This window comes from Acromyrmex echinatior, unplaced genomic scaffold (assembly GCF_024713525.1).
Source record: "Acromyrmex echinatior isolate Ae372 unplaced genomic scaffold, ASM2471352v2 Scaffold43, whole genome shotgun sequence".
Taxonomy (NCBI): domain Eukaryota; kingdom Metazoa; phylum Arthropoda; class Insecta; order Hymenoptera; family Formicidae; genus Acromyrmex; species Acromyrmex echinatior.
Window position 1 is genome coordinate 948 of NW_028259076.1, and position 70,460 is coordinate 71,407.

At 35.0% G+C, this 70,460-nt stretch overlaps 3 protein-coding genes and 1 long non-coding RNA gene across 4 annotated transcripts; 3 read left to right on the forward strand and 1 right to left on the reverse strand.

The window, feature by feature from the left end:
* Positions 1 to 7,911: 7,911 nt before the first annotated feature.
* LOC147906399 (uncharacterized) lies at positions 7,912 to 13,836 on the reverse strand. The gene is made up of 2 exons (XR_015548430.1): positions 9,452 to 13,836; positions 7,912 to 8,501 (listed from the first exon to the last, which is right to left on the reverse strand). It is a non-coding gene; the product is annotated as an uncharacterized LOC147906399 (long non-coding RNA).
* A 24,651-nt stretch (positions 13,837 to 38,487) lies between these two features.
* Positions 38,488 to 43,901, forward strand: LOC147906400 (uncharacterized). Its single transcript, XM_087416607.1, has one exon. The coding sequence runs from the start codon at positions 41,117 to 41,119 to the stop codon at positions 42,146 to 42,148; it is 1,032 nt and encodes a 343-aa protein (XP_087272733.1). The 5' UTR covers positions 38,488 to 41,116; the 3' UTR covers positions 42,149 to 43,901.
* A 7,290-nt stretch (positions 43,902 to 51,191) lies between these two features.
* Positions 51,192 to 56,687, forward strand: LOC147906401 (uncharacterized). Its single transcript, XM_087416606.1, has one exon. It carries the CDS (start codon positions 53,901 to 53,903, stop codon positions 54,930 to 54,932), a length of 1,032 nt encoding a protein of 343 aa, XP_087272732.1. The 5' UTR covers positions 51,192 to 53,900; the 3' UTR covers positions 54,933 to 56,687.
* Positions 56,688 to 64,044: 7,357 nt separating this feature from the next.
* LOC147906402 (uncharacterized) lies at positions 64,045 to 68,082 on the forward strand. The gene is made up of 2 exons (XM_087416605.1): positions 64,045 to 67,608; positions 67,642 to 68,082. The coding sequence occupies exons 1-2, from the start codon at positions 66,676 to 66,678 to the stop codon at positions 67,951 to 67,953; spliced, it is 1,245 nt and encodes a 414-aa protein (XP_087272731.1). The 5' UTR covers positions 64,045 to 66,675; the 3' UTR covers positions 67,954 to 68,082.
* Positions 68,083 to 70,460: the final 2,378 nt, after the last annotated feature.

Below are 70,460 nucleotides of genomic sequence, written 5' to 3' on the forward strand. Positions count from 1 at the left end.
TTTTTTTGACAGACTTCGGTTTCTTGGACTAATATTCAATACTCCAGCAGATGTGAAAATTTCCAATTTTTGTCGAATTAAAATTCTTTCATTTTCTTTTTATTAAATTATATTAATCATATATCTTTCTCATTAACGTAGCAAAAATGCAAATGCAAAAATGATTTCAAAACGTAAACATTGATGAGATATATAATACAATATTTTACGACTTTCCATACACTATATGTATCGCGTTCGTCGAGGTGATCTGCAAGAACGCGTGGTCTCGGACGTTGGGTGCAAGATCAGAATATTGGAGATCTTATGTTCGATTCTGCTTTTTCCTTTTTTAATTTTTATTTAATAAATAACATTTTATTTATTAAATTTTATTAATAAACATATTACTCCAAATATACTTTTTATAAAATTTCAAAAATTATATACGTATACTTCAATGTGCTCGAAATTAGTTGCGCATTTCGAGCCGATTTCTGAAATGCTGCCTACTTTTCCTTCACAATCGCTCGACGCTTGACGGCCTAACCGCTCACGCGTGGACGTGTATCTCAAAAGTGTCATAGTATAAGAAACATGCTGCGACCATACCTTCCAGCAAATTGTCATGAAAATATTTTCCTTCCTACATAATATTGTATTTTCTTAATAATGGTGATTGAACATCATATTAATAACTTAATGCATTTTACTAAATGTAATGTACTTTTAAAATATTACTTTATTATTTTTATGATACATTCAGTTTCAAAGAGTTACTGATCACGTTTTTATGCCACAGAATGTAATATAAAATTTTACTTTACCGCATCATACATCTGGTCATCTATTTGTACTTTTTTTTAGTGGAATAAACCTGGAGAATATATTTAAATGACGTATCAATAATAGAACTTCAAAGATAATAGAGAGTCTTTTTACAATAACGTGAATTTAGATACGGTGAACGCCTTTTCTTAATTAGTCGCTAAGGGAAAGATAATGTGATCATGATATCGATTATGTATCTTTTTTCTTAGAGTGATAAATAACAATTTTTTGTATGTATGTGTATTATATATATATATATATATATATATATATATATTGTGTATATATATATGCATACATATATCATTTTGCGTGACGCTGTATGTGTGGAAAACAACGGCATTATACGAGTCAATCAGCTGTAACCAGTATGACCCGCGTTCACAGTATCATTGCCGCACAACAGTACTGTCAATGTAGTGTAGTGTAGTAGTGTTCTACACACACCATATATATATATATGTGTGTGTGTGTGTATGTGTATGTATATATGTGTGTATATGTATATATATATATTTATATAGTGTTTTTTGTTCACAAAATAGAAAAAATAGTAGCAGAATATTGTCTGCCTCTGATAAGAGAAGGTTATGGGTGCTTTATAACAAGCGACTCAGTACAATATCTCCCTTGTATTATCGAACAAAATTGTAATAATGCACCGTGTCGCACTATGTCTCTTGTTGGAAAGCACTCTAGAAGACCAAAATTGGTTATTGTGATGTGTGTTTCTTGTTGGCACCCTATAAAGCCAGAATGAGAAAGGTTAGCATCTTTATGTTATTCGTAAAAATATCACTTTTATTTATCATACAAATGATATGATTAAATTTATTGTTATAACAATAAATTGCGCTTTGCCTAATTATGATCCAATGTCAGAGGCGTTCATCGTGAGCTGACTATTTTTAATTTACTGCCAGAGGCGTTAATCGTGAGCTGGCTAGCTATAATAAAATGTCACAGCTATAAATCATATTTTGGCTAGTTATAGACAAATGTCAGAGGCGTTCATCGTGGGCTGACTATTTTTAATTTACTGCCAGAGGCGTTAATCGTGAGCTGGCTAGCTAACAAAATGTCACAGCCATAAATCATATTTTGGGTAGTTATAGACAAATGTCAGAGGCGTTCATCGTGGGCTGGCTATTTTTAATTTACTGCCAGAGGCGTTAATCGTGAGCTGGCTAGCTATAACAAAATGTCACAGCCATAAATCATATTTTGGCTAGTTATAGACAAATGTCAGAGGCGTTCATCGTGGGCTGACTATTTTTAATTTACTGCCAGAGGTGTTAATTGTGAGCTGGCTATTGTTAATTTATTGGAAGAAGAATTTCGATTATTAAATTTGGTGAAATACAATTACGAAACCAATTTATAGAATTTTGCGTCTGCAATTAAAGAAATGCAAATAGATGCATTGTCATGATGGAATCAAAAGCTAATTGCTTGACATAACCGAAACAAAGAAACTAATAAAGAAAAAAAACTGAATATCAGTAAATAGTTTCTTTGAAACCTTACAACTTTTATCTGAAACGTTTTTTCTAAAAACGTTATGTAATAGCCTTAGCACAAGGATGGTCGTAATTGAATCGTAGAACGTGAATCATAGGGCAACGCATTATATTTTGGCGTACTATGCATGCCGATACACGTTCACATTCCTTTACGATTAGTTATAGTCACCTTTATATTCAGCTCCTAAATTCGGAGTCTTTTTGGACACCCTATATAATATATATGTTATACATATATGTATGTATATATATATATATATACAACATACATTACACAGTCAATAGTCACATGCATAATTTTTGTACGATGCTGTACGTTTATGAAATGTATGTAAGTATATCATATTCAAAGTGTTTTAGTAAATATATACACTTACAGGTCAATGTACGTTGACTAACAGCAAATTACAATAAGTATATTTTTACTAAATGAACACTCTGACTGTGACTTAGATATATTTTCGGATGCAACCATGTATTTGAAATACATGTATACACGTGTAATGTAATAGCACTTTTTCCTTTATTCCCAATGTCATTTTAACTTAGGATGTAACATGTCAGTACGTAAATACATTGCACATACATATGTAACTATTCCATCTCTTTTTATTATGTTTAATGGGCCTTTTACAATTATAAGCCATAAATCAGCCATAAATAAGAAGTCAAACGCTAAAAATTGGCTGTGATTGATCAATTTTTAGCTTCTGACTTCTGATTTGTAACTAATATGTTATTGTAGAAGGCCCATAATAAAAAGAGATAGAAGTTACTCATACTTAGCTTTTCATGCAGATATAATATAGAAACAGTCTATTAGTGAATATTAGAATTATATTTTATGTGCATTATGATGTGTACACACATTATAAAATATATTTCTAATTCATATTCACATATGTGTGTAGCTACTTCATCTCTTTTTGTTACGTATAACAAAAAGGTGTACTGATGTCTTCCTTTTTCTACGATTAATAAAAAGAGATATATTTTTTTATGATCAAATATTAGTGATATATACTTTTATATTTCAATATCAGAATATACAACGAACATAAATCAAAGCTAATGATAATCAAACGCAGATGATCAGACGTAACATCTTAAAAAAAATAATCAAATTACGAATCCTCTGATAAACCCTCATTTTATGTGTGTGTATATATATATATATATATACATGCATTATATATATATATATTTTATATATGTATACAATTTTAATATTGCACATTTAAACACAGAGAATGCATACACAGCTTAGCATTGATAACTCCTATCTGCAACGTATGTATATTCACACATTATAGTACATATATGCAATATTGTACAATATTGCCTATGTGTGTATTATATTTAAGTACATCACTAATATTTTAACATGATTAACTTCTACATATTTTTATTAAACATAACAAAAAATGGTATAGCTATGTATATTATATGTGTAATATATCTATATATAGCTAATACATATCACATCCTGACCTAAAATGACATTGTACGACAGGAAAAATGCTATTATATAGGCCCATGTGTCAATGTACACTGTCAATACTGAAAATCTATAGTTACGTATTTTCAGTACTCGGAGTGAATATCGAAATACAGTTGTAGTATCACTTTTTCCTATGATTTTTCCTATCATTTAGAGTTTAGTCAAGATGTAACATATATTACTGTCAATATATGGACACGTGTTTCATATATATATATATATATAAATGAATACGACATTGCACATACATAATGTAACTCTTTTTACTCTGTCTAATAAAAAGAGATAGATACTTATAGTACTTATACATTACTAATATGTCGACTATATATCTAATATAGAAAATTGTATGTACATTATACTATGATAATTCTAACATTGTTGTAACATATAACAAAACATTATTAGTGAATATAAATTATAATTATATTTTATATGTATTATAATGTACATATACACAATAATGTACAAAATATAATTTTAATATTGCATATATCATTAATTCTATCTTGCATATATCATTAACTAACATGTTTATGTCTTTACTAATATGTCAATAATATTTTTTGTGTTATTGTGTATATACACATATATTATAATACACATAAAATTGTAATTCGTATTCATGAATGTCTTTTTATGTACAACATTAGAATTACATTTTATATATCATTATACACATTATAATATAAAATTTTAATATTGCAAAAATGGACATAGAGAATATCTGCATGAATATCTATATATATATATATATATATATATATATTATGATATTCATTTATGATAATATATTATCGTAACCTAAAATGGCATTGGATGTAAGAAAAAAGTGCTATTACGGTTTCGTATCGATATATCTATTAATTAAAAATCTGTATTTTATATATATTACAGACTTTTAGTACTGGTGATATATATTAGAACATGGCCTACATTGCATGTGTATATAATACAACTAAATATGTATATAATGCAACTAAATATGTATATAATGCAACTAAATTTCTAAGGTCCGATTCTACAAATATAAGATTAACTTCAATTATGTTTATTTTTTTTTCAATTCTAAAATTGGAAAATTTTCCAAAATAAATCTTACATTGTGGGACCGATCCTAATACACGTCCCTGTTAAGATGGTAATGTAGGAAACGGAATAAAAATATCGATAATTAATCGATCGAATTTCCTGCATGATCATATTAACTTCAGAGGGCGTAAGCAGATCATACATTGGAAATGAAAACCTGTAATATCGACCTTGATCAAGTTCGGCCTTCGCTCCAGCATCCCCTTAATGCTAACGATGAACGTATACATTTTTACAATATGTGAAATTATTTTATACTGTACTTAATATATTTAATCTCAAACACTGTGTAACATCGTCTCATTTTTCCTCTCTAATCTACCTATGTATCCCTATGTATCCCTATCTATTTTATATACAATTTTATCTTCACGTTAAAAGAGAAAAAAGGAAACTCGCGCTGACGCAAACTTAATAGGAAAAAAATAGCAAAGGGAAGACGGAAATGAATGTGAAATCATACGATATATAATTACTCGCACTAAACGAGCGTTAGTAGTGAAGAAAAAACGCGCGAGCTTACATTTCTAATATCGTTTTTTTTCAAAATCGATATAAAGTATGGCAAACCGTGCGAACATTGACAACGTGATCCATTACATTAGAAATGTAGATCCGGAACAATTCGCAAATATTATGGACGAAATATTCGAAGAAATTAATTTCGAAATTGATCATCAAGATTCCGACGGAGATTCCGGTTATGCTAGTGTTAATGATTCTAGCGAACACGATTAGGGATGCGGTGAGAAATTTGAAACGTTGGTGCGAGCGAGAGCGCGAATTCTCTCGGTCACAACGATCGAACGCAATTCCGATACGAGTGATAGTGAACGTTGATGCGATATGAAAAAATTGCAGTGAGAAACGTGAGGTAAGATTTTTTTATTATTAAACTAATAGCGACCGAACGCGACGAACGGAACGTTGGTGCGAGCGAGAACGACAGCGCACGCGGGCATATATGAAACTGCGTAACGGGAAAAATAATAGATTATTATTATTCCGCTTCTTTTTTATTACTATTAAACTAACAGCGATCGAACGCGACGAAAAACATTGGTGCGAGCGAGAGCGACGAACGAAACGTTGGTGCGAGCGAGAGCGACGACTTGATGCTAGCGAGAGCGATGGCAAAAATGGGTGACCGTATCTTTAAGGAGGTAAGATTACATTATTATATTATATTTACAGCGAGTGAGAAACCCGTTGGTGCGAACGAGAGTGACGGCGCGCACGCGGGAAGAAAAAACGCGCGAATCCCCTCAGTCGCTCGCCCGCTCTCAAGCTCGCCGGATCGTCGTCGTCGCGACGCGTCACGCCGTGACGTCACCAGCTCACACTCACATGCGCCCGTGGGGACGGGGGCCGGGGAGGAAAACCGCGAGAGGTGGTGGGAGGTCATAGCAGTTCGCTCATTGGCTGCCCCCCCGCACCACAATACCCCTCTCGCCCAGTTTTCCCCCCGGCCCCTCACCCCGCGGCTTGCCCCATGGCTTAGAATATACATAGGTCTGCTACTGTTGCCTAATTGGCCACGTCGTTATTGCCCGAATCATATACCTTGCCATTTCTAATGACAGCCATGATGAAGTTATCGCCGCAGGAGATACAACCAACATTAGACAAAATAAGCTTAGGTGTTATAGGAAGTCTATAGGTACTGTTACCCGCCTGTTCACTATTATTTAATTCCCAGGCATCTTAATCAAATCAATTATTTAACTTATATGATAACAGAGATATGATATCGTCGTTATACAACGATGTTTACTTACTTCATCATTCTTGGTTAGAATGATGGAATGTTTATTGCCGCATGCGATGTTCACGACGTGCTTCATGTTCCGACTATCTTGAATAATAGGGATGTTTATTAAAGTAAATGTGAGATCCATATTAAATGTTCCATTCTTCAATTGACCATAAATGTTGTCACTCGAATATACCTTTTGCAATTATTGCTATCATTGACTCTAATATCTCATAAATGTATCTATTAATTTAGCGATTTCATAAAACTTTTGATGATTATTTTAGAATTGCTGGATGTATGAATGAAAAATGATAAAGTAGAGAAATTCAAATGTCAATTTTTTTGTACATAAGCATCCCCTCTTCCATAGCAAAAGAACTTCACAGTGATCTACTTTCCACCAAGGGTTTAAACCGGATTAGAATGTAAGAACCAATCAACTACAGTTGAATAGTCCCTTGTTACAGTCGATCGACAGGGGAATGCTCGACTGTAATTGATTGGTTCTTACATTCTGAAATGGTTTAAACCGTCGGTGGAAACTAGGCCAGTAATGTCATAATAGACTCACAATAAGTTCATAAGCAAGTTGTGATGTCACTATAGTCTATCTACGGTGGTCCATGAAATGATGCTTGTGAAGCTTGTAATCACATATACGCTGTGATAAGAGGAACTTGAGCTCAATGCATCCTTCGTGCTTGTTTGTATTAGTAATGTGGAAGAGGTAAAATGGATGATCAGTTTGCACAAACTGGACTAAAATTCATTGGACTCGTAATTGTTCTCTTTGTGGATGGACTATACGAAATTATCAAAAGATCATAGTGATGTCAATGGCTGTGTTCATCATGAAAAGCAGCTTTGTAACTGTTGAAAAATTCTTGAATATTATTGGTATATACAATTAGATCAATTGAAGAATTAAGGACAAGATCAATCATATTAAAGAATTTTACAACAGTTGCAAAGCTGCTTTTTCTGCAACCATTGTTACTTTAATCTACGTATGTGCGCGCGCGCGTGTGTGTGTGTGTGTGTGTGTACGTGTGTGTGTGTCATAGCAGTGCCACACAATAAGATATAATTTTTATCAAAGCTTCACAATCATCATAGTGATATTATCTGTGATAAAGCATACATTCATAGAGTCATGCTTTTATATTTTTTGCTATGAAAGACATTAACTATTTTATTACTTATTTTTCACAAGATTACTAGAATGAAACTTAACATTTAACAAATTCATATATTTCATGAAAATTATATAGATATTAGTTCAAAGAGAATGAATAGAATTACATACATATATTCCAGTGAAGCATGTTACATCAATTAAAAGTTCATTCCAATGTATAATTTCCTAACAACTTTTTACCTCTCCTCCATTCGTGAGTGCCAACATGTGAGATCCCCTGCCATACGCAAACGTCTTTATATCTTTTCTACACAAATCCTTAATCTCCTTCAGATATAGCATAGCAGAGCTTTTGTCTCTGCTCTCCAAAGCATGGAGATTGTCATTCATCAGGTCATATACTTTCTTGTCTTTTGTTACAATTAAGACCCTTTTACCCAATTTACCTGTTTTGAGACGTTCGGTAAGTAATAATACTGCCAAGAGATTAATACACAAGAGAAGAGAACAAAATAAATTACCAAATAGCATAACCATGTGAATCTCGGAAATAAATTTTGGCTTCAATGAACTGAAAACTGGCCAGCTACGTAGAATTGCTTCACGGGATCACTTATTTTGCGAATGCTTTGTTTAGTTTCTTTATTCCGTTTCAAGCCGATCTTTATCATATATGAGTGTCTGCAATTGTCAGTAAAATAGTGCTAATCTGTAATCAGTGATAAGCAATACAACTGTCAACAACTGAACAAATCAAAATCGAAAGAGAATTAGTAGAACAAAAGATCCTTATATGCGAACTTCAATCAACTTTGATTCTGTAAATAACTAGATTTCTGGTTGAATCAAGAAACTAGCCGCTGTAATTATTTTGCACTATAACAAACCATTTATAATCGAATGTGAGGAGAACAAACTTGAATATTCGATAAATGTTAAGAAGACTCCGGTCCACTCAAATTTTGAAATATATTAAAAATATATCAATCGATGCGTTTTCTTGTGAAAATGAAAAATCTACAAGAAAATCGTCGTGTTTTTAATCATTGCAAACGTATCGTGAATCCACATGAACCTTAGGTCTATTCTTTTTAATAAAGTTTTTGCACAGTTATCTTTCTTCCTTTTCTTTAAACATAGGAGAGAGAAAAAGAGAAAATATGAACCGTACAGGAAGTTCAGCTAAAAAGGATAGGTCTCTTACTGTTTCTCTTCATCTATGAAGAATAGAGACTATGGTGGAAGAAACTCCGATTGTATGGGCGGAATCCATAGATGTTGCTCAAGATTCAAGATGATTTTAAACTAGTGCTTGAGATGTTATGGACCAATCAGAGAGCCGTATTAGCATCTTACGTTCCAAATTTCGCATGAAGCGCAGGCGGGCATGAAGGTCGATATTCATAGTCGAGTCTTATTTAAGACTAAACACCGTCTAAAGTAATGTTTTAAGTCGCTAATGCAGCCTTCTTATTGATTCGTGACTTCTTAAGACCGTACTCAAGACTCTTGAATATAAGATCTGACTATGGCCGGTATTCATAGTCAGATCTTATATAAAGGGTGTCTCAAAATGATCTGACATTTTAAATTGCGCGCCATTCTTTTTGCAGCGAACGTAACGTACTAACCTTTAACAACTGGCATCAGGAAGTATTGAGGTTTAGTCATGGAGAATTACACGATCGAGCAACGCATAGAAATTGTGAAAATCCACTACAGTTATTGCAGACGAAGTTTCATGGTCGTGTTATTTCGCGCCACGGCGATGTGAATTGACCACCAAGATCGTGCGATTTGACGCCATTGGACTTCTTTCTTTGGGGTTTTCTGAAAGGAAAAGTGTATGCCAATGATCCACAGACCATTCCGGAGTTGAAGGAAGAAATTAGACGTACCATTAATGAAATTAGTCCGCAATTATGCCAAAATGTCATTGAAAATTTTGTCAAAAGAATGAATGTTTGCAAACAGAGTCGAGGCGGCCATTTATCGGATATTGTGTTCCACATATAACCTCCATGTTTGTACTTTATATTAAACTAAAAACATGTGTACTTTTCAAATAAATAATATGTTTTATTAATACATTAAAATGTCAGGTCATTTTGAGACATCCTTTACAAGATCGTCTTAAATACAGTCTTAAGAAATCACGAACCAATCAGAAGACTGCATTAGCACCTTAAGACATTACTTAAGACGATCTTAAAATAAGACTCGATGAATACCGGCCGTAAACACAATATATTGTTATGCCCCGGGTGAGGACGCTGAGCGATCTAACTGGTTTACTCTTTTAAGCTTACTCTAAATCTTACCCTAAATCTTAATCTTATGATGTCGAATTTGGTATTTTTTCGCGGCGCACAAGATACGTTTCTTGATTTCATCTACATTGTACCTACACTTCTATTCGGGATGACGTTGCCAACTGTCATAACCGTTCGTCACACGCATCGATAGATAGTGAATCGCACTCTGAAAATTTTTGGATATTCTAAAAATCGTCGAAAAAAAAGTATTGCTACCTTTCTGCCCATGACTGTACATATACATTTTATCTTTATTCTTAAAATATTTAGAAAGGCAAATACAATACATATTTGCTATATTAACGTAATAAAGTAAAAGTGAAGTTCATAATAAAGTGATAAGTTCAGTAGTAAAGTTAAGATCTTTCTTATTACCAAATATTTGTGAGTAAATAGCTGAAAGATCAGTACATGTGTACAAATTGTTTACGTTCCATGTACGCAGATATTATTCATCTATATTCGAGTCTGAATTAGGGTAAAAACATTAGATGTGGATCAGGCACCAGTTCTGCATCACTTTTTATATTTAAATAATTATAGTAGTTTTTATAGCAGTTTCCATTAAATAGTACATATCACAAGACTTTAGTATTTGTTTTATCTCTTTTAAGTACCAATTGAATTTAAATTATTAGCAACACATTTTATTGATGTCGTTAACTAATTAAATGTGCAAGATTAACTAACGTATGTATCTTTAAAAATTCATTTAATTCGTGTAATATCATAAAAATAGCCTTATGATTTTTATAATACCAAATAGCATTAGATTTCATGTAAAAAATCAACGTAATGTTAATGAGATTAAATGTGTCCGCGAGTGTTGTTTAATCGAGAGGGATCCAATAGCGCACATCGCACAAATTGATAGTAAATATATTTACATTTATGTATCTTTTTTTTCAGTATATTATGTATTGCACAAACGTTGGAAAATCTGAAATCACTGCTTTCCAATTCTTTCAAGCTTTCTTCTTGCAGTCGATATGAAATCGTAATCTTCTGTGTATTTGCTATTTTTTAATCATCGTGAATACTTATTTAACTTTAATAATTATTTCATTAATTGCACGTGGATTTTTAAGAATAGTGTTAATATACATATTTTATTTGACAAAAAGTAAAAAGTAAGTAGTTTCTCTAGATAAATTTTCTTATTATTTCTTGAATAAATCATAATCACCGATTACAACGCGGATTCCTAAATTCCTTAATTTAGTTATTAATAAGATTGGAAACAAGACCATTTATTTTAAATACATTATTTTTTAAATACATTTTTATTTTAAATACGAATTGCCACTACTGAATGTTAAGATGTTGAACTATTATGTATATTCATATAAATGTGTTCCGGAATGATCGTTATTTTGAATATCTTCTTGGCGATGGAAAGCAAACAGCTCATAGACACCGAGTCGTCACCGTTCAAAACATACGGATATCTCGCTCCTGCTTTAATCACGCTATTTGTCTCAGATGGCACGCGACTCCCCTTTTGCAACACTCGAAAAGTTGACGATCGCGCACATGTTCCGCGTGTAAACGTTCAGTTCGCTTCCCGATCCCGAACAATACGGATCATTTATTGCTATTCATTCGTAACGTTTCTTCTCGAATTATTAAATGCGAACCACACCGAAGCTCCGTCGCGTATTAACGCTACCGTTTGTTACGTTCTGAGTATACGCATACCGCGAGAGCATTCAGTGCGCAAGAATTACTTGAATCTCCGGCGAGATTTGCCAGTCTCATTGCTGCTCGCAATACACTTTCTTTCGAACGGCTGTGAGAAACTACTCGACGTCGTACCAAGTGTGAATTACCTGTGTACGCATCTAACCAATGCATTAATTATCGAACACGGAATTATTCCAACAAAGAAAGTCATCGTTATTATATCGACTTGGCAAGCCTTCCATACAAGATGACACCAGTGTCACAAAATGAATATATTTGTATAATATATATAAATACATATTATATAATATATATTTTCGAATTAATTTAGTCGTTCCATGAAGCACCTAATTAACACATAATTTTGGTATATGTTAGAATTCATTTATCGCTGGTAGGGGGGCTATCTTAACAGAGGTAAAAAGTGCCTCGTGAGATGTAAATATTTGCAGTAACTACCGATTTTACATCTTATTTTTCGTTCTTTTGGTTTAATTCTAGATTTACGTAAAATGATTGATGTGTCATCAACTTTATGTAAATATGGATAGATTGCGCAGAAATATTAATTCTCTGTGTATTATTATAAAAATGGTCAAGCAAGAAGAAGAGCACGAGTAGTGACAACACTAATAATAATGAAAAACTAAGTTACTCAAATAAAAATGAACAGAAATAAAATAATATTAGAAAAGTCCTCTACCATTTTACAAGTTTCGCAATAGTTAAAGAGATATTAATTCCTAAATATTACCTAAAATGCGTGCAGTTTGTCAGCTTTGAACTTATTTTAATTTTAAAAGAAACATTAACTTATCTGACTCTGATGGCTCCAACAATTCAAGCTGCTCTCAGATCTGTCGGGAACCATGTAACTTTGAGGATAATGGTATTATGTTGACTACATGTTGGTCGATTAGAACCGCAGATACCCCGAATCTCGGGAGAGATCCACGGCGAATTCTTATTGTTGATCCAACTTGTTCTTTTTGTAGTAACAATAATACTTGGACACTTAACTTTGTTCGCTGTTCGCTTATCTTCTTTCATCGATTCAATGTTGATTAATTTTCAGAGCACTATTTAACTGAGAATTTGGCTCGCGATTGATATTTAAAATCAAGAATAAGTTTAAAAAGTCAAATTATATACGTTTGTTTGGTATAGACACACGCACAAAGTTTCTCTCCAGAACGTGATGACGAACGATACGAACGCGGAGATGAGAACGGAACGATCCGTACGCCGTCGCAGCCGGTCGGGGGAGTAATAGTACTCATTCCTCCTCCGTGGTGGAATATCAAATGCGTTCACAGACAGCAAAAAAAAATTTTTTTAATGAATGAAACAACTCGGTCGATCGGTCGAGGAATAGTGTAGCTAGAGTGATAGTCGGAATATGATCGAGGTAGATAAATCGAAATGAAGATGGCGACACACATTCCGACATGGAAAATTGCGGCTCCGCAAGAATCCAAGATCAGTTTTCGTCACAGCGTGTTTCTCGTCCGTATCCAAGAAAACGGCTTTTTTGTCCAAGTTTGCGAAAATAGACCGCGAGATCGTGAATCGCGAATAACTATCGAGTAGCGTCTGGTTTTTCTCTTACGATACGAGCTTATCGCTACTGTAAACTCACAAGGCTCACTGGATGTTTACTACCGCTGCACTACCGTGTCATCCTAATACTCGAGCACGATGATTCTAGAACTGCTGAACTGCACGTGGTCGAATTGGTTGATAGGAGTTCAGGCTGCCCCACCATATGCGCTATGCAAGAATGTATCTCCCCCTATCCATACTCCATCGACTCGTAATGCCTTCGATGGACAACCCACGATTCCACTGATATTCTCTTGCAGCTTTTTGTGACCGGCTCTTTTCTAGAGAAATATTAAATTTAACAAAAAACTTTGGATATATAAATCAAGATTATATGCCTTCGTGCCTTTCATTTACTTTAGATTTCATTTCTTCAAATTAATAAAACAATATTTTAGTTTCAGTCAATAATACAATGTAACAAAAAGAATGACATTTCAATAGAAGAAAGAAATGACCTGCTAGACATCGTCTATAGAATATTTAAAGTATGTTCGCGACCCGTACATAATAATCACAATGATATTCCGAAGTAGATAAGAGAGATACTTAAAGAAATATATGTCTCTCAATAAAAATGGAAGACGCATCAGAGCAAATTATTTAGTAGCAAAATCTCATGCATGATTTGATACATTTGCGATTTAATTGTTGATATACCTTAATTACGATCTTGATTAAGAAGATCGCGACGTATTATTCTCTCGAATCTTTGATGAGAAAATTTCTTAGAAAGATTCTCAATCCGTGTTACACTGTGCATTAAAGATTGTGGCACTTGCAGATGCCAATTATCATTTTATAGTAATAGATATTGGCGATGAAGGAAGGCGAAGGGATGGCGGTTCCAGCAAGTATATTCCAGTGTGCGTGCATACGTGCGTGCGTGCGTGCGTGCGTGCGTGCGTGCGTGCGCGATAAAGGGATGCTGGATATGTTAAATGCTTGTATCATGCTTTGACATTTAGATATTTTCACGTAGGATAGACGTTGAAGCACGCCATATTTATACCGCACTCGCTGTTGACCTTCTTCTACCCGAGAGAGAAAAGGCGTGGTCTCAACACATCCAATCATGCAATATGGCAGATGTTACTACGCACACGCTTACTAAGAAAAGTGAAGAACTCATATATACAGTATAATCACTCAGCAAACGAAAATGAAATGAATTGAAATGGATTCAGATTTTCAGAAATATTGATTCACGAATGTTATAATGAATGCTTTTCAATCCTGAATGCATTTTTATTCATTTATAAGAATTGCATGGAGCATATCTCTATGCTTTTCAATCTAAAAATAATATTAGCTTTTTCTGTGCATTGTGAATATTGTTCAATTCATAATTTGGAATAGAAAATGCAGTTTTACAACCCAATTGCATCCAATTGAATCTAATTGAATCCAATTGAATCCAATTATATCCAAAGAAAGTTTTCGCTATTCAAAATATATATTCGGATAGAAAAAAATTTCAATCCATTTTAATCACGTTTTTTATTATATAAAATATAAAATATAAATAAAACTATTTTATATAAAATAATAATTATTTTCTTTTCTTGCGGATCTCTACTCGAGTCGATAGAATTTGGCAACCATGGAAACAAGGCGAGTTGCCTTCCAAAATTCTCAAACATTATTGCCTCGAGTATCATTTATCCACGTTGGTCACCGAATATTGAATAAAGACAAAAGATAGTCGGAGTTGCAAGGAAGTCAGGTCGGAAAAGTGAGATTCGCAGAGTAGAATTCTCGCAGGACAGAATGAATGCCTTGTACAGTTTTCGTGCTGAAAAGAATTCCGCGGTTTACCTGAAACTCGTAACATTTTTTGTATAATCCGGTTTTCAAGCAGGCTAAAGATTCTGCAGTCAAGAAAATTCTGAATATTGACAATAGAAGTGACCATTCTTGAAAGTTTACAGAAACGTACAAGTTAATATTTAAAAGTTTTAAAATTATTAATTATGAGTCTAAAGTTAGAATTGTAAATAAAAATTAAAATTTTTGCAGTTTTTATTCATTTAAATTTATTCATTTCTGAAGTATATGTTTTTTTCTTATTAAAATAAAACCGCGTAGTCATTTATAGCCAGAGATTCTAATAGTCTCAAGAAATTATCATTTTTTTCTTTTCAAAGTTGCTAGATAAATAAACACTTAATTTAAATTAAATTGTTATAAATGGCTTAATGAAAATATATGTGCCTTTCTAACAATATAAACTTATGACATTCATATTTAAAGGCGTGTAAAGAATTTGTATATTTTTTATATAAGTCCCTAATTTGTAAAAATTTTTTCAGATTTTCCGATTACCTTTATTATGTCGGATTATTTTGGAGGGGAGAGATTTTTACATAATTTGCGAGTTTATAGAAGAAACATCAATCTTTAAAATCAGAACGTAATGTAATCTTGTACGACTTTTACTATACATCTCGAAACGGCAACATCTGTCTCTAAGAATGAAAGAGATTTCTACAAATCAACTAAAACCTCTATCATTAAAAACATGTTTGATCTTTTCAAGATATTGTGTATATATGTGTTGCCATTACTGTTAACTATCGATTAAGAGGGATTTTTATTTCTGTGAATTCTTAATATTAAATTGAGTGAATCATCTAAGACAGTAAGATTTATATATTTCTACTTCTGATGGAGCAATAAATAAAAAATTCAATTCATAGCATATATAACAAGAGATTAGAAGTTCAGGGACATTCAGTTGTTGTATTCGATACTACATTGACATACACTTAATATTCACCGCAGGGCATTATGGATAAATTCATTTATGATAATTAATGTTCAAAATATATAGGAATCTCGATATGATCACGAATTTACGAAGATTTTGTAATATAAAATAGTAGCGTTAATTTTATTACACTGAAGAGGACCTGATGTAAAAAACGATGATCAAATGTCTGCATGTATGCAATTGTTAGTCTACAATAAACATATAAATATGATATAGTAACAACAAGTTCCTGCCTTTTTGGCAATTTGATTATTTGAATTTCATTCGTTGGAGCCTATTACATTGTATTTAATTTTAAACAGCAAAAAACGTTTTGTGTTTGTGTTAGGAACGATCCACTCAAATCCTTATTAAAAGTTAGTGTTGAATTTTCAACATATTCGAGTTTTTAATTTAACCTAATATGATTGTGTTATTTGAATAATTTGTGTTAAATTAAAATTTAACATTTTTCACTGTTAAAATACTATTAAACAAAATTTATAGATAAGTAAACATATAATGTAGTTTTAGAACATAAATTCTAATATTAAATGAATAAAATGTGTGTGTAGATTTAATAAATTATTATAAATGTTAATTTTATTGAAGAAATATGTTCAGTACTAGTGACAGTGTATTTTATATGTAAAAAGGTACAGATATTTTGTATTATTTCCTCTTTGTAACATATATTGCACATGTTAAATATCCCAGAGGTATCATTTAAACTAGAAATGTATCTAAAAAATAGCATCTAATTTCAATTAAATATAACATTATATATGTGTCAATTTAATATAAAATTTGTTTTTATATTATGTCAAAGTTTTATGCTTCTTGTGTTCATTTTTTACATAATATTTGTATCATTTTCTAACATATTTATTAGAATAACACAAAAATTTGAGTGGACATGTAAATTGTACAAAATTTAGCACAAATTTTTTCACTCTGTTTACTCGTAAAGAATCGAAAGCGCCAATCAATTTTGTACAACCAATGTCACGTGATAATTACGATTGTGGCAAAATTTAATTGGATTTTCCCAAGAAGAAAGCCCGGACCGAAAGAAATAAATGCTTCGATCTCGCCGGTCCTCAGGGCAGATTGCGCAGATTGCTTAGATAATTTACACCGCTTACACAGCTTAGAGTTCTTAAAGTTTACTTCTAAAAAGTTCTTCGAGGTCTTAGAATCATAGTCTCGCTACTATACCGCTTCGTAAAATCGCCGTGCTAACCGCTTAGTGAAATCACGATAAAACGAATCTTTCGAGAAGTGCCGAGAAAATCGCCGAGATTTTCCATCACCGCGATTCCAAATACAATTTTGGAAAAGGTGACCGCAATTGATATTTTGTTAATCTAATATTTAATTAATTATATTTTTTGACGTTGTAACTGAGCATATTAAAGAAAATTCTTTTGTTAAATTACAAAGAAACGGAGTTCTCTTTACTGTCGTGCATCATATCAACCTTGTGCCGTTTTCTCACTCGAACCTTTCCGCGCGGTGCGCTCTCGCACAATATTAATACGTCCGAAACCAAAATATATGTATGACGAAAAAAAGTCTCGCCCATACGCATTTATATACTATTGTCCATCGGACATGTTGACGGATGTGTTTCTATCGAGGATGCAAAAACTGCATAAAAATAGACACCCTTATGAAGAGTGAAAACAACGTCATACGAGAGAGAACGCATCCTGAAAGAGGATGCAATAATGTCTTATCATATCTTTGTGGTATCTATCAAAGTGACAGAACTGTGCAAAACTGCATAACGGAAAATCTTTAAGGGCTCGACAGAGGATGCATGTGGTATTAGACAAAAACTATTTTTATAAAACTGCATAAAATAGATTCTTATCGTATCCTTTAAGAACGCGGTGTAACTGTGGAAGAGAAAATATTATTTATTGTTTCGTTTATCTTTTTTTATTATTAAACTAACAGCGACCGAACGCGACGAACGAAACGTTGGTGCGAGCGAGAGCGACGACTTGGTGCGAGCGAGAGCGACAACACACGCGGGAAGAAACATACATGAAACTGCGTAACTAGAAAAATAATAGATTATTATTATTATTCCGCTTCTTTTTATTACTATTAAACTAACAACGATCGAACGCGACGAACGAAACGTTGGTGCGAGCGAGAGCGACGGCAAATATGGAGATTTTTACCGTATCTTTAGGGAGGTAAGATTACATTATTATATTATATTTACAGCGAGTGAGAAACCCGTTGGTACGAGCGAGAGCGACAGCGCGCACGCGGGAAGAAAAACGCGCGAACTCCCTCAGTCGCTCGCCCGCTCTCAAGGTCGCCGGATCGTCGTCGTCGCGACGCGTCACGCCGTGACGTCACCAGCTCACACACACATGCGCCCGTGGGGACGGGGGCCGGGGAGGAAAACCGCGAGAGGTGGTGGGAGGCCAAAGCAGCTCGCTCATTGGCTGCCCCCCCGCACCACAATATCCCTCATGCCCAGTTTTCCCCCCGGCCCCTCACCCCGCTGCTTGCCCCATGGCTTAGAATATACATAGATATGCTACTCACACTTAACAGGATTCATTTACTGCCGACAGTAATGCGGGCAAACCTTGAATAATTGTATCTGATGCTGCTATTACAATAAATTTAATTTAAAAAAGTAACTCATAAATTTTTTATGTTTATTTTATTTAAAAATGTTATTTAAACGTTATCATAAAATTGCTTTAATACATACAAGAAAGTGAAAATACCACTTGCTTGCACTTTTAAATCATACAATTCTGCTTCACTTTTAATTAGAAGAACATTTTTTTTGGTGCTTACATGTTCACTGACATTCCTAATTTCTTTATTTATTTTATAAATACAAAATTACATATTAAATATCTTATACAGTTGTGTTTACAGTTGTGTCAGTGCAAGAAGTATTTGTACAAGGAAATTTTTTATAAAAAAGTCTTATTTGTAGAAAATAAATGTCCAAACTTCGCAGTTCTTTTCTTCGAATTAGAATTTTCTTCAGCATAATAAGTAATACCAGATAAAACTCTTGTAACTTAGAAATGTAAGATCCTAGTATAGTATAAAATTAAACAATTTGTTAACAAGCTAAGTGAATTTTTTTTTATAATAAATATGTATATATATATATACATATACGTATATATATATATATATATATATATATATATATATACACATGTGTGTATAAATATATATATGTGCATTTTGTTAAAATAAATTGCTCGTAATATTTTTTATTACTCCCTCGTATAAATATCTTGCTAGCATAGGTTCGCACACAGTCCTATCTCGAGGATTAATTAAATTAAGTTCCTTGACCCAAAATAGAACGTTGACCTATGTTTCGGAAATACTTGGGTGTATTTGATTCGCTCTATCCTCTGCTACACAGATGCGTCCGAGATAAAGTGTTGCTCTAACGTCCTTCCACACTCCATCCTTTCTATTCTCTCTTTTTCTAAATTTTTCTAAATTCTCATTTCCGGAATTTGGACATAACAAAAGTATAAACTCACACAATTCGTATATTTATGGCTTCCCAGTAAACACATGTCTTACTGACATTCCGAAAGACAACTTAAAAGAGATATTTGTAAGACTTTTTCAAAAACGTCTTTTACTTTTAAAATGTGAAACAAATATTGAATGTTGGAATAAGAAATATGTACATGCAGACAATAAATGTGAAATCATATTGTCAGATTGGGCTTTTGGTATTTATTACAGACAAGTAGTATAGGTAAACAGCGCGGCACGGAAACGTTATCGGAATGTGCGAGGAAAAGAGAATGCAATGGAATTTTTTTTCTTCATAGGCGCCCCCTTTCCCCCTCTCGCTTTCTTTTACCAGAGAGAAGAAAATTCTTTTTTCGCAGCATGGTTAATCTATATTAATATGAAAAAATATAAAATAAAACGTTAAAAGAGAGTAATAATATCAGATTTCAATGGGGCCTTATGTATTTACAGATTTGTACTATTGACATAGTCAGGTAGACCGAACATGCGGTTCGAAATGACAGGCAAGAAGAAAGGAATACAACTAAATCTTCCACTTTTTTTCTCTATACAAGCAAATATATTTTCTACTCTTTCGTCAAGAACGATTGTACTCTCTTCGTCCATTCAAACTGTGATATGATTCACTTTAGTGAGAATAGAAATCCGGAAAGGACGAGAAGAAAAAGATTTCATTCACTTTCAACATGCTTCTTTTGATGCTGATATGCCGCTCAACTATTCGTTTTTTGACCACCAGCGATCACTTGACATTGTGACTTAAAAATATTATTGATTTATTAATTATTTTACCAGAGCCTGTCATTTCTTTAGTTTTTTTGACATATCTTTCAAGTATAAAGAATTTTGTGACCATAAAGGAAACATCATTTGACCTTTTTTTTAATATCCTATACATATCCGACAATGACTTTTAGGATAAATATAATCATTAAGAATTGTATGATTATAAAGACTTAAGATTCAATTGACATTTGACAATGATTTATTACCTGAATCTCTTATTTCGACATCCCATTGTGCTCCAAACTCCACTCGAAGACAACTACAATAGGGAATCGTGCACTGTGGCTGATAATGGACGATGCGCTTTGAATACGAACTGTCGATTTTAACAATTTGCATAACTAGGACATATGACCCGTACATGCATGATTTAATATATTTGCGATTTAATTGTTGATATATCTTAATTAACGATCTTGATTAAGAAGATCGCGACGTATTATTCTCTTTTGAATCTTTGATGAGAAAATTTCTTAGAAAGATTCCACGATTTAATAGAATACTACTGATGTACTATTAATTTGTTGTACGAAAGTCTACGCTGATCGAAATTTCGCAATCATACAGACATACCCCTATCACGAGCTTTCAATTCGTGTTACACTGTGCATGAAAGATTGAGGATTGTGAATCCAAATAGTAATTAGTGGAGAGCAATTAAAAATTACTAAATAACAATTTTATAAATTACGCATGAATTAATGATACACATACGCTGAATATATTACGTACAATTGTTTAAATGTCAGTTTTAAATACAATTTATTCAACAAGAAAAAATTTTATCCACTATTCTAAACACATATAATTTTTGAAAGAGCCAATTAAATTTTTAAAATGATGTACTCAACGCGCAGAGATCTTCTATTTCTGTAAATGTATTTATTCATATTACGGCTAATTGTAAAAGATTCTTCTTGAGTATGATAACTTTCTTTAGCAAGACAAATTTCCGATAGAAAAATTAGAACATTCTCTTTTATTAAGTGAATTATATTTGTAAAAATAATATTTAATTCACGAGAAATCGTGATTGATTTAACAGAGAGAATGTATATAGAAAATCTCCTAATTTTTAATTAGTACTCCTAAAATCTTTAGAGTAAAATTTAATTCTACAGAGTGATAACTAAGCTATTGTTAAAAAAGTAGTTCAATTGTCAATTTTTAAGCGTGTTATTTCGCACTCTTTAGAATTAGGTTTCATTTTAAAAATTTGAGGAAGTATATTTTTCTTAAAGTGTAGAAAAAGAAATAAGAAATGTTAATTATATCATTTATAATACGTAATATATCTAATTAAAAAATCTCTGTCAATTTTATTCAAACCGTTTTCGCTTTATTTTTCAGGTTTTCAGTAAAAAAAGTTAAGTAAAAAATTTACTTATATCTCAAATATACACATTTACATAAAGTTTATTAAAGTATATATCACGCATTTGAAACCTTTCACCATCATAAAACCTTTATACAGAAATAATAAAATAACATATATGTTATAGAAATAGAAATAATACACATAATTCTCTTTCTCTTGAATTATGCGTAATTTAAAGTCTTGATGTATATTTGTAGAATATAAATTCTCTTCTTGTAGATTTTAAATTCTCATTTAAGAACTACTATTTGGACGAAATTGTGCCAGAAAAACGTTACTGTTCTTTCGATACAGAAGATTTATACTGCATATTGTGCAAATTCTTATACGGGATGCTTCTTAAAAATGAAATATACCGAATTTTTCTGATTTAATAAATTTTCTTAAATCAATATATTATTAAATATTCAAATTAATCAAATATGACTTTTCTTGGATAAAATTTATAAGATATTTCAAAAAAAAAATAAATTCTTATTTTAAATATATGGTAATGAGTTTTTCTAAAACTTGTGACGAGCATATTTTAAAATTACTAATAAGAAAATATTTTTATTTCTAACCGTTACTTGGAAGAAGAAAAATAAATTGAGTAATTATTTTTCTTAGCACTAAAATGATATTTTTTGTGTGTACGAACGACACTGACTCCTTATATTTGTTGGATAATTAATTATAATTTTAAAGTTGTTCAATAAATTAGTTTTCCATATTCTATTTTACGATATTTCCTACTTTCTTTTTTTCTTTTTCCTTTTTCTTTCTCTCTTTTTGGTTTTAATTCCGACATTTAAATTCTCGATGTAAGGGAACCTCACCAAGACGGGATAACTTCTATTCACAGTTTTTATATGTTAGTTTATGTTGTCTCTGAAGAAGTATTCAAAAGTGAACCGAAACATGTAAGCGCGTTTAAATAAAGAAGTTTCACATTTTATATTATTTGCGCGACGTCTTCTGCGCTTGATTCCTACTGTATCCTTTCCAGATATTTGATTTATAAATAGTTTGATTAGTTTGATTTGTTATACGGCAATAAAAAAAATTTAGAAACACAGTATATACAATACCGCTACTTTCTATCGGCACCTTTGTTAGTGTTGGCCAAAATGGAATGCGCGTTCATGAAGTAAGTAAGTTACCTAGCGCATTTAAACTTCTTTCTCATTTCATCCTTTTTTCACTTTGTCAAAATTCGTCGCAAAACTCATTAGATGATCTTTAAAGGATGCAATCACAAGGAATTAGAAATAGCGGAACGAAACAACAATGAAAAAGACAAAGGTGGGGATTAACCAATCAAAACGAATTTCGTTACATTTTTTCGTAGCTGAGTTTCACATGATGAGAAATACAATATATTTACTGAACCGAACTGAATGGACCGGAATAAACTCAATGACAAAAGTGGATAGCATATTACATCGATCCGTCAGTATGGTAAAGTATTTATTGTAGTATATATGCAAAATATTGAAGATATTTTAACAATTAATGCATACATATGTTTGTTAATAGGAAAAATTAATTACAAGAAAGAACGAGGAAATTGTTGTTACACAAAATATATACGGAATATATATGGAAAAGAATTCCACAATTACGACTGCTGAAAGAAATGAAAAGAGAAAAATTAATTAAGCCTATTTCTTATATAAAATTTTAAAAAAGAGAGAAAAAAAGGAGGCAAATTTATGAAAAGCATGGTAACCACCAATATATAGAAGAAAGAAGACGTAAATAAGGGGTAAGCAACAATCTAATTAAAGAAATGAAAAATATAGATCTTGAGAAATTTATTCAATATTTACGAATGGACAAAGATTCATTTAATGAATTACTAAAGTTAATCGAATCAAATACGGAACTATGTATTTATATACACCAGGGTAGATTGTCTTTTCTCTCGCTCTCTCGCTAAAGCCGTCGACCTCTCTCTCGCTTCCCTCTCAATACCTTCGCCCTAATATCTAATAGGTAAGATGGCAGAGTCCCTCACTCTCCTCTCTCTCTCTCTCTCTCTCTCTCTCTCTCTCTCCCCATCTCGCTTTCAATTGCCGTTCTTCCTTCTTCTTCCTACCTCTTTTCCACCTCGTAGGGTGTGTAGGGTGGCGAAGAACATGCTGTGGGAGCGCGATGCGAAGAGAGAATCCGCGACATAGAGAGAGCGACGGAGAAAAAGAAAGATCGGTACCGAAAATGGAAAAGAGAAACGGAAAAATCGATTGATAAAGGGAGATGTGGGGAGATGTGGGGGACAGCTGCAGGCCATACGAGGAAGATTATGAAACGATGCGGGCGAAAGAGAAAGCGAGACGACCTTCGGCGTGGTTCGCGACTCCGCCCCAGCAGCATTAGTTCCACCGCAACCCTCTTCAGCATTCATTCATATAATTTTATTTTAAAAAATGGAAGTGACCTTTTATCTCTTCTGCGTTCCCTTCTAGAAAAAAACGTGTTCAAAATACGTTGCTTTTGAAACCATTTTACCTGTATCTGACACTTCTCGGCATCCTTTGTACTTTTGGAAATATTTCAATATGAAATTTAAAATAGCATACTTTGTATTTTTTCTTCATCTGTTAGTTTAATGTACTAAAATAAGTAAGTGATATGAAGAAATTAATAGTTTACGACATTTTTTATACCTTGTTCGAGCATATATTAACATAAAATGTTAAATAACTCGTAGACTATTAATTTTTTAATAATCGTATAATATCTTAATACTTTTATGAAGAATAATGAAATGAATCAATTGGTGGAAAGAAAACATAGTTGCTTAAAAAAAATATGTATGCAAAATGTATAATTTTTTAAATAAGTGATTCTGTGTTTTCTTTTCACCAATTGATTCATCTCATTATTGAATTCATGTAAAAGTTTTAAAGTACGATTATCAAAAAATTAATAGTTTACGAGTTATTTAATATTTTATGTCAACATATGCCACAATAAAGTATAAAATATCTCATAAATTGATTTTTTGATGTCATTATCTTAATACTTTTATATGCAGAATAATTAGAGGAATCATATTGTGTAAAAAGAATCATACAATTTCATTAAAAAAAAATAGAGATGACCTTCATATCTTTTTGACACCATCACTTAGAAGAAATACAATATGATTAAAATACGTTTCCCTTGAAATAGTTCCACTTTCTTCTGAAATTGTTTCCTATCATAAATATAATGCTACTATCATGCTACTATCATGCTAATAAATATTCTGCAAAATACGCTCAATATATATAGAATTGAAAATGACAAATTTTTTTGTAATTGGTGTTGATATGTACAAACATCTTAAAAATACACATAAAAAAGAACACTACGTTAAATTCGTAATGTTGATTGTTATAAACGTTTCGAGTTATTTATTTTTTAATAATTTCTATATGTCAGTCTTGCTTGTTCACAATATGTCGTTTATTAAACTAAAACATTGTAGTTAAATAACTTAATTCTTGAAAATGTATTAAATTTACCTAAAATTTAATTCATTATTTACTACGTTCACATACTAATATATATGCTGTATTATGAAATAAAAAAATAGATTAATTTTTGTATATATGTAGTAAAAAATATTGAAATATCATTAAACAAATATCATTAAACGGTTAGGTTGCTCTTTGATATCTGCGACAATGAAACATAATTGATATTTTATAATAATTTTTTTTTGTTTGCATAGGAGGAGAAAAATCTTCGTAGCGCCCTCTGTGGTCGTGGGTGATCCCTAAGAGACACTCATCGTTGGGGGGGGGAGGGGGAATGCCCAGCAGCCCGCTCCACTGGGTGCCGAATTCGACCGCCCCGTGATCTCGAGGATACACCGGAACGGCCGCCTATCGACTAAAAAACTCCTCCCTGTCCTAGCATTACCTCCATGCATATATGTGAGTGCCCCGGAACCACCAACCGGTATTTCTTCAAGGCACCCACGATGCCAACGGGATGGCTCCCACCGCACGCACGGGAACATCCTTTAATATTAACTAAACTATATTTACATATATACACGTTATTCACAAAGATATATTTCCGCTACGAAGAGGTGAATCCCGGGAAGGAATAGAAGGCACAGGAGGAAGCATCGACTCCCTCCAATTCCTCTCTCGATCCCTCTCCGCCTCTTCCTTTCTTTTCATTACCGTTTCGCAGAAATTTGCGAATGCAGTCCAGGCTTCAGAGGAGCACATGATGGCCCCAATTACCAAATTATACTCTCGGTCTAGATCTAAATCCAGACCGAGAGCCACAAACAAATTTCTTCTCTCCACCCCTCACGAAGGGCAGTGAAGGAGGGTATGCACGGCATTATCAATAGCAGCACCACAGTGCTGGCAAATTGGAGTCTCCGCCTTTCTAATCTCGTACAGATAGGCCTCAAAACATCCGTGACCCACAATGACCTGAGTCATCCTAAAAGTAAGGCCACCATGAGTCTTCCTCATCCACCTCGTCAGTCTGCCTACGAGAGCCCCCCCGAACAGCAGTCCCAGGTGCGTTTCGGGGAAGCTCTTCGAGCCGCCTATTCCACTTAACCACAGACCTCTCCGTTTCGTCATCGCGAATATGGCCATCGTCCTGGGAGTGATGAATCCATTTCACTCTATGTAAGCTCGCCGCCTCAAATAAGATCGCCTTAGACGATCAGCAAGCAGATTGAACGGGATCAGTCTCGCGAATATTAGTAACGCCTCATAGGAGATAGTTCTATAATCCCTTATAATCCTAAGTGCCAACTGTCTTTGCAGTCTAGCCGCGTCACGTCGAATGGTGCGATCCTTCGCTGCCGCTTGCGTCCACACAGGAGACTCATATAAAACGACAGACATAACGACGCAGGCATATACTCGACGCCTGCACTCCCCAGGACCAATATTGGCCGTTAATTTGCCAATGGCCGCTGCCATCCTCAGAGTCCTGGGAAAGAATTGACGAAAGTGTTCTCGAAAGGATCACTTAAGTCTAACATCAATCCCAGGTATTTCATCGAAGATCGCAATTCGACTTTCGCATCTCCTATTCTAATGCTTGCATACCTCCCGCATGAATGCTATGGCCTCCGTTTTGCCTATCGACACCTCGAGACCTAATCGCTTAATCGCCCCGACTACAACAGCCACCCCCAGTTCCGCCCTAACAACCGCCTCGTGTAAGGACGGCCCTCTCACTACCAAAAGAGTATCATCCGCGTAGCACAAAACGGAACAACCCAACGGCAAGCCGACACGCAAAACAGAGTCGTATCCGACATTCCAAAATCGGTCCCAGGACCAAACTCTGAGGAACTCCGCGCATCATAGGGATTTTGCGTACTTATCGTTCCTGTCTATGTAGGACCATTCTGGATAGCCATCTGTCCGACAGATAGCTATCCATAATGCGCCGGAGATATCCCGGAATCCCCTTTTCCACTAGCGCGTCTCTGATGACAGGCCATCCAGGAGGAAGTTGAAGGCGTTGGCTATGTCAAAAGACACAGCCAACATCACCCCCCCATGCCGCACCCCATCATCCATCATCGCACGAAGCTTCCATATGGCACCTACCGTCGATCTTTGCGATCTGAATCCGAATTGAGATTCCGAGATACCCCCAGACTCATCCAGACACTGCGTCAGTCGGTTGCAGATAATCCTCTCTAGCAGCTTTCCTGCTTCATTCAGAAGACAGATTGGCCTGTAGGACGACGGCGCCCGATCAGGCTTCTTGAGCAGCACCAACCGCGCCATTTTTCTAACTGGATGGAAACACCCCCTCCCTGAGACACGCCATAAAGCAGCTTATCCAATGCTTGACCAAGATATCACACGTACCGATGATCCCATCAGGATCAGGAGCCCTACCAATGTTCATTCTGGCGAACAAAGTCTTGATCTCCTCGCCAGTTATAGCGTCATCCCACTGGACGGGGGAGGCGGCAACATCCATCCACCCCCGCACCAGGAGGGAATAACGCCCCGATCACTTCTCGCACGACTCCTGGAGGGAGAGACTCAATAAGTCGAGACGCACCCATCCGCAATTTATTGAGCACTATACGATACATGCCCCATGGATCCTTATCAAGAGTATCGAGAAGATCCCGCCATAGGTTTATCTTCGACCTCTTAATAGCCCCCCCTGAGTGCCTTTCTTCCTTCTTTCAATTCAGAGACCTCGGACCATCTCGGAGTCATGGTACCTTCTACGCTGTCTTAATAATTTTCTCCGAATCCGTACACAACGGACCCGGAGTTCAGCGATCTCCTCATTCCACCAATAAACCGACGGTCTACCGGTGGCCCTCAAACGCAGCATCGAGACGTCCGAGATCTCTGTCAACGCCGCATTCAGCCCATCAGCCAGGGATTCCGCCGCCACATCCCCATGAGGAGGAGAGGCCTTTACGTTGGCTGCCGCGCTTAATAGGCCCATATTGACCCTACCAATATTCCACCGTGGAAAGTATTTGTTCCCATCAGTTCTCCTTAGAGAACCGACTATTCTCTCCTGCACCCTCATAAGGACGTAATGGTGATTCGAAAGAGACTCGACACGCGCCAATCGCTAACTCTGCGAGTCGTCGAGAACGAGGCCCATGATCCACGCATGACTCCCCACGCGGGTGCACGCAAGTGGGCACAAAATCACTGTTTAATAAGATCAGGTCCAAATCCCTCGCCCAGCCTGACAAAATTCTGCCTCTCCGGTTCGCATCGCCCAAGTCCCATGCAGAGTACCTGGCATTGAAATCACTCAAAATCAACAAAGGTCTTTGACTGCACGACAGGATGCGAACACCCAAATCGTGCAGTTCCTTTTCAAAATCCACGTCCGGCAGGTTGGGAGAGTAGTAATAGCTAAAAACTATCATCCTTCCCCACTCAACCGCAATGAAACCCTTCCCCCTAAATAAAGGCGCACACAGAACGTCCGCATAAGAATACTGCCAAACCAAGGCAGCAGTCGACGGAACATCCAAGGAGAAGAGCCAATTTCCGTCATTTGTCGAATGCGGCTCCGAAACTGCCACGAGTCCAAGTCTCTCTTCCTCACACACCCGCGCAATCAGGTCCTGCGCAGATCGCGACCGGTTCACATTGATTTGTCCAATGCTAGCCATTGGACAAATCAACTTCCATCCCCTCCTCCGTAGGGGGAACATCTTCCGACACAGGGACAGTTGATTCCCCTTGCTCATCACCCTTTCTATCGTTATCACTCGTCTCAGCAGCCACTATCACTCGCTTCGGACTGTTATAAGGAACGCATCCCTCTCCGCCAGCCCTGTGCCCAGCCGGCAGGTTTCTAATAGCACATACCGGATAGTGAGGCGGAGTCCTACAGCCAACAATAGTATGGCCTTCTTTACTACAGTTAAAGCATCCACCGCTCCTGTCCACAGCGCTCCTGTAGCGCTCTTGTCCATAGCACCCTGGTGTGACCCACCGCAAAGCACTTGTAGCACTGCAGCCTTCTTCTCACAAGTGGTATCATGCGCACTCGCGACCATCCTACACGCAAACTACCGTCCCTCTGCAGCAATTCAGCACATGTCACAGGGCACTGTAACCACGCCGTGTTTGAGGCCGTCCCTACCAGGTCTCAATAGGCCTACATGGATGTCACTCAACTGCATCTTCCCTCGTGCCGCGACAACCTCCTTGATTTCCTCAGCAGTCACCGATCCATCCAGATCAAGAAGACGAAATTCTGTCTTCCTGACCAGGCACACCACTTTCACCTCCTTTCGGTCCTTGAACAGAGAGCTAAGCTTATCTGCTAAGGAATCCGCCTTAGGTCCAGAATTCTCTCCCTATCTCAAGCAGAATACCACCGGTCTGTGTCCTCCTAACCTTAGAATTCGTAATACTAAGTTCATCCAGCGAGATTCCAGATCTTGCTTCTCCCATCACTTCCGCGTACGTAGGGCCTCCTTCCTCACAGCGAATGAGGACCACAGCCGAGTTCGGCCTCTGCGTCCCAGCATGAGAAGCCCGTTCGCCGGAGACCGCACGCTGAACCCCGAGTCCCACATGGGAGCGAGCACTAGATCAGGAGTCTGCAGCCCCATGAGAATCATCACGCGTCAGAGCAGCAAATGTAACGTCCTTTCTCATTGTGACACAATACTATCACCACTGTCGGACATCTCCGTCACAGGAGCTCATGTCGTCACCACACCCTTTTCAGAGCTGATCCCTTTCTTCTCCTCTTTTTCTTTCTTCTTTCCGGAACACTCCTCCAGGCTTCGCCCTTATCGGAGCCGGAAGAAGAAAGCCAGTCTCCGGAATTTATCTTTTGTCCTCTCGGATCCTCGTTTTCGTTGGCCACAGAGGAAGCAATAATGCGTCCCTTCTTGTCCATCAATTTTCTACGCACTGCAGAGTCCTCCGGAATCCTCCTAGAGATTCCTCTCAGGAGAGGACAATGAACCGGAGGTATGTCCTCTATCTCACAAGTCGTATGAAACTCGCAAAAAGGCCCAGACTCCAGAAAGTCAGGATCATTCACGTCATCAATCTATCTTCGACTGTCTCCCTTCACCATTCTCCGAGTTAGAAGTTCTTGACGCAGGTTCCTAACCTCATCCCTAAGGCTGTCCACTTGAATCACCTTCATCTGCCTTTTCAAAGTCATGATCTCTTGCTCCAACTCTAAACACCTGCTGCTCATAATCTCCGCAGGCTCTTGAGCCCTAGCAGAATTCGCCGCCAGGTGTTGGACCGTCTGCCTAGCCACTTCAACGCCGATGATTATCGACCGGCGGAGATCCCCCTTCATGGAAGTCGTTCTCCTCCGAGCACTACTCGCCGTATCCAGGACCTTCAGAGTCTCCGTCATTATAGTTTTTGGCGACATCTGTGGGAACAGGTATGTAATCTCGTCAACCGCCGCCTTTTGCCTATAGGACAGAGCATCGTCCAAGGGACACTCCTGTAGCTTCCTACGCTTCCCAACCTGATGATCTCTCTTGGTGATTTTTAAAAAGTCCACTCTATCCAAAACGTCGTCATCATAGTCCATTCTATTCGCTCCCATCTTAGAGAGCGATCTAGAACCAGGAACGTTACTTCCCTTCGGCTTCCGTCCCCTTTTCTCCCCTCTAGGCGCCACAGCATCGGTTGACGCCATTGATTCCATTGATATGCTGGACACTTTCGAACTCTCGATGATTATCGGGGCATCCGATGTCTCAACAGCGGTGAACAGATGACTTAATAGATATCACCGTCCACAACTCGTATCTGCAACTCTCTCGGAATACGCACATTTGAGACGATTACAGACTTTTCAGCACCGTCCTTCTCATCATCACTGTATCCTGACTGCCAATTATTAGCACACTCTCCGCTTTGGAGGTTGCACAAGATAGAGCATCAGGCAACTTCTCCAAAACGACAGCAGGTTTTCGCCGCTCTCAGCGTACTTAGCCTAGTAGTTGAACCAGAGGGTGTTTCACATATCCCCCAATCAGCCTGTTTATCCTTAGCGGTAACTATATCGGTCGCGAAGCCCGCCGGCAACCCCACGACTTGCTCCTGGCATGATTCCCGAAGGGATCAATCGCCCGGGAGCGCGGACACTATCCCCGGGAAACCATGACGGGGATCCGAACTCCCGCCTTATCGTATCCTTATTTGAACTATTCATGTTATATAATTTTGCCGGCAATGAGACAGAAGCCAAGTGACTCTATGTACACTATATACATTGTTGTTTAATGTTTAGAGTTAAACATACTCACACAGTCACTAGCGTCTTTGCACTCCCCACTTGGCCGCTGTTGGATGATTCTCCCATCACCCATTTATCTCGTGGCCGCGCACCTCTACCACGAGATAGGGGGACCTTTTATAGAGGGCCCAACTCATCGTCCAAGAGGTCGGGTGCAATCTCGGATGCTCGATCTCTTCCAGTGGTGCAAGAGAAGAGATTACGAGAGCTCAGGCATCGCGGGTTCGCTAAATATGTAGTGGAATCATATCAAAATTCGTCCAGGAATGCCGGATCGCATCCGAGATGATTCCACCCTCTGCGGGGGATATTTTATAATAATGTCTTAAGTTTACTTATCCGTTTAATAAAATTTATGCGAGTATCCGAACTGTTAATAATGTTAGTATATATTTAACGCTTATTAATTATTTAAATTAGATTTTGCAGTTTATATTGCAAATAAAGCAGACAAAAGTAGAAATTGGATTTAGGACATTACTACTTTGGATATAATTTTATCTGCGAGGTATGTCCTCTTTTAAATAAAAATATAAAAGTATATAATAAACGTATATATATATATATATATATGTATATATATGTACAGAGTAGGGCAATAACTCTGTCCACTTAAAATATTTACTGCCACTTTTAATATGTAATAATATATTTATTGAAGTTGTATAGAGTGTATACTATAACATTCTTTTATGGATAGAGGCGTTTCGATGATTTTAAGGTCACTTCCGCTTTTTAAATGGAATTCTATAATTTTTTTTATATAATATAATACCTCTGAGTATTCTGCATGTAAAAGTACTAAGATAGTATATCAAGAAACCAATAATTTATGAGACATTTTATACTTTATTCTGGCATAATGTTGACATAAAATAACTTATAAACAATTCGTTTTTTTATAATCGTTAATATAATTTTATAATAAATTTTTATAACCTTAACTTTTATGAACAGAGTATTGATATGAATAAATTGGTGGAAAGAAACACATATTTGCTTAAAAAAAATATATATGTAAAAAGAACAATTTTTTAAATAAGCAACTGGTTATTTTCTTTCATTCAATTAATTTATCTCATTATTCTGTTCATAAAATTATTAAGGATTACAAAAAATATTAATAATTTATAAGTTATTTAATATTTCATGTCAATATATGTAATATATGCATAAAGTAAAAATTATCTCGTAAACGAGATTGGTTTTTTGATACCACTACTTTAATAGTTTTATATGCAGAATAATTAGAGGAAACATTGTTTAAAAAAAATCATACATTTCCATTTAAAGAAGTGGAAGTAATCTTGAAATCTTCGAAAAGCCCGCACCCATAGACAAACTATTAGTATATTGTACCTCTCTTGATGCTATACAACTTCAATAAATATATTATTTCGTATCTCTAAAAATAGCGAAACATTCTAAGTGAATAGAGTTACTGCCCCATCCTGTATATATATATATAATAAAATAAATGCGTATGTAAAATAAAACGTTCTAGATATTCTTTACAAATATTTCTTTTAAATTTAATCCTTTTGCTCCTAATGCCGGCTATGTCCGGCATTCACAAAGCGATTCGTATAGACGAACGCTAGCTATAGCTAGCATTCGCGAAGTAATTTATTCTGTTCCTTATAATAAGAATTACGCCAAATCATCTCGTACAGCCGTATACAACCAAGTGTAACAGTGATTGTCAAATGATATATATTTAAACATTAGTAGTAGTAGTATATTACTGTCTATAATGTTACTGGCATGAAGGGAATAATTAAAACACGATTTACAAAGAAATTATAATCATTTTGTTTTAAGGAACAGTTCTTTTTTTTTATACATGTCAAGGTGACGTTATTTAGGCGTAAAACGTAATTTTAAATGTCAAAAACTCTATGATGTATACTTTTGGTGGGTCCCGATCAGTGATATTCCGGTGGACCGCTTTCTGAGCAAAAAGGTTAATAAAACTGTTTCCATTAAGTATAATGGTAGCATACTTTCTCAGAGCACTATAGTAGTCCAGTTATTGTGTCAGTCGACATAAGTCATGCGAATATGCTGTATTGCTTTATGTCGTCGTATTGTTCCTTGTAGTGAATTGGAATATGTACCATGGCTAATGAAAAAACGTCTTCTCTTTCCATAGTCAACATAATTTTTAAAGAAATGTATAGAAATTTTAAAAGTTATACCAATAGAATTAATTTGAATTTCTGTTACATATATTACTTTGTAAGTACCTCATAAATTATGAGTGCATGATGCGCATGATGCATCATTTATCCTTGTTTATATTCGATGAACAACAAGAAAAAACAATACATTATACATAAAAAACGAAGTGCCCCAATAATTAACAGAAAGACATGTTTGATCAAAATATATTTGCGAGTATATATAACGAGAAAAATTTATCCAATTAACGAGTAATTCTGATATATTTAACAAAGAAGTTATTCATACAACTCTAAATGCCATTCAAAATACAATAGAAATGATATTGTTACATAGTAGCATAATTAAACAATTAATAAATTAAATGCGGGATTATATGAAAGCGTTGAAAATATATTGTATGTATAATAATACATATTTTATTGAATTAATCGTTATTGTAGTATTGACGGAATGAAATATCAATAATAAATAAATCGTATTTACTTTTAAATATTACCTGCGATTATAAAATTTATTAAAATTCTAATGAAATTTAATAAATGTACCTTCACTTTGTTGTTAGTGTCTGATACAAAACAGAATAATTTTTATAATGGAAAAGGAATTTAATATATACTGATTCCACGTAAAATTCATAAAAATTTATCCTCAAAGAAAAGTTAAGTTATCTGTCAAATACTAACTCTTTTTATAGGAAGGTATGAATTCCAAATTTTCTAGACCACTTATAATAGTAATAATTTTGGTAGGATGTTAATTACAGTTATATTTATCGCATCTTTAAAGTAATATTTAAATTCGCATGTGTGAAAATATGTTCTAATGCAGTGATAGGATTTACTTGCAGATTTCGGCGATTTTTAATTTAGTTTCTGTCTGATTTCACCAACCCGCGCGTAGCCTAAATTCCTATCGGTGAAATAAGAGATAAAAGTCGACCGAAATGTATAAATAAATCCCAGCACTGTTCTAACACATTACTAAAAATCATCTTTTATTAAAAATGAATGATTTTTTAGGTGGATAGTGATTATGAAGAAGTACCTATATTTAATAATAATAAAATACATGTGTCATTACAATTTTTTATATGTATGGATAAAAAGTGTCTCGGATACCAACCGTTCGAGATGATCCCAAGACAAGTTGTATTTTAAAGAATTGTTTTTATACTTAAAAATTTTTTATATGTTTAAAATTTAACAATTTCTTATTTTTCTGTTTCTTTAAAAAATTTTAATCATTATCGCTAATACATACTCGTTTGACTTATCTCGAATCTTTGTGCCCACATATTTTTAATTAAATTCATGTATTTACGACAACATTGTTGTAAAAGATTGTAAAGCATTTTCATAAAATTATCTAAGTCGATAAAAATCAAAATTTACTATTTATTACTAAATATATGCATGTACTATATCATAGAAAAGTATATATATAAATATATATATAAATATGTATATATATATATACATAAAATTATATAAATACATGTATAGTTTGCTATTATTAAATTAATTAATATCCTTAAGGCGAGATACCCAATACCCGAAAATGATTTTTAAAACAAACTGTTAGAGAATTATTTGTACTCGTTATTTGTAAACGTATTCGTAATGGCATTTTTGTTAAACTATTCATAAAAAATAAGCAAACAATTTATACAAAATTTGAATTTACTTATTCGATTCAAATTAATTATTATATCTATATTTATCATATAATACTAAAGTCTTATCTTCATTAAGACAGTGTTGTTACTAGTATTATTACTAATAAGAGAATATTTAATAAAATTAAAAATGTGATGAAATAAAAGTTGAAACACGCTAATATGAGACGATACAGAAAGTTAATATACTTTATTATATGTTAACAATCCATATCGAACGCCTCTAAATTGGTTTTTATTTTTTTGTAAGTATTCCATTCACTACATTTTTCTACGCAGACATTTTTCACACTCTACAATAGAACAGGGATACATAAATAATTATGTCTATCTACGACAAGATAAGCGATTGCACGAAAAAATCGTTTTCTGTGGTATAAACGTATTTCTAAGTCAAAAACAATATTTACATTTTAATTTTTCCGTTTATAACAAAATAAGCCATTCTACGCCATTTTACGTGGAATTACTTTTACTCATTCACGAACATTATGCATCTCCGCCGAGAGAGGGCTGTGGCAGATGGAATTCTAATTCCATCATGACAGCAACGTGGTAATATCATGAATTTTCTTTGTTAATCGAATATTTAAATACAGATGTATAAGACATTTTGATCAGAATGAAATCACGAATCTGATGGTCGATAGTAAACACACAAAAAAGGAGGAAAAGAACACGACATTTATAACAACGTTGAAAAAAAGAAAACTTCATGGAGAACTTTTATATATACAGCGAAAAGGGCTTTCCATAACGACTCCAGTATTTGACGGATCCAGGAAACGGAATTAAAAACACATCTGATAACCATTATTTATTTAAAAAAATAGAAACTTATAGAAAGAGGAATTTCGATATTCTACTCTTGAAATTCAACAATGTTCTACGGAAAGAAAAATGCATTAGTAAGAAAAATACAAATAGGACGCGGCTATTCAAGATTTAATATTAGGATTGGATAGAATGACTTCTTCTTAATATATAACATGGGATAATAAATCTTCATGTGCGATACGTATACGTGCGTACAGAAAAATTAAACAATAAAAAAAAAAAGAAAAAAAGTGAAACGTAATCTTTTGATGGCCTTTGATATTGTCAATAACTCGCGATACTTTCTTTCCAAGCTCGTACAAGTTCCATTTGATACTACATTACTTCGTTAAATATTATACTTTGTCAGGAGAATATTTTTGTTACCATGTGAAATAATCGTTACTTGACAAGAAAAAAGAGAGAAAGAGAGTGAAAGAGAGAGAGAAGACAATTGGTATGGTGGATCGACGAGCATTTTACGGGAGCGTCGGTCGATTAGCGAAAGGGATGCTTTCGGCATCAGATGAGAAGTCGATTCTTTAATTCTCCGGGAACTATACGGAACTATGTATTTATATACACCAGGGTAGGTTGTCTTTTCTCTCGCTCTCTCGCAAAAGCCGTCGGCCTCTCTCTCGCTTCCCTCCCTATACATTCGTCTTAATATCTAGTACATAAGATGGCAGAGTCCCTCACACTCCTTTCTCTCTCTCTCTCTCTCTCTCTCTCTCTCTCTCTCTCTCTCTCTCTCCATCTCGTCTTCAATTGCCGTTCTTTCTTCTTCTTCCTACCTCTTTTCCACCTCGTAGGGTGTGTAGGGTGGCGAAGAACATGCTGTGGGAGCGCGATGCGAAGAGAGAATCCGCTACATAGAGAGAGCGACGGAGAAAAAGAAAGATCGGTACCGAAAATGGAAAAGAGAAACGGAAAACCGATGGATAAAGGGAGATGTGGGGAGATGTGGGGGACAGCTGCAGGCCATACGAGGAAGATTATGAAACAATGCGGGCGAAAGAGAAAACGAGACGACCTTCGGCGTGGTCCGCGACTCCGCCCCAGCAGCGTTCGTTCCATTCCGCAACCCTCTTCAATATTCATTCATATAATTTTATTTTAAAAAATGGAAGTGACCTTTTATCTCTTCGGCGTTCCCATCTAGAAAAAAACGTGTTCAAAATACGTTGCTTTTGAAACCATTTTACTTGTATCTGACATTTCTCGGCATCCTTTGTACTTTTGGAAATATTTCAATGTGAAATTTAAAATAGCATACTCTTTATTTTTACTTCATCTGTTAGTTTCATGTACTAAAGTAAGTATGTGATATGAAGAAATCAATAGTTTACGACATATTTTATACCTTGTTCCAGCATATATTAACATAAAATGTTAAATAACTCGTACACTATTAATTTTTTAATAATCGTATCTTATTACTTTTATGAAGAATAATGAAATGAATTAATTGGTGGCAAGAAAACACTTAGTTGCTTAAAAAAAATATGTATGCAAAATGTATAATTTTTTAAATAAATGATTCTGTGTTTTCTTTTCACCAATTGATTCATCTCATTATTAAATTCATGTAAAAGTTTTAAGGTACGATTATCAAAAAATTAATAGTTTACGAGTTATTTAATATTTAATGTCAACATATGCCACAATAAAGTATAAAATATCTCATAAATTGATTTTTTGTTGTCATTACCTTAATACTTTTATATGCAGAATAATTAGAGGAATTAAATTGTGTAAAAATAATCATACAATTTCATTAAAAAAAAATAGAGGTGACATTCATATCTTTTGACACCATCACTAAGAAGAAATACGAATACAACATGATCAAAATACGTTTCCCTTCAAATAGTTCCACTTTCATCTGAAACATTGTTTCCTATCATAAAAACCATGCGAGATGTTTCAGATGCTCGAGTTAGATGGGTCGCCTTGTATATATGTACATAGATTAATGTTTAATTTTTTTAATAAAATTCTTAAATAAAAAGAATATGAAATTCTTGAGTGTATATATCTCGTAGAAGTTGCAACGAGTTTAATAAGCAGAAATATATAATTTAAGTTTATTTAAAATTGAATTAACGAAATAAAGCATTATTTATGTAAATTTTTTTATTTTTTATTTTTAATAAAAAATAGTTTTAAATAAAAAAAAGAGTTTCGTTCCCATTTTACGTGTAAAATCAGTTGCTTCGCGTGTAGACTTGTTAGCTTTATTATATGGCATTATCATTTGCGAGACAGTTTGTATATTAATAGATACACGTATCTATGCATTAAATCGAATGCAATGAATTTTTGGCAGAAACCGAACAGAACAGAACAGAACGAAGTGAACGAGGCATCGGCCGTGGGCGACGATGAGACGCCATGGCCAGGGCAAAAGAGCAGGAGAGTCGTTTATCGATATTATCGTGTGGCCGGCGGCAGCGGCAGCGCACCGTTGCCTCGAAGGAACGCTAGCGAGTGACCGTTAACTCAGGTCGCGACGCAACGCGACGCGACGCGACGGCACACATGTCGCGCAAATAGCCAAGGCCTGGCGTGGCCGTGTGTATATGCACACGCACGCGCATACACGCATACACGCTCGCATTAATAAAGCTATCATTCTTAATAGAGAAAAAAATTTGTCTTATTTGTGTTTTATTTTTATCAAGAACATTTAAAATATTAACGTACACATTATTTTAAAACAAAGAAAGTTTATTCCTAAACATTATCGTTAATAAAATATCATCGTTATAATAGTAACAAGAACAATATATATTATATATCTCAAGCATAGCTGAAAAAGACGTACGCAGCCGTGCTCATGCTTGTCATCATCGCGATACGCTTTCATCCGAGATTTTAGCAAAGTTGGAGCTCTGAAATCCTAAACGTGCGCGGGGACAGCGATAATTATCGAGAGTAGGACGCCTCTCTCTTTCTCTCTCTTTCTCTTTCTTTCGCTGTCGCTGTCTTTCTCTGCGTTACGGTCGCGCGGTGAAAAACGAGTCGGTATACGTGACGAGATGCGGTCGATCCTCGCGCGTGTATCGCCGACGAGACCGCGGGATATCGGGGCGTGTACAGGTACACACTTGTCGCTCATTAACGTTCGTGCGAGCGCGACGGTTACTCGCGATAAATTTACCCGCGAATTATCGTGAGATCGAGTCTGCTTACCGCGTCTCTCCTCTCCTCGCCACGTCACGCCATGCATCGCCATGCCATGCCATGCCTTGCCTCGTCTCGCTTCGTCTCGCTTCATCCCGCTTCGTCTCCCTTTGCCACGTCTCTGCCACTTCGCATCGTCTCTTCTCTTGCCATGCCGCACTCCGTTGTAACTCCGGTCTCCGCGTCGAATGCTTGATACCGTAGGTATCCGGATTTTAGGCCGCGCGCTCGTAAATCCGGCTCTCCCTTGGCGATTGCCGGCGGAAGTGGCGGGAAGGGTTTAAGGTTTTGCTGCATCCGACATCCTCTCTCTCTCTCTCTCTCTCTCTCTCTCTCTCTCTCTCTCTCTCTCTCTCTCTCCCTCTCTCTCTTTCTCGAGCTTTCATATTTCGCACAAAAGGAAATGCTGGGAAACCTCGCTAAATGTTATAAATACTACGGAATTTTCTTATTATGTAGAAGCACAAGAGCGGTTCGTTTCGTACTGGATGGATACGCATTTCTTGTTCTTTCTTTGTACAACATGTGATTCGCGAAACCGCTTCGACAGACTTGAAAAAATATTATTTCGATTTGACATTCGATTGATCCATCTAAATATTATGTAAATGTGATCGGGGATATATCCGGTGTCAGAGGGTGAATTATTTTCTGCTTAAACGATTAATGAATATTGTTAATGACTAAAAGGGATACAATGTAGAGACGAGTCGGAAAAAATCTTTTCAAAAATTTTTCTCCAAGAATCCTTTCTTTTCCACTCTTGGAATTTTTCCACCACCACGTATGATAACACATGATAGACCCCACACTTTCTAGGTCTATGGGGTAGGGTAAATTCACTCAGGGATACTTTCATTCGTCGAAAACCGAACGTCCTACCTCTCGATACTCGTGACATCGTTGTCGATTGGTCAAATTGGACGGAGAAGTAGAAAAGAGACGCGCGAAGAAGGGCACAGAAAGCTGGAAGGAAGTATCGCGGACTATTCGCTGAGGATGATAGAGTAGGCGTGGAGGGATGAACCATCGTCGCCGACGTTACGAAAGAAGATATAGAGGGAGAAGATGCGCGCAAAATAATACATCCTGACGGGTACCGCGCAGGTGGTGGGGCAGTCCGACTGACCATTCGAAGTCGACCTCCGCGACGGCAACGCAATTATATCGTATTCGTCGCGCTCGACACAAGTATTCGCGTGACACGGTAGTACGAAGTATCCGGTGAGCCTTTAGAGAGCCTTTAGAGAGTCTTTTTAGAGAGTTTAGAGTTTTGTGATCATCTCGTATCGTAGAACGAAAAACCAGACGCTACGCGAAACGAACGCGCGTCTTTCGGAGTGTTATTCGCGCTCGCGAGCATCGCGTTGATCACTTTCGTCCAAAACGTAATATCCACGAGAGAACGAAAAGACAGACGCAACGCGAAACAAACGCCGCATCTCACGGTAGTATTAATCGCAATTCGCGATTCGCGCGGTCTACGTTCTTCGTGAACTTGGACAAAAAAAAGTCGTATCGTTGAACAAGGACGAGAAACATTGTGGTGAAAACTGAAAACTGATTTTGAACTCTTGGAGCCGGTGCGCGATTTTCCGTGTGTGCCTAACGAACATAGTGTTAAGTGTTGATACTATGAAAATCAAACTGGATCAACAACAGGAATCCGCTATGGATCTCTCCCTAGATTCGGGAAGAGATCGTAGACCGACACGTTACATGGTACCTGCCAGATACGGGCGTAACAATTTAATCGTCAGCGATCCTGGGCCGAGTACAAGTACGAGAGGTGCCGCGATGCCGCGGAATGAATCCCGACAGGCGAGTAAGCGACCGTGGAGGGTCGCTCTGACGCCCAAAGAAAAAATAGACGCGATCAATAGGGTTCACAACGGTGAATCGAAAGCTGCGGTGGCACGCGACATCGGCGTACCGGAGTCAACGTTTAGAGGGTGGTGTAAAGCGAAAGATAAGATATTGTCGCAAGCTAATAATTTAAAAACTTCGGCAGCGACACTGCCGGGAACATCCTTAGCAGGTTTCGAGCACGTTCTGACCTCAAGTTCTGATAACAGTAATAATCGTGCAGTGGGTGATTCTTCATCGAGATCAACACTAACGACCCAAGCCACGATGTTGGGATTACCATCGACTTCCGGAGTGACTGAAAGAGCTGAGGAGTTCAAAGCCGGTCCGGCTTACAAGAGGCTAAAATACGAGAATAATTCTGCCGGCATCACGATGGCTAATAATATGTCAACATCGATGGCTAATATGGTGGCTAATACAGTGGTTGATATGTCGTTTACGACGAATATGTTGAAACAGCACCAACAACAGCTGCAACAACAAACTAATAACACGCTACTTAATAGGAATAAAAGGAAACATAGTGCTTCAGGAATCGCGTCAACCATGGACGTCCCGAAACCATCAATGAGAATACAGAACGATCAATTACCGAATATAGAAAAATCGTTCGGGAGTGTCTCTCAGAACTATGAAATCACCATACCATCGACTAGCAGCAGTGATCCAGTCATACCTCAATCAAAACCAATTAGAAACGTAAAGAAACGTAAAAGTCTCTCCAGTATAATAGATGATCTTCGCCATCGATATACACCACCTTCCTCAAATAGCGTTAAAGAAGCGTCGAACATTTGACGCTGTAAATAACAACAACATTGATGACGATATGGATAACGAAACGGCGAGAAAAAATCCCGACACCATGGTGCCACCAGGATGCAATGAAACGGTGGAGTATTGCACCAAATTATTATGGAGTGGTTGCACCATTATGGTTCGCCTGTAAGTACAATGAAACAAGTGGGTTACATACAACGTATTTTGGCAAGGATACAAGATTGGATTCAAAAAAGGAACTCCCAAAAAAACGAACGGTATGAGCTAGATGTAACAATTATATATCTAATACATATTTGTAATATATATATTTATAAATATATATATATAATGTATATAAATAATGTATATAATAATTGATTTATTACGCGTTAGATACATTGAGATAAAAGTCTGGTAATAGTTATTAAATTTTGTTGATTGGCGCAATATTTAGTATTACCAAACATAATAATAATAAACTGATTGATAATAATTATTACTATGTATTTAGAAAAGTAAAATTATCGTTTAGTTGTTCCAATTTGATACTTAAAACCAAATTATTCATTCATATTAATGAATATTTAGTTGTCTGTAATTATTTGTAAATATGTAATTATTGTCAAAATGAAAAAAGATTTACTGATTAATTTTATAATAGATTATTTGGTGCAACTAAGCGCCTAAACATAGTCAGGACTGCCGGTCGTTTCTAGCGTATAAAATTTAGTCAAGCTTTCTGTATAATCAAGTCTATATGACCGAAGCTCAGATATAATTATATAGAAGACAAATGAGATAAATGTCATCTGTATAACTGCCAATAGTCTTTTTCCGAGTGTAGTTATCAAATTGTTAACAATAACTTTAATAATTGTTGTTGAATCGTACAGTAATTATGACCAAACATGATTTGATAATATTCATTAAATCAAATAAATATTACAATTTTTTATAATAGATTAATTTAGTAATATTTGCCATACTATTCAGTACTTATTACTGTGTAATTTAGCTGTACTTTATTTATCAATTCGTTTGGTTATATTTATCATACGATTTAGTAATAATCAACTAGCTTTATGATCAATTTCCAAAACTTGGTTAAACAATTTAGTAATAGCTATCAAATTTTTGTTCTTATATATATATATATATATATATATATATATAAATTGAACATATAAGTGAAACCGTTTCACCAAAGTGTTTAGTAATTATCATCTAGGTTAGATTACATTGTAATTAATTTTAAGTTTTTCAGTATTGCCTTGTCCATAATCTTGCTTTAAAAGGCTGTAACGCTATATCAGCCTTATGCCCACAGAACTTATGCTCTTAGGCTCTTAGTAAGAATTTTGTTCAATTCGCTTAAGTCTAACGGTTAAAGCCTAAAGACTGCGCAAAAACAGTTTAAAGACAGAAATTATTGTCACTTAATCTCTTTCGACTTATGCCTTAAGGTTTCTTAAAGCAAGGTTGTGGACCGACTGTGTTTAAATATTTAGAACTTTCATTTTTTTTGTGTTTTTGAAAATATGTTTGACAAATCGCATAGCGAACGCTCATAGCGATGCTCATGAAAGTCCTTTATCCCTATTTTTTTCTACCTCTTAAGATAGTGTTACACTTAGGTTTACGTTTAGGAATTTATTATTTCTGAATAAGAATTATGAAATCTGTCAAATATTTCAAATTAATGTCATCATTTATTAATTGTTTATATAAAAAAATTATTTGAATTGCGCGCGACGATGTCATTGAAAAAGGAAATATACAAAAAAGAAAATCTCAAATCATTCCTGTCCAGATTTGTTTACTTAACCATAATGAAAGCTTTGGCTAGTGGCTGATACTCGATGTCATCACTGGTGAATTGTACACATCCCCGCCATGTATAATTCCGGATACGGCAGCGTACTTCGTTTGATACTTGTAGATACAAATTTGTGTTGTGGGAAGTAGAAAAAGATTTATTGTAACAACGTTTCTCGTCTCTCGGCGTATATTTTTTACGATCCTCTTTTATATTATTAAGTATCCTTATCATGTTAATAATTGAAATTACGACAAAATAACAAAAAACATTTCTTGTATTTTAATGATAATTGATTATGATTAGTGTACATATTTTAGTTCTGATCTTTTAATTTTTGTAAAAATTAGTCTTATCTTTTATTATAGTTTGTAAAAATTAGTTTTATCTTTGTACAAAACTCAAATGTAAAAAAAATGTAATTAAATATAAAAATCCATAAAGTTTGGTTGTATTTTTTAATCTTTAGAAAAGTAATCTTTATTATATTTTTAAGAATATTTTTAATCAAATTATCGTGCGAAATCTTAAGTTATATATTATTAAGATAAAAAATTCCATTGCTGTCAATCTCTTCTTAATGTTCTTCATAATAGAAAAAAATTTCTCGGACATCGATGAAACATAAGATAGAACGAACCATGGTGGACGTCCTTCGTTAGTAGTATCGCTATCAACATTATTCTCTTCTCTGAGAGACGTTCTACCTTGAGCGATGATTTTTTACCTCGTTTTATGCGGCTCGCTTACTTGGTACCGTACAAATCATCATTTTTATCAGTGGACTAGGCCTATTGGGGATACCACTTAAAAAAAAACGCGTCAAAAATAGTACCTCAAGGGTGACGTGGAAAACTATTGAAAATTCATTGCATGTATTTGTTTTGAGCGCTTAACCGTTGCTTCATTCTGTGTTAATTAAATAATGAGCGAAAAAAAGATAGAATGAAGTTTACAGCGTGAGTGCTAATAGCGAACGTCCCGTGCACCTCATGTCTTTGAACGATAGCTCCTAAACGTCGAGTGGCATTTGGACTACATACGGGGCGAGCAGTGAGAAGAATAGCGGGAGGCGAGAGCCTCTCGAAAATTGGCCGAGAAGTGCAAGTTTTACCGAGCCCTGTAGTATAATATCGGTGACTGTAAATATATATCTTATTTTTCACTATTATTTGAATGATTTTATACTGCACTTCAATTTTAAAAGATGAGTAAGTGTTCGCGCTGTTATTAATATAAATAATACTTTACTAGACTGATTGACACTGTTTTTGTTGTATACAGTGATTATACATATTCTAAATTTAAATTAGTGAGACAACGTTCATCAAAAATCTCTAATTACTCTTGAATCAATATTATATTGTGATGTTGCCTCAAAATAATTAAAATATGGAATACAAAGTAATTAAAATATAGAATACAATTATAATCAATATGCAACAAAACAGTATCTATTATGCTTATATGCAATCCCCAAGATTGGAAGAAAAATATAATTGTACTTTTGTAAAAGAGAGATGAGGAAAAATGCGAATTGCAAAGGGATATCGCTACTGCGTCCAGTATACTTGCTAAATCTATTCCTGACAGTGGTATTGTCGAAGCTTCTATGATGTTGACTTACGACATTATTTTGTCTTCCGTCTTACACCATCCTCTGAGGGTGGACTCTGGTACACCGATGTCGCGTGCCACAGCAGCTTTGTGATTCACCATTTTGAACACGCGTGCGTGCGTGCGTGAGTGAGGGCGTGCGTGCGTGCGTGCGTGCGAGCTGCGTGAGTGCGAGCGAGCGTGTGTGTGTGTGTGTGTGTGTGTGTGTGTGTGTGTGTGTACATCTTGTTTTAAATGCAAAATTTTTTGAGAATTTCAAGCGATAAATCCATTCATTATAAATAAACCCATTATTACGATATTTCTAATGGGATGCACACTGGATATGTTAAATGCTTGTATGACGCTTTGGCATTTGGATATTTTCACGTAGAGTAGACTTTGAAGCACGCCATATTTATACCGCACTCGCTGTTGATCTTCTTCTAACCGAGAGAGAAAAGGCGTGGCCTCAACACGTTCAATCGTGCAACATGGCATCAGACGTTACTACGCAGACGCCATGAGAGGTAAAGAACTCATATATACAGTATAATCACCCAGCAAACGAGAATGAAATGAATTGAAATGGATTCAGATTTTCAGAAATATTGATTCACGAATGTTAAAATGAATGCTTTTCAATCCTGAATGCATTTTTATTCATTTATGAGAATTGCACGGAGCATATCTCTATGCTTTTCAATCTAAAAATAATATTAGCTTTTTCTGTGCATTGTGAATATTGTTCAATTCATAATTTGGAATAGAAAATGCAGTTTTACAATCCAATTGCATCCAATTGAATCTAATTGAATCCAATTGAATCCAATTAAATCCAAAGAAAGTATTCGCTATTCAAAATACACATTCGGATAGAAAAAAATTTCAATCCATTTTAATCACGTTTTTTATTATATAAAATATAAAATATAAATAAAATATATAATATATATTATAAAAAATATATAAAGAAATAAATACCATAAATTATATATAACTAATTATATATAAAACTATAAATTATAAAATATAAATAAAACTATTTTATTATATAAAATAATAATTATTTTCTTTTCTTGCGGATCTCTACTCGAGTCGATAGAATTTGGCAACAAGGCGAGTTGCCTTCCAAAATTCTCAAACTTTATTGCCTCGAGTATCATTTATCCTTGTTGGTCACCGAATATTGAATAAAGATGGTCGGAGTTGCGAGGAAGTCAGGTCGGAAAAGTGAGATTCGCAGAGTAGAATTCTCGCAGGACAGAATGAATGCCTTGTACGGTTTTCGTGCTGAAAAGAATTCCGCGGTTTACCTGAAACTCGTAACATTTTTTGTATATTCCGGTTTTCAAGCAGGCTAAAGATTCTGCAGTCAAGAATAGAAATTCCGAATATTGACAATAGAAGTGACCGTTCTTGAAAGTTTACAGATTTTTATAAGTTTTTTTTTTAAATACGTACAAGTTGATATTTAAAAGTTTTAAAATTATTAATTATGAGTCTAAAGTTAGAATTGTAAATAAAAATTACAAATTTTTGCAGTTTTTATTCATTTAAATTTATTCATTTCTGAAGTATATGTTTTTTTCTTATTAAAATAAAACCGCGTAGTCGTTTATAGCCAGAGATTCTAATAGTCTCAATTAAAATTATCATTTTTTTCTTTTCAAAGTTGCTAGATAAATAAACACTTAATTTAAATTAAATTGTTATAAATGGCATAATGAAAATATATGTGCCTTTCTAACAATATAAACTTATGACATTCATATTTAAAGGCGTGCAAAGAATTTTGTATATTTTTTACATAAGTCCCTAATTTGTAAAAATTTCTTCAGATTTTCCGATTACCTTTACTATGTCGGATTATTTTGGAGGGGAGAGATTTTTACATAATTTGCGAGTTTATAGAAGAAACATCAATCTTTAAAATCAGAACGTAATGTAAACTTGTACGACTTTTACATCTCGAAACGGCAACATCTGTCTCTAAGAATGAAAGAGATTTCTACAAATCAACTATCATTAAAAACAAGTTTGATCTTTTCAAGATATTGTGTATATATGTGTTGTCATTACTGTTAACAATCGATTAAGAGGGATTTTTATCTCTGTGAATTCTTAATATTTAAATTGAGTGAACCATCTAAGACAGTAAGATTTATATATTTCTACTTCTGATGGAGCAATAAATAAAAAATTCAATTCATAGCATATATAACAAGAGGTTAGAAGTTCAGGGACGTTCAGTTGTTGTATTCGATATTTCATGTTTAATACTACACTGACATACACTTAATATTCACCGCAGGGCATTATGGATAAATTCATTTATGATAATTAATGTTCAAAATATAGGAATCTCGATATGATCACGAATTTACGAAGATTTTGTAATATAAAATAGTAGCGTAAATTTTATTACACTGAAGGGGACCTGACGTAAAAAACGATGATCGAAACGTCTGCATGTAAGCAATTGTTAGTCTACAATAAACATATAAATATATGATATAGTAACAACAAGATCCTGCCTTTTTGGCAATTTGATTATTTGAATTTCATTCGTTGGAGTAATTCTATTACATTGTATTTAATTTTAAACAGCAAAAAACAGCATTTTGTGTTTGTGTTAGAAACGATCCACTCAAATCCTTGTTAAAAGTTTGTGTTGAATTATCCGAGTTTTTTTAATTTAACATAATATGATTGGGTTATTTGAATAATTTGTGTTAAATTAACATTTCCCACTGTTAAAATAACAAAATTTATAGATAAGTAAACATATAATGGAGTTTTGAAACATAAATTCTAATATTAAATGAATAAAATGTGTGTGTAGATTTAATAAATTATTATAAATGTTAATTTTATTGAAGAAATATGTTCAGTACAAGTACTAGTTACAGTATATTTTATATGTAAAAAGGTACAGACATTTTTGTATTATTTCCTCTTTGTAACAGTAAATATTTGTTAAATCTATATATTGCACATGTTAAATATCCCAGAGATATCATTTAAACTAAAATTGTAACTAAAAAATAGCATCTATTTTCAGTTAAATATAACATTATGAATGTGTCAATTTAATATAAAATTTGTTTTTATGTTATGTCAAAGTTTTATGCTTCTTGTGTTCATTTTTTACATAATATTTGTATCACTTTCTAACATATTTATTAGATTAACACAAAAATTTGAGTGGATCCCTTGGGACATGTAAATTGTACAAAATTTAACACAAATTTTTTTACTCTGTATATATGCAATTCTCTTTGTCAGTTGAATATTTAAATACAGATGTATAAGACATTTTGATCAGAATGAAATCACGAATCTGATGGTCGATAGTAAACATGCAAAAAAAGAGGAAAAGAACACGACATTTATAACAACGTTGAAAAAAAGAAACCTTCATGGAGAATATACTTTATATATATACAGCGAAAAGGGCTTTCCGTAACGACTTCAGTATTTGACGGATCCGGGAAACGGAATTAAAAACACATCTGATAACCATAATTTATTTTAAAAAATAGAAACTTATAGAAAGAAGAATCTGGATATTCTACTCTTGAAATTCAACAATGTTCTTACCGAAAGAAAAATGCATTAGTAAGAGAAATACAAATAGAACGTGGCTATTAAACATTTAATATTAGGATTGGATAGAATGACATCTTCTTAATATATAACATGGGATCATAAATCTTCACGTGCGATACGTATACGTGTGTACAGAAATATCAAACAATAAAATCAAAAAGAAAAAAAAAAGGAAAAGAGTGAAACGTAATTTTTTAACGGCCTTTGATATTGTCAATAACTCGCGATACTTATCTTCCAAGCTCGTACTAGTTCCATTTGATACTACATTACTTGGTTAAATATCATACTTTGTCAGGAGAATATTTTTGTTACCATGTGAAACGATCGTTACTTGACAAGAAAAAAGAGAGAAAGAGAGAGAGAAAGAGAAAACAATTGGTATGGTGATTCGACGAGTATTTTACGGGAGCGTCGGTCGATTAGCGAAAGGAATGCTTTCGGCATCAGATGAGAAGTCGATTCTTTAATTCTCCGGGAACTATACGGAACTATGTATATTTATATACACCAGGGTAGGTTGTCTTTTCTCTCGCTCTCTCGCAAAAGCCGTCGGCCTCTCTCTCGCTTCCCTCCCTATACCTTCGTCCTAATATCTAGTACATAAGATGGCAGAGTCCCTCACTCTCCTTTCTCTCTCTCTCTCTCTCTCTCTCTCTCTCTCTCTCTCTCTCTCTCTCTCTCTCTCCATCTCGCCTTCAATTGCCGTTCTTCCTTCTTCTTCCTACCTCTTTTCCACCTCGTAGGGTGTGTAGGGTGGCGAAGAACATGCTGTGGGAGCGCGATGCGAAGAGAGAATCCGCTACATAGAGAGAGCGACGGAGAAAAAGAAAGATCGGCACCGAAAATGGAAAAGAGAAACGGAAAACCGATGGATAAAGGGAGATGTGGGGAGATGTGGGGGACAGCTGCAGGCCATACGAGGAAGATTATGAAACAATGCGGGCGAAAGAGAAAACGAGACGATCTTCGGCGTGGTCCGCGACTCCGCCCCAGCAGCGTTCGTTCCACCACAACCCTCTTCAGTATTCATTCATATAATTTTATTTTAAAAAAGGAAGTGACCTTTTATCTCTTCGGCGTTCCCATCTAGAAAAAAACGTGTTCAAAATACGTTGCTTTTGAAACCATTTTACTTGTATCTGACATTTCTCGGCATCCTTTGTACTTTTGGAAATATTTCAATATGAAATTTAAAATAGCATACTCTGTATTTTTTCTTCATCTGTTAGTTTAATGTACTAAAGTAAATATGTGATATGAAGAAATCAATAGTTTACGACATTTTTTATACCTTGTTCGAGCATATATTAACATAAAATGTTAAATAACTCGTACACTATTAATTTTTTAATAATCGTATCTTAATACTTTTATGAAGAATAATGAAATGAATCAATTGGTGGAAAGAAAACACTTAGTTGCTTAAAAAAAATATGTATGCAAAATGTATAATTTTTTAAGTAAGTGATTCTGTGTTTTCTTTTCACCAATTGATTCATCTCATTATTCAATTCATGTAAAAGTCTTAAGGTACGATTATCAAAAAATTAATAGTTTACGAGTTATTTATAATAATATTTTATGTCAACATATGCCACAATAAAATATAAAATATCTCATAAATTGATTTTTTGGTGTCATTACCTTAATACTTTTATATGCAGAATAATTAGAGGAATCATATTGTGTAAAAAGAATCATACAATTTCATTAAAAAAAAATAGAGGTGACCTTCATATCTTTTTGACACCATCCCTTAGAAGAAATACGAGTACAATATGATCAAAATACGTTTCCCTTGAAATAGTTCCACTTTCATCTGAAAAATTGTTTCCTATCATAAAAACCATGCGAGATGTTTCAGATGCTCGAGTTAGATGGGTCGCCTTGTATATATGTACATAGATTAATGTTTAATTTTTTTAATAAAATTCTTAAATAAAAAGAATATGAAATTCTTGAGTGTATATTTCTCGTAGAAGTTGAAACGAGTTTAATAAGCTGAAATATATAATTTAAGTTTATTTAAATTTGAATTAACGAAATAAAGCATTCTTTATGTAAATTTTTTTATTTTTTATTTTTAATAAAAAATAGTTTTAAATAAAAAAAAGAGTTTCGTTCCCATTTTACGTGTAAAATCAGTTGCTTCGCGTGTAGACTTGTTAGCTTTATTATATGGCATTATCATTTGCGAGACAGTTTGTATATTAATAGATACACGTATCTATGCATTAAATCGAATGCAATGAATTTTTGGCAGAAACCGAACAGAACAGAACAGAACGAAGTGAACGAGGCATCGGCCGTGGGCGACGATGAGACGCCATGGCCAGGGCAAAAGAGCAGGAGAGTCGTTTATCGATATTATCGTGTGGCCGGCGGCAGCGGCAGCGCACCGTTGCCTCGAAGGAACGCTAGCGAGTGACCGTTAACTCAGGTCGCGACGCAACGCGACGCGACGCGACGGCACACATGTCGCGCAAATAGCCAAGGCCTGGCGTGGCCGTGTGTATATGCACACGCACGCGCATACACGCATACACGCTCGCATTAATAAAGCTATCATTCTTAATAGAGAAAAAAATTTGTCTTATTTGTGTTTTATTTTTATCAAGAACATTTAAAATATTAACGTACACATTATTTTAAAACAAAGAAAGTTTATTCCTAAACATTATCGTTAATAAAATATCATCGTTATAATAGTAACAAGAACAATATATATTATATATCTCAAGCATAGCTGAAAAAGACGTACGCAGCCGTGCTCATGCTTGTCATCATCGCGATACGCTTTCATCCGAGATTTTAGCAAAGTTGGAGCTCTGAAATCCTAAACGTGCGCGGGGACAGCGATAATTATCGAGAGTAGGACGCCTCTCTCTTTCTCTCTCTTTCTCTTTCTTTCGCTGTCGCTGTCTTTCTCTGCGTTACGGTCGCGCGGTGAAAAACGAGTCGGTATACGTGACGAGATGCGGTCGATCCTCGCGCGTGTATCGCCGACGAGACCGCGGGATATCGGGGCGTGTACAGGTACACACTTGTCGCTCATTAACGTTCGTGCGAGCGCGACGGTTACTCGCGATAAATTTACCCGCGAATTATCGTGAGATCGAGTCTGCTTACCGCGTCTCTCCTCTCCTCGCCACGTCACGCCATGCATCGCCATGCCATGCCATGCCTTGCCTCGTCTCGCTTCGTCTCGCTTCATCCCGCTTCGTCTCCCTTTGCCACGTCTCTGCCACTTCGCATCGTCTCTTCTCTTGCCATGCCGCACTCCGTTGTAACTCCGGTCTCCGCGTCGAATGCTTGATACCGTAGGTATCCGGATTTTAGGCCGCGCGCTCGTAAATCCGGCTCTCCCTTGGCGATTGCCGGCGGAAGTGGCGGGAAGGGTTTAAGGTTTTGCTGCATCCGACATCCTCTCTCTCTCTCTCTCTCTCTCTCTCTCTCTCTCTCTCTCTCTCTCTCTCTCTCTCTCTCCCTCTCTCTCTTTCTCGAGCTTTCATATTTCGCACAAAAGGAAATGCTGGGAAACCTCGCTAAATGTTATAAATACTACGGAATTTTCTTATTATGTAGAAGCACAAGAGCGGTTCGTTTCGTACTGGATGGATACGCATTTCTTGTTCTTTCTTTGTACAACATGTGATTCGCGAAACCGCTTCGACAGACTTGAAAAAATATTATTTCGATTTGACATTCGATTGATCCATCTAAATATTATGTAAATGTGATCGGGGATATATCCGGTGTCAGAGGGTGAATTATTTTCTGCTTAAACGATTAATGAATATTGTTAATGACTAAAAGGGATACAATGTAGAGACGAGTCGGAAAAAATCTTTTCAAAAATTTTTCTCCAAGAATCCTTTCTTTTCCACTCTTGGAATTTTTCCACCACCACGTATGATAACACATGATAGACCCCACACTTTCTAGGTCTATGGGGTAGGGTAAATTCACTCAGGGATACTTTCATTCGTCGAAAACCGAACGTCCTACCTCTCGATACTCGTGACATCGTTGTCGATTGGTCAAATTGGACGGAGAAGTAGAAAAGAGACGCGCGAAGAAGGGCACAGAAAGCTGGAAGGAAGTATCGCGGACTATTCGCTGAGGATGATAGAGTAGGCGTGGAGGGATGAACCATCGTCGCCGACGTTACGAAAGAAGATATAGAGGGAGAAGATGCGCGCAAAATAATACATCCTGACGGGTACCGCGCAGGTGGTGGGGCAGTCCGACTGACCATTCGAAGTCGACCTCCGCGACGGCAACGCAATTATATCGTATTCGTCGCGCTCGACACAAGTATTCGCGTGACACGGTAGTACGAAGTATCCGGTGAGCCTTTAGAGAGCCTTTAGAGAGTCTTTTTAGAGAGTTTAGAGTTTTGTGATCATCTCGTATCGTAGAACGAAAAACCAGACGCTACGCGAAACGAACGCGCGTCTTTCGGAGTGTTATTCGCGCTCGCGAGCATCGCGTTGATCACTTTCGTCCAAAACGTAATATCCACGAGAGAACGAAAAGACAGACGCAACGCGAAACAAACGCCGCATCTCACGGTAGTATTAATCGCAATTCGCGATTCGCGCGGTCTACGTTCTTCGTGAACTTGGACAAAAAAAAGTCGTATCGTTGAACAAGGACGAGAAACATTGTGGTGAAAACTGAAAACTGATTTTGAACTCTTGGAGCCGGTGCGCGATTTTCCGTGTGTGCCTAACGAACATAGTGTTAAGTGTTGATACTATGAAAATCAAACTGGATCAACAACAGGAATCCGCTATGGATCTCTCCCTAGATTCGGGAAGAGATCGTAGACCGACACGTTACATGGTACCTGCCAGATACGGGCGTAACAATTTAATCGTCAGCGATCCTGGGCCGAGTACAAGTACGAGAGGTGCCGCGATGCCGCGGAATGAATCCCGACAGGCGAGTAAGCGACCGTGGAGGGTCGCTCTGACGCCCAAAGAAAAAATAGACGCGATCAATAGGGTTCACAACGGTGAATCGAAAGCTGCGGTGGCACGCGACATCGGCGTACCGGAGTCAACGTTTAGAGGGTGGTGTAAAGCGAAAGATAAGATATTGTCGCAAGCTAATAATTTAAAAACTTCGGCAGCGACACTGCCGGGAACATCCTTAGCAGGTTTCGAGCACGTTCTGACCTCAAGTTCTGATAACAGTAATAATCGTGCAGTGGGTGATTCTTCATCGAGATCAACACTAACGACCCAAGCCACGATGTTGGGATTACCATCGACTTCCGGAGTGACTGAAAGAGCTGAGGAGTTCAAAGCCGGTCCGGCTTACAAGAGGCTAAAATACGAGAATAATTCTGCCGGCATCACGATGGCTAATAATATGTCAACATCGATGGCTAATATGGTGGCTAATACAGTGGTTGATATGTCGTTTACGACGAATATGTTGAAACAGCACCAACAACAGCTGCAACAACAAACTAATAACACGCTACTTAATAGGAATAAAAGGAAACATAGTGCTTCAGGAATCGCGTCAATCATGGACGTCCCGAAACCATCAATGAGAATACAGAACGATCAATTACCGAATATAGAAAAATCGTTCGGGAGTGTCTCTCAGAACTATGAAATCACCATACCATCGACTAGCAGCAGTGATCCAGTCATACCTCAATCAAAACCAATTAGAAACGTAAAGAAACGTAAAAGTCTCTCCAGTATAATAGATGATCTTCGCCATCGATATACACCACCTTCCTCAAATAGCGTTAAAGAAGCGTCGAACATTTGACGCTGTAAATAACAACAACATTGATGACGATATGGATAACGAAACGGCGAGAAAAAATCCCGACACCATGGTGCCACCAGGATGCAATGAAACGGTGGAGTATTGCACCAAATTATTGGAGTGGTTGCACCATTATGGTTCGCCTGTAAGTACAATGAAACAAGTGGGTTACATACAACGTATTTTGGCAAGGATACAAGATTGGATTCAAAAAAGGAACTCCCAAAAAACGAACGGTATGAGCTAGATGTAACAATTATATATCTAATACATATTTGTAATATATATATTTATAAATATATATATATAATGTATATAAATAATGTATATAATAATTGATTTATTACGCGTTAGATACATTGAGATAAAAGTCTGGTAATAGTTATTAAATTTTGTTGATTGGCGCAATATTTAGTATTACCAAACATAATAATAATAAACTGATTGATAATAATTATTACTATGTATTTAGAAAAGTAAAATTATCGTTTAGTTGTTCCAATTTGATACTTAAAACCAAATTATTCATTCATATTAATGAATATTTAGTTGTCTGTAATTATTTGTAAATATGTAATTATTGTCAAAATGAAAAAAGATTTACTGATTAATTTTATAATAGATTATTTGGTGCAACTAAGCGCCTAAACATAGTCAGGACTGCCGGTCGTTTCTAGCGTATAAAATTTAGTCAAGCTTTCTGTATAATCAAGTCTATATGACCGAAGCTCAGATATAATTATATAGAAGACAAATGAGATAAATGTCATCTGTATAACTGCCAATAGTCTTTTTCCGAGTGTAGTTATCAAATTGTTAACAATAACTTTAATAATTGTTGTTGAATCGTACAGTAATTATGACCAAACATGATTTGATAATATTCATTAAATCAAATAAATATTACAATTTTTTATAATAGATTAATTTAGTAATATTTGCCATACTATTCAGTACTTATTACTGTGTAATTTAGCTGTACTTTATTTATCAATTCGTTTGGTTATATTTATCATACGATTTAGTAATAATCAACTAGCTTTATGATCAATTTCCAAAACTTGGTTAAACAATTTAGTAATAGCTATCAAATTTTTGTTCTTATATATATATATATATATATATATATATATATATAAATTGAACATATAAGTGAAACCGTTTCACCAAAGTGTTTAGTAATTATCATCTAGGTTAGATTACATTGTAATTAATTTTAAGTTTTTCAGTATTGCCTTGTCCATAATCTTGCTTTAAAAGGCTGTAACGCTATATCAGCCTTATGCCCACAGAACTTATGCTCTTAGGCTCTTAGTAAGAATTTTGTTCAATTCGCTTAAGTCTAACGGTTAAAGCCTAAAGACTGCGCGAAAACAGTTTAAAGACAGAAATTATTGTCACTTAATCTCTTTCGACTTATGCCTTAAGGTTTCTTAAAGCAAGGTTGTGGACCGACTGTGTTTAAATATTTAGAACTTTCATTTTTTTTTGTGTTTTTGAAAATATGTTTGACAAATCGCATAGCGAACGCTCATAGCGATGCTCATGAAAGTCCTTTATCCCTATTTTTTTCTACCTCTTAAGATAGTGTTACACTTAGGTTTACGTTTAGGAATTTATTATTTCTGAATAAGAATTATGAAATCTATCAAATATTTCAAATTAATGTCATCATTTATTAATTGTTTATATAAAAAAATTATTTGAATTGCGCGCGACGATGTCATTGAAAAAGGAAATATACAAAAAAGAAAATCTCAAATCATTCCTGTCCAGATTTGTTTACTTAACCATAATGAAAGCTTTGGCTAGTGGCTGATACTCGATGTCATCACTGGTGAATTGTACACATCCCCGCCATGTATAATTCCGGATACGGCAGCGTACTTCGTTTGATACTTGTAGATACAAATTTGTGTTGTGGGAAGTAGAAAAAGATTTATTGTAACAACGTTTCTCGTCTCTCGGCGTATATTTTTTACGATCCTCTTTTATATTATTAAGTATCCTTATCATGTTAATAATTGAAATTACGACAAAATAACAAAAAACATTTCTTGTATTTTAATGATAATTGATTATGATTAGTGTACATATTTTAGTTCTGATCTTTTAATTTTTGTAAAAATTAGTCTTATCTTTTATTATAGTTTGTAAAAATTAGTTTTATCTTTGTACAAAACTCAAATGTAAAAAAAATGTAATTAAATATAAAAATCCATAAAGTTTGGTTGTATTTTTTAATCTTTAGAAAAGTAATCTTTATTATATTTTTAAGAATATTTTTAATCAAATTATCGTGCGAAATCATAAGTTATATATTATTAAGATAAAAAATTCCATTGCTGTCAATCTCTTCTTAATGTTCTTCATAATAGAAAAAAATTTCTCGGACATCGATGAAACATAAGATAGAACGAACCATGGTGGACGTCCTTCGTTAGTAGTATCGCTATCAACATTATTCTCTTCTCTGAGAGACGTTCTACCTTGAGCGATGATTTTTTACCTCGTTTTATGTGGCTCGCTTACTTGGTACCGTACAAATCATCATTTTTATCAGTGGACTAGGCCTATTGGGGATACCACTTAAAAAAAAACGCGTCAAAAATAGTACCTCAAGGGTGACGTGGAAAACTATTGAAAATTCATTGCATGTATTTGTTTTGAGCGCTTAACCGTTGCTTCATTCTGTGTTAATTAAATAATGAGCGAAAAAAAGATAGAATGAAGTTTACAGCGTGAGTGCTAATAGCGAACGTCCCGTGCACCTCATGTCTTTGAACGATAGCTCCTAAACGTCGAGTGGCATTTGGACTACATACGGGGCGAGCAGTGAGAAGAATAGCGGGAGGCGAGAGCCTCTCGAAAATTGGCCGAGAAGTGCAAGTTTTACCGAGCCCTGTAGTATAATATCGGTGACTGTAAATATATATCTTATTTTTCACTATTATTTGAATAGTTTTATACTGCACTTCAATTTTAAAAGATGAGTAAGTGTTCACGCTGTTATTAATATAAATAATACTTTACTAGACTGATTGACACTGTTTTTGTTGTATACAGTGATTATACATATTCTAAATTTAAATTAGTGAGACAACGTTCATCAAAAATCTCTAATTACTCTTGAATCAATATTATATTGTGATGTTGCCTCAAAATAATTAAAATATGGAATACAAAGTAATTAAAATATAGAATACAATTATAATCAATATGCAACAAAACAGTATCTATTATGCTTATATGCAATCCCCAAGATTGGAAGAAAAATATAATTGTACTTTTGTAAAAGAGAGATGAGGAAAAATGCGAATTGCAAAGGGATATCGCTACTGCGTCCAGTATACTTGCTAAATCTATTCCTGACAGTGGTATTGTCGAAGCTTCTATGATGTTGACTTACGACATTATTTTGTCTTCCGTCTTACACCATCCTCTGAGGGTGGACTCTGGTACACCGATGTCGCGTGCCACAGCAGCTTTGTGATTCACCATTTTGAACACGCGTGCGTGCGTGCGTGAGTGAGGGCGTGCGTGCGTGCGTGCGTGCGAGCTGCGTGAGTGCGAGCGAGCGTGTGTGTGTGTGTGTGTGTGTGTGTGTGTGTGTGTGTACATCTTGTTTTAAATGCAAAATTTTTTGAGAATTTCAAGCGATAAATCCATTCATTATAAATAAACCCATTATTACGATATTTCTAATGGGATGCACACTGGATATGTTAAATGCTTGTATGACGCTTTGGCATTTGGATATTTTCACGTAGAGTAGACTTTGAAGCACGCCATATTTATACCGCACTCGCTGTTGATCTTCTTCTAACCGAGAGAGAAAAGGCGTGGCCTCAACACGTTCAATCGTGCAACATGGCATCAGACGTTACTACGCAGACGCCATGAGAGGTAAAGAACTCATATATACAGTATAATCACCCAGCAAACGAGAATGAAATGAATTGAAATGGATTCAGATTTTCAGAAATATTGATTCACGAATGTTAAAATGAATGCTTTTCAATCCTGAATGCATTTTTATTCATTTATGAGAATTGCACGGAGCATATCTCTATGCTTTTCAATCTAAAAATAATATTAGCTTTTTCTGTGCATTGTGAATATTGTTCAATTCATAATTTGGAATAGAAAATGCAGTTTTACAATCCAATTGCATCCAATTGAATCTAATTGAATCCAATTGAATCCAATTAAATCCAAAGAAAGTATTCGCTATTCAAAATACACATTCGGATAGAAAAAAATTTCAATCCATTTTAATCACGTTTTTTATTATATAAAATATAAAATATAAATAAAATATATAATATATATTATAAAAAATATATAAAGAAATAAATACCATAAATTATATATAACTAATTATATATAAAACTATAAATTATAAAATATAAATAAAACTATTTTATTATATAAAATAATAATTATTTTCTTTTCTTGCGGATCTCTACTCGAGTCGATAGAATTTGGCAACAAGGCGAGTTGCCTTCCAAAATTCTCAAACTTTATTGCCTCGAGTATCATTTATCCTTGTTGGTCACCGAATATTGAATAAAGATGGTCGGAGTTGCGAGGAAGTCAGGTCGGAAAAGTGAGATTCGCAGAGTAGAATTCTCGCAGGACAGAATGAATGCCTTGTACGGTTTTCGTGCTGAAAAGAATTCCGCGGTTTACCTGAAACTCGTAACATTTTTTGTATATTCCGGTTTTCAAGCAGGCTAAAGATTCTGCAGTCAAGAATAGAAATTCCGAATATTGACAATAGAAGTGACCGTTCTTGAAAGTTTACAGATTTTTATAAGTTTTTTTTTTAAATACGTACAAGTTGATATTTAAAAGTTTTAAAATTATTAATTATGAGTCTAAAGTTAGAATTGTAAATAAAAATTACAAATTTTTGCAGTTTTTATTCATTTAAATTTATTCATTTCTGAAGTATATGTTTTTTTCTTATTAAAATAAAACCGCGTAGTCGTTTATAGCCAGAGATTCTAATAGTCTCAATTAAAATTATCATTTTTTTCTTTTCAAAGTTGCTAGATAAATAAACACTTAATTTAAATTAAATTGTTATAAATGGCATAATGAAAATATATGTGCCTTTCTAACAATATAAACTTATGACATTCATATTTAAAGGCGTGCAAAGAATTTTGTATATTTTTTACATAAGTCCCTAATTTGTAAAAATTTCTTCAGATTTTCCGATTACCTTTACTATGTCGGATTATTTTGGAGGGGAGAGATTTTTACATAATTTGCGAGTTTATAGAAGAAACATCAATCTTTAAAATCAGAACGTAATGTAAACTTGTACGACTTTTACAACTCGAAACGGCAACATCTGTCTCTAAGAATGAAAGAGATTTCTACAAATCAACTATCATTAAAAACAAGTTTGATCTTTTCAAGATATTGTGTATATATGTGTTGTCATTACTGTTAACAATCGATTAAGAGGGATTTTTATCTCTGTGAATTCTTAATATTTAAATTGAGTGAACCATCTAAGACAGTAAGATTTATATATTTCTACTTCTGATGGAGCAATAAATAAAAAATTCAATTCATAGCATATATAACAAGAGGTTAGAAGTTCAGGGACGTTCAGTTGTTGTATTCGATATTTCATGTTTAATACTACACTGACATACACTTAATATTCACCGCAGGGCATTATGGATAAATTCATTTATGATAATTAATGTTCAAAATATAGGAATCTCGATATGATCACGAATTTACGAAGATTTTGTAATATAAAATAGTAGCGTAAATTTTATTACACTGAAGGGGACCTGACGTAAAAAACGATGATCGAAACGTCTGCATGTAAGCAATTGTTAGTCTACAATAAACATATAAATATATGATATAGTAACAACAAGATCCTGCCTTTTTGGCAATTTGATTATTTGAATTTCATTCGTTGGAGTAATTCTATTACATTGTATTTAATTTTAAACAGCAAAAAACAGCATTTTGTGTTTGTGTTAGAAACGATCCACTCAAATCCTTGTTAAAAGTTTGTGTTGAATTATCCGAGTTTTTTTAATTTAACATAATATGATTGGGTTATTTGAATAATTTGTGTTAAATTAACATTTCCCACTGTTAAAATAACAAAATTTATAGATAAGTAAACATATAATGGAGTTTTGAAACATAAATTCTAATATTAAATGAATAAAATGTGTGTGTAGATTTAATAAATTATTATAAATGTTAATTTTATTGAAGAAATATGTTCAGTACAAGTACTAGTTACAGTATATTTTATATGTAAAAAGGTACAGACATTTTTCTATTATTTCCTCTTTGTAACAGTAAATATTTGTTAAATCTATATATTGCACATGTTAAATATCCCAGAGATATCATTTAAACTAAAATTGTAACTAAAAAATAGCATCTATTTTCAGTTAAATATAACATTATGAATGTGTCAATTTAATATAAAATTTGTTTTTATGTTATGTCAAAGTTTTATGCTTCTTGTGTTCATTTTTTACATAATATTTGTATCACTTTCTAACATATTTATTAGATTAACACAAAAATTTGAGTGGATCCCTTGGGACATGTAAATTGTACAAAATTTAACACAAATTTTTTTACTCTGTATATATGCAATTCTCTTTGTCAGTTGAATATTTAAATACAGATGTATAAGACATTTTGATCAGAATGAAATCACGAATCTGATGGTCGATAGTAAACATGCAAAAAAAGAGGAAAAGAACACGACATTTATAACAACGTTGAAAAAAAGAAACCTTCATGGAGAATATACTTTATATGTATATATACAGCGAAAAGGGCTTTCCGTAACGACTTCAGTATTTGACGGATCCGGGAAACGGAATTAAAAACACATCTGATAACCATAATTTATTTAAAAAAATAGAAACTTATAGAAAGAAGAATCTGGATATTCTACTCTTGAAATTCAACAATGTTCTTACCGAAAGAAAAATGCATTAGTAAGAGAAATACAAATAGGACGTGGCTATTAAACATTTAATATTAGGATTGGATAGAATGACTTCTTCTTAATATATAACATGGGATCATAAATCTTCACGTGCGATACGTATACGTGTGTACAGAAAAATCAAACAATAAAATCAAAAAGAAAAAAAAAAGGAAAAGAGTGAAACGTAATTTTTTAACGGCCTTTGATATTGTCAATAACTCGCGATACTTTTCTTCCAAGCTCGTACTAGTTCCATTTGATACTACATTACTTGGTTAAATATCATACTTTGTCAGGAGAATATTTTTGTTACCATGTGAAACGATCGTTACTTGACAAGAAAAAAGAGAGAAAGAGAGAGAGAAAGAGAAAACATTTGGTATGGTGATTCGACGAGTATTTTACGGGAGCGTCGGTCGATTAGCGAAAGGAATGCTTTCGGCATCAGATGAGAAGTCGATTCTTTAATTCTCCGGGAACTATACGGAACTATGTATATTTATATACACCAGGGTAGGTTGTCTTTTCTCTCGCTCTCTCGCAAAAGCCGTCGGCCTCTCTCTCGCTTCCCTCCCTATACCTTCGTCCTAATATCTAGTACATAAGATGGCAGAGTCCCTCACTCTCCTTTCTCTCTCTCTCTCTCTCTCTCTCTCTCTCTCTCTCTCTCTCTCTCTCTCTCCATCTCGCCTTCAATTGCCGTTCTTCCTTCTTCTTCCTACCTCTTTTCCACCTCGTAGGGTGTGTAGGGTGGCGAAGAACATGCTGTGGGAGCGCGATGCGAAGAGAGAATCCGCTACATAGAGAGAGCGACGGAGAAAAAGAAAGATCGGCACCGAAAATGGAAAAGAGAAACGGAAAACCGATGGATAAAGGGAGATGTGGGGAGATGTGGGGGACAGCTGCAGGCCATACGAGGAAGATTATGAAACAATGCGGGCGAAAGAGAAAACGAGACGATCTTCGGCGTGGTCCGCGACTCCGCCCCAGCAGCGTTCGTTCCACCACAACCCTCTTCAGTATTCATTCATATAATTTTATTTTAAAAAAGGAAGTGACCTTTTATCTCTTCGGCGTTCCCATCTAGAAAAAAACGTGTTCAAAATACGTTGCTTTTGAAACCATTTTACTTGTATCTGACATTTCTCGGCATCCTTTGTACTTTTGGAAATATTTCAATATGAAATTTAAAATAGCATACTCTGTATTTTTTCTTCATCTGTTAGTTTAATGTACTAAAGTAAGTATGTGATATGAAGAAATCAATAGTTTACGACATTTTTTATACCTTGTTCGAGCATATATTAACATAAAATGTTAAATAACTCGTACACTATTAATTTTTTAATAATCGTATCTTAATACTTTTATGAAGAATAATGAAATGAATCAATTGGTGGAAAGAAAACACTTAGTTGCTTAAAAAAAATATGTATGCAAAATGTATAATTTTTTAAATAAGTGATTCTGTGTTTTCTTTTCACCAATTGATTCATCTCATTATTCAATTCATGTAAAAGTCTTAAGGTACGATTATCAAAAAATTAATAGTTTACGAGTTATTTAATATTTTATGTCAACATATGCCACAATAAAGTATAAAATATCTCATAAATTGATTTTTTGATGTCATTACCTTAATACTTTTATATGCAGAATAATTAGAGGAATCATATTGTGTAAAAAGAATCATACAATTTCATTAAAAAAAAATAGAGGTGACCTTCATATCTTTTTGACACCATCCCTTAGAAGAAATACGAGTACAATATGATCAAAATACGTTTCCCTTGAAATAGTTCCACTTTCATCTGAAAAATTGTTTCCTATCATAAAAACCATGCGAGATGTTTCAGATGCTCGAGTTAGATGGGTCGCCTTGTATATATGTACATAGATTAATGTTTAATTTTTTTAATAAAATTCTTAAATAAAAAGAATATGAAATTCTTGAGTGTATATTTCTCGTAGAAGTTGAAACGAGTTTAATAAGCTGAAATATATAATTTAAGTTTATTTAAATTTGAATTAACGAAATAAAGCATTATTTATGTAAATTTTTTTATTTTTTATTTTTAATAAAAAATAGTTTTAAATAAAAAAAAGAGTTTCGTTCCCATTTTACGTGTAAAATCAGTTGCTTCGCGTGTAGACTTGTTAGCTTTATTATATGGCATTATCATTTGCGAGACAGTTTGTATATTAATAGATACACGTATCTATGCATTAAATCGAATGCAATGAATTTTTGGCAGAAACCGAACAGAACAGAACAGAACGAAGTGAACGAGGCATCGGCCGTGGGCGACGATGAGACGCCATGGCCAGGGCAAAAGAGCAGGAGAGTCGTTTATCGATATTATCGTGTGGCCGGCGGCAGCGGCAGCGCACCGTTGCCTCGAAGGAACGCTAGCGAGTGACCGTTAACTCAGGTCGCGACGCAACGCGACGCGACGCGACGGCACACATGTCGCGCAAATAGCCAAGGCCTGGCGTGGCCGTGTGTATATGCACACGCACGCGCATACACGCATACACGCTCGCATTAATAAAGCTATCATTCTTAATAGAGAAAAAAATTTGTCTTATTTGTGTTTTATTTTTATCAAGAACATTTAAAATATTAACGTACACATTATTTTAAAACAAAGAAAGTTTATTCCTAAACATTATCGTTAATAAAATATCATCGTTATAATAGTAACAAGAACAATATATATTATATATCTCAAGCATAGCTGAAAAAGACGTACGCAGCCGTGCTCATGCTTGTCATCATCGCGATACGCTTTCATCCGAGATTTTAGCAAAGTTGGAGCTCTGAAATCCTAAACGTGCGCGGGGACAGCGATAATTATCGAGAGTAGGACGCCTCTCTCTTTCTCTCTCTTTCTCTTTCTTTCGCTGTCGCTGTCTTTCTCTGCGTTACGGTCGCGCGGTGAAAAACGAGTCGGTATACGTGACGAGATGCGGTCGATCCTCGCGCGTGTATCGCCGACGAGACCGCGGGATATCGGGGCGTGTACAGGTACACACTTGTCGCTCATTAACGTTCGTGCGAGCGCGACGGTTACTCGCGATAAATTTACCCGCGAATTATCGTGAGATCGAGTCTGCTTACCGCGTCTCTCCTCTCCTCGCCACGTCACGCCATGCATCGCCATGCCATGCCATGCCTTGCCTCGTCTCGCTTCGTCTCGCTTCATCCCGCTTCGTCTCCCTTTGCCACGTCTCTGCCACTTCGCATCGTCTCTTCTCTTGCCATGCCGCACTCCGTTGTAACTCCGGTCTCCGCGTCGAATGCTTGATACCGTAGGTATCCGGATTTTAGGCCGCGCGCTCGTAAATCCGGCTCTCCCTTGGCGATTGCCGGCGGAAGTGGCGGGAAGGGTTTAAGGTTTTGCTGCATCCGACATCCTCTCTCTCTCTCTCTCTCTCTCTCTCTCTCTCTCTCTCTCTCTCTCTCTCTCTCTCTCCCTCTCTCTTTCTCGAGCTTTCATATTTCGCACAAAAGGAAATGCTGGGAAACCTCGCTAAATGTTATAAATACTACGGAATTTTCTTATTATGTAGAAGCACAAGAGCGGTTCGTTTCGTACTGGATGGATACGCATTTCTTGTTCTTTCTTTGTACAACATGTGATTCGCGAAACCGCTTCGACAGACTTGAAAAAATATTATTTCGATTTGACATTCGATTGATCCATCTAAATATTATGTAAATGTGATCGGGGATATATCCGGTGTCAGAGGGTGAATTATTTTCTGCTTAAACGATTAATGAATATTGTTAATGACTAAAAGGGATACAATGTAGAGACGAGTCGGAAAAAATCTTTTCAAAAATTTTTCTCCAAGAATCCTTTCTTTTCCACTCTTGGAATTTTTCCACCACCACGTATGATAACACATGATAGACCCCACACTTTCTAGGTCTATGGGGTAGGGTAAATTCACTCAGGGATACTTTCATTCGTCGAAAACCGAACGTCCTACCTCTCGATACTCGTGACATCGTTGTCGATTGGTCAAATTGGACGGAGAAGTAGAAAAGAGACGCGCGAAGAAGGGCACAGAAAGCTGGAAGGAAGTATCGCGGACTATTCGCTGAGGATGATAGAGTAGGCGTGGAGGGATGAACCATCGTCGCCGACGTTACGAAAGAAGATATAGAGGGAGAAGATGCGCGCAAAATAATACATCCTGACGGGTACCGCGCAGGTGGTGGGGCAGTCCGACTGACCATTCGAAGTCGACCTCCGCGACGGCAACGCAATTATATCGTATTCGTCGCGCTCGACACAAGTATTCGCGTGACACGGTAGTACGAAGTATCCGGTGAGCCTTTAGAGAGCCTTTAGAGAGTCTTTTTAGAGAGTTTAGAGTTTTGTGATCATCTCGTATCGTAGAACGAAAAACCAGACGCTACGCGAAACGAACGCGCGTCTTTCGGAGTGTTATTCGCGCTCGCGAGCATCGCGTTGATCACTTTCGTCCAAAACGTAATATCCACGAGAGAACGAAAAGACAGACGCAACGCGAAACAAACGCCGCATCTCACGGTAGTATTAATCGCAATTCGCGATTCGCGCGGTCTACGTTCTTCGTGAACTTGGACAAAAAAAAGTCGTATCGTTGAACAAGGACGAGAAACATTGTGGTGAAAACTGAAAACTGATTTTGAACTCTTGGAGCCGGTGCGCGATTTTCCGTGTGTGCCTAACGAACATAGTGTTAAGTGTTGATACTATGAAAATCAAACTGGATCAACAACAGGAATCCGCTATGGATCTCTCCCTAGATTCGGGAAGAGATCGTAGACCGACACGTTACATGGTACCTGCCAGATACGGGCGTAACAATTTAATCGTCAGCGATCCTGGGCCGAGTACAAGTACGAGAGGTGCCGCGATGCCGCGGAATGAATCCCGACAGGCGAGTAAGCGACCGTGGAGGGTCGCTCTGACGCCCAAAGAAAAAATAGACGCGATCAATAGGGTTCACAACGGTGAATCGAAAGCTGCGGTGGCACGCGACATCGGCGTACCGGAGTCAACGTTTAGAGGGTGGTGTAAAGCGAAAGATAAGATATTGTCGCAAGCTAATAATTTAAAAACTTCGGCAGCGACACTGCCGGGAACATCCTTAGCAGGTTTCGAGCACGTTCTGACCTCAAGTTCTGATAACAGTAATAATCGTGCAGTGGGTGATTCTTCATCGAGATCAACACTAACGACCCAAGCCACGATGTTGGGATTACCATCGACTTCCGGAGTGACTGAAAGAGCTGAGGAGTTCAAAGCCGGTCCGGCTTACAAGAGGCTAAAATACGAGAATAATTCTGCCGGCATCACGATGGCTAATAATATGTCAACATCGATGGCTAATATGGTGGCTAATACAGTGGTTGATATGTCGTTTACGACGAATATGTTGAAACAGCACCAACAACAGCTGCAACAACAAACTAATAACACGCTACTTAATAGGAATAAAAGGAAACATAGTGCTTCAGGAATCGCGTCAACCATGGACGTCCCGAAACCATCAATGAGAATACAGAACGATCAATTACCGAATATAGAAAAATCGTTCGGGAGTGTCTCTCAGAACTATGAAATCACCATACCATCGACTAGCAGCAGTGATCCAGTCATACCTCAATCAAAACCAATTAGAAACGTAAAGAACGTAAAAGTCTCTCCAGTATAATAGATGATCTTCGCCATCGATATACACCACCTTCCTCAAATAGCGTTAAAGAAGCGTCGAACATTTGACGCTGTAAATAACAACAACATTGATGACGATATGGATAACGAAACGGCGAGAAAAAATCCCGACACCATGGTGCCACCAGGATGCAATGAAACGGTGGAGTATTGCACCAAATTATTGGAGTGGTTGCACCATTATGGTTCGCCTGTAAGTACAATGAAACAAGTGGGTTACATACAACGTATTTTGGCAAGGATACAAGATTGGATTCAAAAAAGGAACTCCCAAAAAACGAACGGTATGAGCTAGATGTAACAATTATATATCTAATACATATTTGTAATATATATATTTATAAATATATATATATAATGTATATAAATAATGTATATAATAATTGATTTATTACGCGTTAGATACATTGAGATAAAAGTCTGGTAATAGTTATTAAATTTTGTTGATTGGCGCAATATTTAGTATTACCAAACATAATAATAATAACTGATTGATAATAATTATTACTATGTATTTAGAAAAGTAAAATTATCGTTTAGTTGTTCCAATTTGATACTTAAAACCAAATTATTCATTCATATTAATGAATATTTAGTTGTCTGTAATTATTTGTAAATATGTAATTATTGTCAAAATGAAAAAAGATTTACTGATTAATTTTATAATAGATTATTTGGTGCAACTAAGCGCCTAAACATAGTCAGGACTGCCGGTCGTTTCTAGCGTATAAAATTTAGTCAAGCTTTCTGTATAATCAAGTCTATATGACCGAAGCTCAGATATAATTATATAGAAGACAAATGAGATAAATGTCATCTGTATAACTGCCAATAGTCTTTTTCCGAGTGTAGTTATCAAATTGTTAACAATAACTTTAATAATTGTTGTTGAATCGTACAGTAATTATGACCAAACATGATTTGATAATATTCATTAAATCAAATAAATATTACAATTTTTATAATAGATTAATTTAGTAATATTTGCCATACTATTCAGTACTTATTACTGTGTAATTTAGCTGTACTTTATTATCAATTCGTTTGGTTATATTTATCATACGATTTAGTAATAATCAACTAGCTTTATGATCAATTTCCAAAACTTGGTTAAACAATTTAGTAATAGCTATCAAATTTTTGTTCTTATATATATATATATATATATATATATATATAAATTGAACATATAAGTGAAACCGTTTCACCAAAGTGTTTAGTAATTATCATCTAGGTTAGATTACATTGTAATTAATTTTAAGTTTTTCAGTATTGCCTTGTCCATAATCTTGCTTTAAAAGGCTGTAACGCTATATCAGCCTTATGCCCACAGAACTTATGCTCTTAGGCTCTTAGTAAGAATTTTGTTCAATTCGCTTAAGTCTAACGGTTAAAGCCTAAAGACTGCGCAAAAACAGTTTAAAGACAGAAATTATTGTCACTTAATCTCTTTCGACTTATGCCTTAAGGTTTCTTAAAGCAAGGTTGTGGACCGACTGTGTTTAAATATTTAGAACTTTCATTTTTTTTGTGTTTTTGAAAATATGTTTGACAAATCGCATAGCGAACGCTCATAGCGATGCTCATGAAAGTCCTTTATCCCTATTTTTTTCTACCTCTTAAGATAGTGTTACACTTAGGTTTACGTTTAGGAATTTATTATTTCTGAATAAGAATTATGAAATCTGTCAAATATTTCAAATTAATGTCATCATTTATTAATTTATATAAAAAAATTATTTGAATTGCGCGCGACGATGTCATTGAAAAAGGAAATATACAAAAAAGAAAATCTCAAATCATTCCTGTCCAGATTTGTTTACTTAACCATAATGAAAGCTTTGGCTAGTGGCTGATACTCGATGTCATCACTGGTGAATTGTACACATCCCCGCCATGTATAATTCCGGATACGGCAGCGTACTTCGTTTGATACTTGTAGATACAAATTTGTGTTGTGGGAAGTAGAAAAAGATTTATTGTAACAACGTTTCTCGTCTCTCGGCGTATATTTTTTACGATCCTCTTTTATATTATTAAGTATCCTTATCATGTTAATAATTGAAATTACGACAAAATAACAAAAAACATTTCTTGTATTTTAATGATAATTGATTATGATTAGTGTACATATTTTAGTTCTGATCTTTTAATTTTGTAAAAATTAGTCTTATCTTTTATTATAGTTTGTAAAAATTAGTTTTATCTTTGTACAAAACTCAAATGTAAAAAAAATGTAATTAAATATAAAAATCCATAAAGTTTGGTTGTATTTTTTAATCTTTAGAAAAGTAATCTTTATTATATTTTTAAGAATATTTTTAATCAAATTATCGTGCGAAATCTTAAGTTATATATTATTAAGATAAAAAATTCCATTGCTGTCAATCTCTTCTTAATGTTCTTCATAATAGAAAAAAATTTCTCGGACATCGATGAAACATAAGATAGAACGAACCATGGTGGACGTCCTTCGTTAGTAGTATCGCTATCAACATTATTCTCTTCTCTGAGAGACGTTCTACCTTGAGCGATGATTTTTTACCTCGTTTTATGCGGCTCGCTTACTTGGTACCGTACAAATCATCATTTTTATCAGTGGACTAGGCCTATTGGGGATACCACTTAAAAAAAAAACGCGTCAAAAATAGTACCTCAAGGGTGACGTGGAAAACTATTGAAAATTCATTGCATGTATTTGTTTTGAGCGCTTAACCGTTGCTTCATTCTGTGTTAATTAAATAATGAGCGAAAAAAAGATAGAATGAAGTTTACAGCGTGAGTGCTAATAGCGAACGTCCC

Bases quoted from the DNA above. Each gene is read 5' to 3' on its own strand.
- LOC147906400 (XM_087416607.1), top strand. From the start codon at position 41,117: ATGAAAATCAAACTGGATCAACAACAGGAATCCGCTATGGATCTCTCC.
- LOC147906401 (XM_087416606.1), top strand. From the start codon at position 53,901: ATGAAAATCAAACTGGATCAACAACAGGAATCCGCTATGGATCTCTCC.
- LOC147906402 (XM_087416605.1), top strand. From the start codon at position 66,676: ATGAAAATCAAACTGGATCAACAACAGGAATCCGCTATGGATCTCTCC. The intron at 67,609-67,641 runs GTAAAGAACGTA...CCAGTATAATAG, and splicing joins AATCAAAACCAATTAGAAAC to ATGATCTTCGCCATCGATAT.